At 42.8% G+C, this 72,089-nt stretch overlaps 1 long non-coding RNA gene, 1 other non-coding gene and 1 pseudogene across 2 annotated transcripts; all 3 read right to left on the reverse strand.

Annotated features, from left to right (window-relative positions):
- Nucleotides 1–8,006: 8,006 nt before the first annotated feature.
- On the reverse strand, nt 8,007–8,142 carry LOC141421148 (small nucleolar RNA SNORA51). Its single transcript, XR_012445821.1, has one exon. It is a non-coding gene; the product is annotated as a small nucleolar RNA SNORA51 (small nucleolar RNA).
- A 5,065-nt stretch (nt 8,143–13,207) lies between these two features.
- Nucleotides 13,208–33,293, reverse strand: LOC109695512 (transmembrane protein 160-like; annotated as a pseudogene).
- An 8,253-nt stretch (nt 33,294–41,546) lies between these two features.
- Nucleotides 41,547–47,946, reverse strand: LOC141410451 (uncharacterized). The gene is made up of 3 exons (XR_012441567.1): nt 47,768–47,946; nt 46,861–47,061; nt 41,547–43,558 (listed from the first exon to the last, which is right to left on the reverse strand). It is a non-coding gene; the product is annotated as an uncharacterized lncRNA (long non-coding RNA).
- Nucleotides 47,947–72,089: the final 24,143 nt, after the last annotated feature.

Here is a 72,089-nt window from a genome sequence, read left to right on the forward strand (position 1 = left end):
TTTCTTTTCTCTCTTCTTCCCTTCCTGTCTTCCTCTCTTCCTCCCTCCCTCTGTCCCTCTCTCCTTTCCTTCTTTCCTTTCTTTCACCATACTGGGGTTTGAACTCAGGACCTACACCTTGTGCCACTCCATCAGCCTTTTTGTGATAGGTTATTTTGAGTTAGGGTCTCACGAACTATCTGCCCGGGCAGGCTTTGAATCTTGATCCTCCTGATCTCTGCCTCCTGAGTAGCTAGGATTACAGGCATGAGCCAGCAGACCTGGTCTGCAGCACCTTTAATTTCCCTCTGGACCATTAGATTTTCCACACAGTACATGAGTTTCAGAGGACTGCTCCATCCCACGGTTTCATGTGTGTGCATATGACACATGACAGTCTTGGCCAATGAGAGTAAGTATGTCCCTGGCTACAATGAGTGATTCATGGCTGAGTATATGATTCCAGTGGGGGCAATCAGAACCAGATTTAGGACTTACTAGGACTCTCAGGAAAGAGCCATCCTCTTACCATTGGGATAAACAGCCACTTGGAGAATAAAGTACACAGAGCAAGACAAGGTCAAGAAAAGCAGTTTAAGCCAGGAGCCAGGGGCTCACACCTGTCATCCTAGCTATTTGGGAGGCTGAGATTGGGAGGATCACAGTTCCAGGTCAGTCAGGGCAAAAAGTTAAAATTGGGGATAGTCACATATGCCTGTCATCCCAGCAACAATGGAAGCTTCTAATGGGAGGGTCACGGTCCAGGCTGACCTGGGCAAAAAGTGAAACTCCAAAATAACCAGAGCAAAAAAGGCTGTAAGTGTTGCTCAAGTGGTAGAGTGTAAAGTCCTGAGTGCAAACTCTAGACCCACCGAAAAAGGAAAAAAAAAAAAGGTCGTTTGAGTCCTTAGGATATTCTCTGAGTCCCTGGATCTACCCAAGCTAAAGCTCAGAGTACGCTTATGCCTTTGCACTTGTGTGAACTAAAAAATTCTCTTTTTTCTTTTTTTGGTTTAATTGAGTTTTAACTGGGGTTTCTGCCATTTGTTCCTAAAGGTCAAATTCAAACATACACAAAGTGTTTCATGGATCACTATGTGAATCCAGAAAGGCCTACGGCCCTGGTTGGAATGAAGTGCATTGTGGGAAGATAGCAGCTTAAGTTGCTGACATGGATCTCACAGGAAGTAGCTTATCTGCAGGGTGGAAGTGGATGCCAGGAGTCAAGGGCCAGACCACTGGCGAAGGCAGCAAACTTCCCATTGTGCAGATGTGTGGAGCATGTCACTATTCTTGGTAGAGTCTCACAGATACCTGGGAGAGGTGCCCAATAAAAGGCACTAGATAATAAAATAATTGGTCATTAACAATTAATGTCTATACACATGTTCATATCAGTATTATTCATAGTAGCCAAAAGGTAAGAGCAATCCAAGTGTCCATCAAAAGATGAATGGGTAAACAAAATACTGTGTATACCCACAGTGGAATATTATGCAGCTTTGAAAAAAACGAAGGAAATTCTGACCCATGCTTCATCATGGGTGAGGCTTGAGAACATTATGCTATATGAAATAAGCCAGCCAAAAGAAGCCACAATTCTGTATAATTCTACTTGGGTGAAGTATGTAAGACAGTCAAGTTCATAGAAACAAGAAGTCAAATGGTGGCTTCCAGGATCTGGAGGGAGGGGAAAGTTATTATTTAGTGGGTCAGAGTTTCAGTTGTTTTTTTCTGCAGTACAGAGGCTTGAACTCCGGGCCTCTACCCCGAGCCACTTCACCAGCCCTTTTTGTGGTGGAGTTTTTCAAGATAGGGTTTATGATGGGTTTTTACCCAGGCTGGCTTCGAACTGCAATCCTCTAGGTGTGAGCTCCCAGTACCTGGCCCACCTACACTCTTGAGTAAAATTTGTAAAGTCATAATGTTAAATTTAGTACATGAAATTTTCTTAAATATTTCAATCATTACTAAAAATCAGGGAATACTTAAAAAATTTTAAGATTAGAAATATTACCACCCCCATATTAACGTGTCTTAAAAATGTGACTTTTTTTTCAGCATCTCTCTGCTTTTCTAAAAAAAAAAAAAAAAATCCTCCCAAAGAGAGTAATGCTTTTAAGCAGCTTTGGTTTATTGGTTAAAAACTCAGGACCAAAAATTCTAGATCATTTGGGTAGAACTCCTAAGAGGATCTAGTGAAATGTACCAGAGCCTGTGGGATGGAATCCAAGGAATGGTTTTCACTTATTTGCTAAGAGAACAGGGTTCCCAATTTGTGTCCATGAATGGGGTTTTCAGAAATCACCTAAGTTTCAATTTCTTGGAACCCATTTGTTAAAATAAAGACAGACTTTCTAACATCCCTGGGTTTCACTTTATCTTGTGGATAAAACCTTATTATGTAATCTTGTGATCAGAAAACCTGTTGTGAACTGGTCAGATGTCCCAAGTCATGGAGTGATCACAGCAGGGAACTGTGATCAAATGAAAGCCATTCATCCAGGACTGAGTGTGAGCAAGTCTAGGGGTGCAAGGAAGTTACATAAAAAGGTAGTCCAGGCTGGGTGCTGGTGGCTCATACTTGTAATCTTAGCTACCCAGGAGGCAGAGCTCAGGAGGATTGCAGTTTGAAGCCAGCCCTAGCAAACAGTTCACTGAGACCCTATCTTGAAAAAAACCAACACAAAAACAGGGCTAGTGGCTCAAGGTGTAGGCCCTGAGTTCAAATCCCAGCACCGCCAAAAAGAAAAAAAAAGAAGGTGGTTCAGATCCACTCTTGCATCCATTCTTCTCCAAAGCCTATAGCCATCACCATCGAGCAGTTCCTACACATGCAGAAAACCAATCTGGGCCTTAATTATGGAAGACCGTCTTAATATCTTGGGGTGAGTCAACATTTCTAAACCTGCCTTGCGGGAATGGGGAGTGAAGACCTTCCACTTCCTATGGAGAGTAGAGGGCCCCAGAAAAAGGCCTCCTTGGGCTCCTCTGGAAGAAATTATTTGTGAAGCTCTCTAGGGAGGAGCATGCAGGTGACCCTAGGTGTGAGACTTGCTGTCATACGTTGAGAACAACCAGCTTATTCAAATTGGTCTTACAGGTGTCGGCCAGCCTCTGTCTTTGGTCATTCCAGCGTTTGCACAGTGGGCTGATGAGTGCGATTGCTTTAGTGGGAGAGATGGAGGCTATGTATGGGCCCAAAACTAAGTTAGCTATGCTCTGTATGGGCAGCCGAGGATAATATTGGGACCCGTGTTTTAGCACAATCTCAAGGAGACCAGTCAGCCTGGTGGCAAGTTGATTATATTAGATACTCTCCACCATGGAAATAGGTGGCAGTGATTCCTTTGTGACCAGGACAGGTATATTAACCAGGCATGAGTTTAAATTTATTGCTATCAAAGGGGACAAAAACCACCCAAACTTTCTTTTTTTTAGCAGCACTGGGGTTTGAACTTAGAACCTCACACTTGCTAGGCTAGGTGCTCTACCTCTTGAGCCACTTTTCCAGCCCTTTTTCTGTGATGAATTTTTCAGGGTAGGGTTTCGGGAACTACTTGCCAAGGGCTGGCTTTGAACCGCAATCCTCCTGATCTCTGCCTCTTGAGTAGCTAGGATTTCAGGTGTGAACAATCAGCACTGGGCCCCAACTTACTGATAAGGGAGCTTGGAAAATACTGCCTCATATGGAGTGACCTACCTTACAACTAACTGTGTACAACAGTGGTTACATGGGTTATTTCTCATCCCTTCACAAGCCTCTCCCAAACCTCTTTGCCCCAGTCGTCCACTCTTGGTCCTTGCATGGTCCTGCGTACCCAGAAAGGCCATGGAGCACTGTCCTAGGGTCACTTTTCTCTTCATGTACAGTAAATGCTTTGCCTACTGGAGAGATTTCCCCTTGCATCACTTTTCAAAGTCGTCCTAGTGTTGGGATCCGAGCAATAACAGTGCATTTTCAGTGAAGTCATTCGTGAATCAGGTCTAGGACTTGAAAAAAATACCAGGGTCCTTTTAAAAAACAGCCTGGTTTCAAGATGACACTGACAGGGTGGGGCTGGATTACTGTCCTATATACAGTATTGACTTTGGAACCACCAGTCATCTATGTATGTCCCCGAGGGGTGGCATATGTGACATACATAAGTCTGGGAAGCAAGTGGGAGAAGAGTGGTCATTGTTACCAGCACTCTTGGTGAGCACTTGGGGAATTTATGCGTCTAACACTTGTAACTTTTCGTCTGCTGCGTTGGCCAGGAGGACACTTTCATCAGGGATATGATAAGGTTCCCATTGTTCCTACATCTATGGGTACCACCTGGTCAGGTCACTGTGGAGTTAGCACACAATCAATCTCAACGTGGAGACACGCGGCTACCTGATGGGAGCAGAGAGAAACATGTCTAGATTCACCCCGGTGTCTCTTAGCATCTGCACTTTTAACTGTAAATAGGCAATAACAGCCAGTAAACCAGAGATTCAGTCTCGGCCTCCTCATCAGACAAACACTGGCCTAGGATAAGGCAAATTTAGAATGGAACACAGAGGATGAGGATGAAAACCAATGACAGCCTGACGACCAGCCCGCAGGAGAACTTGTTCTACTAGCTCTCTTGGAAGTCTTTAGGAATTGTGACCAGCCAACCATCCTGAAGAATTAGTGGGGTGCACTTGTGAGGGGCACAAATGGATTTGAGTGGGGGAAGGGGTGGATCGTGCTCTACCTGCACCCCTCCCCCATCCCTGTACCATTTGTGGACGCTAAGGTTCCAATCCGGTTTTCTCGTCCAATAAACAAGATGTGCATTTCTTTTGGAGGGCTGCCCCCAGGCGGCCACCACTGGAAGTGCTCGGGATTTCCGTTTCTTCAGTACAGTCCTTGCGTGTCCCGGGATTTGTGCATACCGCGGTGTGATAAATATTTCCGGTTTTTTCTTTGTGTTCTCTATGTTAATTAGGACAGTTCTAAAATGTGATCTCTGTTGCTTCTTGGGGGTCCTCTGTGGGACTGAGTCAAAGCCACCCTGTGTGGGATTTTGGTGTTGTACCCTTTCTTGGCCTCTTCCTGATTTTATCAGTATTCTGCACTTCTCTACCAATTTTTTTCCTAATAAATCACTTTTATATGAATTCCTGTCTCCAGATGTGCTGGTGAATCCAGCCTAAGACATTTTCTTAGGAGTCTGAAGTGAGAGAGCCAGATATATTAAATTTGTAATTAAAGTTTAAATGTCTGAGGGAATTTAATTAATTTTCTGCATAATACTAAGCATTGAAAGGTGGTTTGGTCAGGTGAGAGTTCATTGGAATATTAATAATGGGAAAATAAAAGTGGGTTTTCTTTTTTTTAATATAAAATGTGTTGGCTTATAAATGAAATTCAAAGACTTATTAGGTTTCTAATTTGTAACTTTAATACATTTGACTTGAAGAAAAAAATATTTTTAGGAATTCTTTTGCAGACTAGAGAGTCCTTTTGGGGCAGGAGAAGCTCATTACTTTGAAGAAATAAATATTGAATCATCAACTCAAGGAATACTTGCATGTTTATAAATATATGTAGTTAAATTCTTCATTGTATATGTGAGTTATCAAAGAAATCCAGCAAGTCAATATCAAAATGTCAAGTCTGAACTAAAAATCAGAAGCACTCATAAATTACCCAAGATACTCATTTACTGAACTAGACAACTAATTACATTTCTGCTCATCAATGCATATAAAACAGGTAGTTTGACATAAAAATGAGTCTATAAAAAGGTGCATTGATGATCACAAATGCAAGATATCATTACACCCCATCGTGGTAATCATCTGAGGTAAGTATAATTTTAAAATGGGAGATTTCACCTTCAAACTAGAAGTGGGATAAATACAGCTGAATATATTTCCAAAAGCTGTGTGTGTTTTTCTAAGTTCTGGGAAAATGAGGCCAGAATTCAGAAAATGAAATCAGGTCATATTTATTTTATTACAATAACAGGTAGGGAATTTTATGTGCCTTTCCTTAAATTATATGAAACAGAAGCAAACAGTGCCTTAAGAGATACACATGGAGCTGCTAAGAGTTTAGGGCTTAAGTGTTATCTTTGGTAAATTACTTTTCCTGATTATGATGACAGTCCCCTTGACTCAGGTCTTCGGCTTTCTAACAAAGTGAGGGGAGGATAGGAATGTGCTTTGTGTACCCCTAGAGGAGAATGAATTGCAAGGCAGATTTTTTTTTTGGTGGGACTGGGGTTTGAGCTCAGGAGTCTGCACTTGCAAAGCAGGTGCTTTGCGGCTTGAGCCACACCTCCAGTCCATTTTGCTCTGGTTATTTTTGGAGATGGGGCTGTTGAGAACTAGTTGCCTGGGCTGGAGCCACATTCCCATCCTAAGGAAGTTAATTTAAAATGCTTCCTCAGAAAGAAGTAGTAGGTGACAAGAGTTAATGAGTGGATTAGAATGAATGAAAGAGCTAGAAGCTAATTGTGAAAAAGTACCGTGTCACCAAAAGAAGCAAAACCAAAACCAAACCTAGAATTTCCATGAAAGGAGAATGGAAGGAACCCAAGAGAAATTTGCAAATTTATGCAGTAGAACTTGCTAAAATAAGAACATAATATGACGAGTCTGTGTGTTCACTTTCAGAAACATTGTCATGTTCTTTGGCAATGCCTGGCATGGTGGTTAGTTACACTGGTCACTGTCACTGTCCTACCCACTGAGACTCACCTTCCCTGGTAAGCCTCATTGTGTATACTCACATAGACAATGAGGATGACTTCCCAGACTTTTGGCTTTTAACTTAACCTCACCTAGCAGTCATGAAGATATCCTTCTATTGTATTTTAAAAGTTTAATAGTTTTTCTCTTTGTATTTAGGTCTTTAATACCTTTGGAATTGGTTTTTTGGTATGTGCTAGATTTTTGTGTAAGGGTCCGGTGGCCCCAGGACATGTATTGAAAAGTCTTTTTTTCCCCACTGTCTACCATTCTTGCCTGTCCTTTGTCAAGACTTTGTTAATGTAGGTGTCTATTTCATCCATCTGATCTATCTTATTAGTTCATTTGTCACCTTTTGAGCCAATACCACATTGGCTTAATTGTCAAAGGTCTATAAGAGTTTTGACATCTGCTAATAGCAAATCTTTCTACATTTTTATCTTTGAATGGATGTTTTTGGATATTTTCATTTAAACATACATTTTAGAATCAATCTGTTGTTTTTACAAAAAACCCCTCTGCTGCGATTGTGTTTGGAATTACATTGAATCTATAAACTGTTTTGTGGTTAAAGTTTGGAACATTGAGACTTAGCAAGTTTCTTTTGTGGCTTTAGAGTTTGAAGGCAGGACCTCCTCCTTGCTAGGAAGAGCTCTACCACTTGAGCAACACTCCCAGCCCTTTTTGCTTTAGGTTATTTTTTTGGATAGGGTCTTGTGCTTTGGTCCAGGCCAGTCTTAGAGCAGAATCCCACTTGTGCCTCTTGGAGTAGCATGGATTACAGATGTGAACTATCACGTCCAGGGCGTACCACCACACTCTGCTGATTCTTTACTTTTATTAGTCATCATGAAGAACCAACTTTTGGCTATTCTGATGCTCTTTACTTGCTCATTTAATTTTTTTTCATTAACTCTGCTTTTCTTCTCTTTCTTTGGGTTTATTTTGCTGTTCCTTTTCTAACTGTACTGAAGTGAGTGGGTGGATGTGTCATGCAGTACTTTTATCCTTACTCTTTTCAATACATGTATTTTTTCTTTTTTGCAGTTCTGAGGATTGACCTCGAGGCTTTGTGCATTCTGGGCAAGTACTGTACCACTGAGCTACATCTTCAGTCCTCCTTTTTGGAATATCTACATTTAAGGCTATGCAAACTTCTAATTTACTTCAACTTCACTCTACAAATCTTTATATTTAATACTTTTATTATTGCATAATCCAAACTACTTCCAATGTACCAATGTGATTTCTTCTTTTGTTCACTGGCTATTATTTTATTTATTTATACATACACACATACATTTTTTTCTACCACCCCATGTCTCTCTATTCACAATACTGACCAGGCATAGGGCCTGGGCTGAGGTGTATATGGGATAGGTTTACTTTGCCTTCTCTTTCTGTGCAGTCAGTGTAAGAAAACATCCTGAACATTTATTTTTTAAATAGTCCTTTGTTGCTCAAGAGGGTCTTAGACTTGTGATCTACTTGTCTTGCCTTCTGAATTCTGGGATTGCACTATGCTCTACCACACCCAGTCATTGGTTATTTTAGATATGTGTTTCTTAATTTTTAGGTATATGAATACTTCCTTGGTGGTATGGGGATTTGAACTCAGGGCCTCATGCATGCTAAGCAGGTGCACTACACCAGCCCTTTTTGTGTTGGGTATTTTTGAGATAGGGTCTTGTGGATCATTTGCCCAAGCTGGCTTTGTACTGTGATCCTCCTGATCTCTCCTGAGTAGCTAGGATTATAGGTGTGAGCCACTGGCACCTGGCTTTGTTCAGATTTTGATTCTTTGTAAAATTAAATTATGGACATAGAGCATGCTAAATTTCATTAATATTCTTTCAAAATGTATATTTTTTATTTTAATTGACACATGGTAATTGTTTGTATTTATGGCATTCATTGTGACATTTCAATACATGTACACAATGTGTAATGGTCAGATGGGGTAATTGGGAGATTCATCATCTCATTCGTAGTCTTTAAAAAAACTTAAGACTTATTTAATGACCAGACTTATTCATCCCGTAGAACTGAAAGTTTGTGCCCTTTGGTTAACCTCTTCTCCTCTCCTCCATCCTGGAAGTCACCATTCTATTTTCTGCTACTTTGAGTGTGACTTTTTTAGGTTGCATATGAGTGAGACCACCCAGTGTTTGCTTTTCTGTATCTCACTTAATTTACTTAGCATAATGTCTTTCAGGCTCACTCATGTCATGAATGACAGAAGTTCCTTCTGTTTTCAGACTGAATAATATTCCATTGTACATATGCCACATTTTCTATATCCATTCATCTACCGACAGACACATAGGACCTCCTTGTTAACTCATACATCTTTATGCATTTCAGTCCTTTAAGACACTAGACGTGGTTATTTGCCAATTTAGATTGAAAAATTTAGTCTAATTTAATGTACATTAACGTACAGATTTATCTCTTTCTTTGTTTCTTATTTTTTCTTGTACTTAGATTATCTGCCTGACATCGCTTTCCCCTTGCCTGAAGTACATCCTTTAGTAATTCATGTAGCAAGGGTCTGAGGAGAGACAAATTCTGGTAGCTGGGTTAATTGTGATCCATCACAAGACAAGAGAATGGGTAAGGACCTTGGATCCTACAGGATGCACTATTTCTTACTCCACCTGAGGCAGGCTAGTGACAGGGAAAACTGCCCGTGAGACTCAGGCCGGTGAGACTCAACTCAGCGCATTTCATGCTAAACTCCTTACCTCAGATCTCAGCCCAAAGTCATCCTTTGCAATTATAAATTTCTTTTCAGTTGTAGATTCTTTGCAGTTTTAAGTTTGGACAAAGAGAGGAAGATGTGGGGAAATTCTACCCTTAACTACCTCTCCCTTAAAAGTCCTCTGCTTAAACATGAACATTGATGGCATCTCATACGTGATTAAAATACCTAAGAGTTAGCATGTGTGCAAGCGCAGAGTGCCGTGTTGGATGACAAGACCTTGTCAGTCAAACCCATCAGTCATCTGCCCCAGCCTGCCAAGACCACCCAGATTTTCTACTGCTGTTTGCCCTTTCACGTCATAAAGACCCTGTGAAGACCATTGCACGCCTCTATCCCACCTGACTGGGGCCACCACTGCTTTCTCTTGCCGTGCTGCCCCTTTGTTGGAATTAAAGACCCTCCAGTGCCGAAACCAGACACATGGGAGACAGAGAAAATCTTGACAAGGCAATTTCTTTTGATCAAAAGGGTGCAAGCACATATTCACTCCAGCTGATTACAAAATGGTTGACAGTGGCTTCTCCTTATATTCCTGATGCAGTTCCACCTGCCCCTTACCTGGGATTTGTCCAGGTCAAATGTTCACAATCTCTCTCGATTACTAAAAGGCTTGGGGGATGGGTTAGGGAACATAATTTGGCGTTCAATTTTCCTGGGTATTGGGGCTGTACAAGAATCTGGAAGAAGAAACAGGAACCCTTTAAACAATGCAAGTCACCTAAGATGGTGACCTGAGGAACTTTAAGTAATCTAAGAGGTGACATATACTTTGATAGAAAAGATGATTTTTTTCTTACAATTTCCCCCCTGTTTTAATTTAATTCTTTCCTTCAAACTAATTTAGGAGCCGTTGGCTCTCATGTTTCTGTGTATCTAATAGGAATAAATTATTTGGGTAGGGCGGAGTGATTGTTTGGTGAGGGCTGTCTCAATTAACCACTGTATTAATCCTTGGATACAAGGAATTATGTAATAGCCTACTAAAATTAAAACTCTGGCCACTATGACCCAAAAGGTTAAGATTGAGGTCATCCAGCCCTTCTGTCTCCCAAACCATTTTTCCATTAAGTTAGTGAAGGGATCATTTATACCTGAGTTTTCAGCTAGCTCGTTGGATAGGATAGTTAATCTCTATAGGGTCTTACTAATAGTTCCATTGGGGGTTGTATTATTTGGTATATATGTGCAACATGAAACTCTGTCATTATTGCAACTCCTCCCTTTTCAGCCAACATCATTTCTAATGCTTGCCTGTTCTCCCAAGCTATCTGGCTAGTTGGTCCCAATTGCTCTGCTATTCCTTTGATAGCATCTCTAGTATAGTTAACAAACCTTTGTTGGTTATAATAAATATAATTAATCTAATTGACATTTTTATTTATGGCAGACCACCAAAAGAGTACTGATTCAAATCTTGTCACAATTTGATTTCTGGCTTTAAATTCATTTGGCACCCCTCTCAGAACCCCAATGGCATCAATATAAACATGGGGGATCCAAGGAGCCTCTGACTGGCAACAACACACCTACGCCTATGTCTCTCCTTTTCTAGATATTGTAGCACGGGCTGGGAATTTAAATGTTAGGGTGAAAGGGATTGCCAACTGCACCAAAGCACAGGTGCCTTTCCAGTTACTAGGAGAGTCTCAAGTAAAGGTTCTCCACAGTACCACCAGAGGCTCTGTCCACTGAGTGTGGGCTGGTTTGTGAGACTGTTGAAGGACTGGCTTTTGCTGTGTGCTATCAGGTTTCCCACATTTGCCAATTGTCCCCCATGCCTGGTGAGACATAATTGTCTCACCTGGGATATAGTTGACATCTAGGAAGGGTGGCCTATTAGCCCTTGGGGACTGTAGTGAGAGTGTCCAGCAGGATTCATTACCCCAAGCTGTGGCATCCTGAAACAAAACCAACATGCAATACATTCCATCTGGATCTGAGGACCATTCTAATGGAAATGGGACCACCTGAGGCTGTGGCCTCCCTGTGTTAGGAAAAATGCTTCTCACAAAGAAAGCTCATGAGAGAAGTCTCATGTCCGTAGAGCAAAGTTTAATGGCAGGCCCAAACTGCCAGGCTGCTGGGGAAAAGATGGCACAGCAGCAATTCTGGGCCAGGTGTGGCTTTTATAGAGGGGGAGGTTAAGGAAGTTAGTGCATGCGTGATAGTCTTTGGTAGGGGTGGGGCTGTCTGAGAGTGTGGGATTTTCTGTTTAGGGCGGGGCTGTCCTTGGAAGACCTCAAGTGAGGTCTGAGGATAAAATGGCTCCCAGTTTATAAATGGTGACATTATTGTTCTATCATTCCCCCATTTTTTCTTTAGTAATGAGGGTAGGGGCTGAGGATCAGGAATTGGGGTGAAGCTGCTTCCTGCTGGCAGGGGGCATTGTATGGGGTAAGATCCTCAGACTCCTGTGTCCTGGTAGGTTGATATCCCCGGAGGTACAGCTGGTTAAATTTTTGATTAGCAATAGCAGACATGCAGTATGACACAAGGGAGGAAGGTTAAGAATAGGAGAGCAAGAACATAGGCATTAGGATGGGCATTGGCCAGGAGAACCACTGTGAGATGTTGTTCTCCAGACAATTTCAAGGGTCCTCCAATTTCCTTCTCCATTTTTCTAACTGTTCCTTGAGAAGTGTTGCCATTGGGGGATCCCATTGAGCTTGACAGCAGTGGGTGTCATGAGAATGACCAGATGAAGGCTGGTCCACTGAAGTCCCAATGGAGAGGGTAGAAAATCCTTTAGGAGAATAAGATCCCCTGGTTTAACAGAAATTGTTATAGGATGGGGCAGGATCTGGTCTGCATGCTCTCTGAGAAGTTCCCTGAGAAGGTTAAGATAAGGTAGATAGTCAGCCAGAGGAGCAGGGTCTGTTGGAGGCAAGTTTTCTAAGAGAGATGGGTGGCCATACATTATTGAAGACCCAAAAAGGAATATTAGAAGGAGCATAAAAGGTGTCTGCTAAAGGACTGCATATGCAGGGATCCAGATTCTACAAAATCCTGTAACTCCCAAGAAAGCTGTAAGCTGCCTTATGGTATGGGGGAGAGGTAAATGGAAGATTGGGTTGATGCACTCATGACTCAGGGAGTGAGTCTGTCCCTTTAAGGCCACACCTAGGTAGGTGACCTGTGGGAGGCAGGGGCTGTCAGGATTTAAATGTAACACTCTTGGATAAAAAGAGAGCTCTAGCTCATTTTTTATATAACTTTGTAAATGTTTGTACCATACTTAGATAAAGTATAGACACTACACTGTTACAAGGTGGTCATTAAAGTCACATAAGCAAATATGTAAATGAACTCTGATTTAGTAGTACTTAAAGCTTGACAAGATCAGCAGAAAACACAAATAATTTCTTTGATAAAATCTTTCTCTGTAATGGTTTTATTTTTTGGAGATGTTACTCAGAGCAGAACAATATTAAGATAACCTTATTATTTTATAGACATAGAGAATTTGATTTTAGTTTGACATGACCCTAAAAATCTTTTAGGCAACTCTTAGGTTATACTCAACTTTAACTTTATTACACACTGAAGCTTTTTATTATACATGTTTAAAACTTATTCAGACCTTTATATAACATACTAAACCCTTTGATGGCTTGTCCTAATCCCTCCTATTTGAAACAATCTTTAGGACAAACCTTTCTTTTTTTTTTGGATCTAGAGCTGACGAAGGCTCAAGTTTTAATGTCCCAGTCCTTGGGCCTGGCAGTGCCTAGCCAGTTTCCACGGCCCTGCTTCTTACTTGGGTGGTGGCCGGCCTGCTTCATCCTGGCCTTTGGCAGTGGCCGCCCCATTGTCCTCAGGTACCAGTTCCACATCCAACTCCAGCTGGCCCATGTAGGGGCCCATGGCACAAGCCCAGAGCAGGCTGGTGGCTAGCACAGCCCCCATGCCTGCAGCTGCACCCTCCAGCGAAAGCTGCATGGGTCCTTGCAGAGAGGCCAGGCCCACCACATAGGAGGCACTGCCCCAAACCACTCACAGACCACCCAGCAGGAAGAAGCCATAGGCAGCTTCCTGACCCATGTCACTCTGCATGAAGGAGATGACACCAATGCCAGAGGCCAGAAGACCATTCCGGAATCAGGAGAGGAAGGCTGTCTCATGTGCCTTCCAGAAGAGCCAAGTGTCCGTGCTATCTAGCTTGGATACTGGGGGCAGTGAAGCCCTGGAGTGGGGGCCATGGCCAGGGGCAAAAGACCCCTGGGTGTCCCCACTCCGGGGCCACTGAGGCAGCAGCAGCATCCCCTGGAAACAGATTCGGGCCAGGCGGGCAACCTGAACCCACCACCAACCACCTCCCAGGGTTCTCACTCAGGACAAACCCTTCTTTACAAAATCCTTTCTCATCCAAAAACATTCCTTTTTCCTTTAACTTCTCAAAAAATACATTCACTACCTATCTATATCCTTTCCAGTTGTTTACTTTGTAACTTGTATTTTAAAATTAACTCTTATAAGAATTTTAAATTTATTTTTGGGGCTGGAGCAACTAATTAGTAGCCCTTGGTGTTCTAAGGAATTTATGATAGGCATAAGGTTTATCATCCCTCAGGCTTGAGGGGATATTGTTTTGGGTGTGGAAACTGTGAGGGATTTTTGAGCTTTATTTGAATAAGGAGGGCTGTCCTGGCTCACCCTACACTCATCTCATCAGTCCACACTGTGGAATCTATTTGTTCCTAAAGGAGGAGGCAGCAGAGATAGCTGCCTGGGGGGGAGGAGAATTTGAGCTTTTAGTTGAGATAGTAAATCCCATCCCAGCAGAGGCACTGGAGTTTCAGGAACTATGAGGAAAGAATGACAGAAGGGGAGGTCTCCCCAAGAGCAGGCCAGAGGCTGGATAAATTAGTGCTCTAGGGGCTGGCCAGATTTGCCCCAAACAATAACCTTGTCATTGGACCGGGAAAGAAATATAAGACAGAGAAATGAGCTCCACTGTCTAGCTGGAAAATGATCTTTTGTTTTTCTGCTATAATGGCTACCACGAGGCTTCTCAACATCGATGCCAAGAAGTGGAGTGTGGACAGGAGGCTGGGACCTATCAATCCATAGGAGGTGGCACCTTGCTTCCCATCTGGAGATGGGGGCACTTAGACCTCCAGTGGTTACCTTTGCAGAGAGGGCAGGGTCCTGGCTGGGGGTGGGGCTGTCTCCCAGGCTGTCCCCCCTTAAGCATTCTCTGCAGAAATGTCCTTCCTTTCCACCATGGTAGCAAATTTGAGATGTAGGCCCCAGTTGGGTGGGGGCAGCAATGAGGTCATGTCTCTTAGTATACAGACATGGCTAGTTGTATTAGTTGATCCAATGACTTTTCTCCTTTAGTCACAGACTGAGTTTTCTACAAAAATCTGGGGTGACTATTAGAAATTTATCTTTAAGGAGAACCTCTCTCACCTGTGACTCTGGGTCCATCATGGTATGCTTTCTGATAGTATCCTTAAGATGTTGTAGAAAGGTAAAGGGATTTTCTTCAGGACATTGCTGTAAAGCAAAGTTGTTATTTCACATTGACACCTGACACTCTGTGGAGAGCAGGTCTCTGAACTGTGCTGGGCCTCAGTTTCCTCACTTGAAGAATGAGGGATCTGGTCTCAGCCATCTCCAGTATGAGATGGCTGAAGTGACATTAATGCCACTTATCTTCCTTACCATTTTTTTTTTTTTGATTTAGCAATGTTGGGGAATTGAATCCAGGGCTTTGCACATGCTGGGCAGACATTCTCCCACTGAGCTACTTCCTCAGCCCCAAATATCTTTTTTGTTTTTGGCTGTACTGGATTTGAACTCAGGGCTTTATGCCTGCAAAGTGGCACTCTACTGCTTAAGCCAATCATCAGCCCCTTTTAGTGTGGATCTGTCAAGGGGACTGCCTGTGCCCCTGTAGGTAGGCACATTTATTCCCTCATTTCCAGGTGCCACTACTATTGAGTCTCATTGTAAGTGTTAATCATTTTTAACCTGAGTGGCCTGGGCTAGAGCCCATTGCTTTTCTAATGAGAAAAGAGTCTAGTCTAGTAGAAGCATAATATCCTTTCATGTCGATTGAAATGTTTGGATTGCAGAGATAAAGGCTTGTATGTATTGGTCTGGGGCATCAGTATAGCTGTCCAGATGTTTTTTTAATTCCCCTTAGATCTGATAGCTGGAAGGGGACATAGACTCGCCCTCTTCGTACCATTATCTGTTGAAGGGGGAAGCACCCACTAGGAAGTTTTGGATATTGGGGTGGCTTAGAAGGTAGGGCAGAGGGTGGAGCAGTGGGGGTGGGCCTGGCCATTGATAAGGGGCTTTTCTGGTCCTCCTTTCCATGTTTATCCTGTGTCTTACAAAGAATGGCCAGTGTTTGAGTATCTAAATAGCAATTGTGGAGCCAATCTGAGATGAAAGAAAATTTGTATAGGGGACCTCAGTTTACTTTTTTCCCTTTTCTAGAAAAGGTCTAATTGGAGATGGTATTGTAATTTAAGGAACCCTGTGAAAGCCACTTCTCTTGGTCACCCAAGGCATACTGAGGCCAGGGCTCAGTACAAAGTTTCCAACATCTATAAGCCAGAAGTTGGAAGGTGCAGATCCCATCTAGAAAGAACAAGATGCTAGGATCCTGACTTTTAGCTAACAGCAGGCAGTCTCTTTAATAAAGGCTGCTTTTTAACAAAGGAATAAATCATCTGTAAAGTTAGAGAAGGGCATTCAGAGGGCATCCCAGGCCAACAACAGTACCATACGGGACAACTAGTGTTAATAGTTGGAGGGAAAATTTATGTTGAGGCTGAAAGTATAGAAAATTTTAAATGAGAAGTTTATTACAGTAGTGTCCATTTTGTGATTTTTGGGACTATAACCTTAAACTAACAATTGGCTTACAAGGGCTGGGTCCGATGCTCCAATGTGTGAGGTGGGGCTAGGAGCAGGGCTTTGTGCAAGGCGCCACTCCCTCCACACACACCCAGGACAAGCGAGCCTGACTCCCTAGGCCTGATCCTGCAGCCTGTCTCCCCTCCCCCCTTCCTGTGTACTCTGTGCGCGTTTATTCTAGGGGAAGTGGCGGCAGGCCACAGACACCGCCATGTGCGGCTGGCAGCCTAGGATGTGTGTTGGGTTGGCCTATGGATTCTCTTAGCCATGGCAGGCATTCCTGCTGTGCACAAGTGCGCCTGTTTGCTTTCCTTCCTCCACTTGTGGGGGCAGAGTTAGGGCGTTAGCGTGGTAGCTGAAGTTTTTTTGTAAGCACTTTTTGTAAAGCAGCTGATTTAAAGTTACTTTAGACTGAGAGGCCTGGCAAACTAGTTGGAATAACTTAAGTCATAAGGTACCATGCTACAAGTTCTTCGTGGGAGGCAGGGTCCCAGTAGGTCCAGGGAGAGGAAGGCAGACAGAGACAAAGAAAATGTGATGAGACTGTGGAGGAGGCAGAAAAGGTGTGCTGACATCTTAGGTAAGGGAGGGGAAGGCAGAGCCTGGGGACATGACACGCCTGAGGGATTAGCCATCACCTGTGTCTCTAGGTCGCTCCCATTGACTGGTACTAGAACACTTTCAGCAAAATGAAACCTCCACTCTCTGGTTGCCGTCTCAGGAAAAAGGGGCATTTGATGGGGTGGTGGGGGGGAAGAGAAGCAGTCATCAGGTGCCATAATCAAACAGTACTCCCCCAACGTAGCATGAGGCATACCTGAATAAATCCGGGGCTTGGTCTCAACCCACAGGAAGGGAGCATGAGCTCTCCCAAAGCTGGAATCACTTTGAGGCCCGAGTTGGCAAGGAGTGGTTGGTTTAACACCATGATGGGAAAGATAGGAAGATAGGAAGAGACAGACAGCGTGAGCAGCACAAGAAGTCTGCTTACACGGGGAGGGAGGAGGTTCAGGAGAGGATTTGGTTCATTTAGAAGTTGGTTTAGAGGCAAATAGAACCTGAGCAGGGGAACAAAAAGTACAAAGGGAGGGTTTGTTGTGGAGATAGGAAAAGGATTGGGTGTGGGGTACTTCCTTCCATTTACCAGCATGTTCGCAGAAATTGTATAAGTCCCTTAAAATATTGGGATTGAAAGTGCCATTAATTGGTCATTTGGAGGTATTATCTAATGGATATTGGGGCCAGGCTTGATTACAGAGAAAAATGAGCTTTCATGGCTTAAGATCAGGTGTTAGGTGGAAGGACACAAGGTTGGCCAGGAGACATCCCAATGGGGAGTCTGAAGGAATTTGGGATGGTCCAATCTCCACGGTAAGGCCTGAACTGAGGAGAGATATGGCGGGTGTCCCCGAAATATCAGTTCCTCAGAAGAGAGTAGATGTGGAACACCTGGGAGGAATGTCTTCATTACAGGAGTCCACAGTCCCTAGTGGGGAACCTGGTTCCCAGGGACGGGAGTGAGCCGAGATCAAGCACTAGGATTTTGAGGAAATGAGAGAGAGATCACAGCTCTGTATGTGAGAAGGACTCACTGAGAGATAGGACCTTGAGGGAAGATTGGCTGGTGGTGGATGGCAATTGGAGGCGTGCTGGGGCAGAGGAACTTCCCTGTGAGCTGTGAGGGAGTGGCGTTTTCTAGGATAGGAGCTTCTGGCAAAGCAGCTCAGATCCCAGAGGAAGGGAATTGGAGTAGAGAGAGAGAGAGCAGGATGGGGTGGGGGAGGCCGCGAGGGCAAGGTCAGTGCCAGAAGTGCACCCCGATCCTAGTCACGGCACCAAATGTTAGGAAAAATGCCGCTCACAAAGAAAGCTCACGAGAAAAGTCTCACGTCCAGAAGCAAAATTTAATGGCAGGCCCAAACTGCCAAGCTGGCTGGGGAAAAGATGGTGCAGCAGTGATTCTGGGCCAGGCGTGGCTTTTATAGAAGGGGAAGGTTAAGGAAGTTAGTGCATGTGCAGTAGTCTCTGCTAGGGGTGGGGCTGTCTTAGGGCATGGGAATTTTTGTTAAGGGTGGGGCTGTCCTTGGAAGTTTCTCAAGTGAGGTTTGAGGATAAAATGGCCACCGATTTATAAATGGCGACATTATTGTTCTATCACCCTGTAGTAACAATCGTTCTTATTTAATAGGTAGACAGAATATTTTATCCATTCCATCCAAGCATTTGTATCCCCATAGCCAATTTCAATAGCCACAGTTTGTCTTAGGTCCTTGACTTCTACTACAGCTACCTGAGTTCAATTGTTGTATAAATGTGGAGGTAACAGTGGAGTGGAGGTAGAACTGGGTGTCCCCTGAGAGAGCTTGGGAGCTAGGTGGAGCTCAAAGTCACCTAAAGGGTCTGTTCCCAAGACATTTACAAAATATGGATGGTTCTTTTGTCATACTCCAAGAGCTTTCCATGACCAATCTAAGTGGGTTTACACTGTTTATCTTTGCAGGATAGAGAGTGGTGTGTTCAAAACAGCTGTAATTTTGACTGTAGTCTGTTAAAAGATTGTTGATTGTTCTGGATGGTGGAAATTGAAGTCTTACCAGTGCCTCTGGGTCTGGTCCAGCCCTTAGGATTGTCATAAAAGGGAGAAGTGTATCCTTGTAGCTGGAGTTGGGATGTAAGTTCTCCACAAGGAAGGATCTGGCATGCATCAAATTCAACAGTTAAGGGAAAAGTACTCTGAATTACATTAATAATAAACATAGCATTTCCCAAACGAAAGAGAAAGAATAATTTCAGTATAGTGACGGCATGGTCCATTGTTCCTTCTGCTTGGGGTGAGGAGGAGCATCTTCTTTACCTGTGTGATGAGTCCACCCCCTCTCCATGGTCCAGATGACTGTTTCTGTGGTGAGCAGGAACAGGAAGGGCCCTTCTCAAGCTGGCTCAAGCTTGTTTTCTTTCCAGGTTTGATCAGCACATGATTGCCAGGCTGGTATGGGTGAACAGGAAAGTCAAGTGGAGGAGCTGTGCTAACAACCCCTTTGTCCTAAGAGAAAGTAAGGTAGAAGACAATCCAAGTACATAATTTTTGAGGAAATAGTCTTTGGTTCCAAAGGTAGGCACATCAGTAACAGAGCTAAGGTAAGAAATCTCAGAAAGCATTTCATAGGGAGAGAGGCCAATGTCCTTCCAAGGGGATGTCCTAAGTCTGAGTAGTGTTATGGGAAGTCATTTAATTAATCCAAGGTAATCTGGTCTCTAAGACTAATTTAGTGAGCTGATTATTAAAAGTCTGTTTCATTCTCTACCCTCCCTGAAGGAAGGTGGATGGCAGGGAGCATGGTATTCCCATTTGACCTCTAGAGCCTTCATAATCCCTTAAGGACATTGGCGATGAAGTGACTTCCATTGTCCTAGTCTGTATTTTCTACAACTCCAAACCTCGGGATGATGTGTTCTAGTAATGCCCTAATTACATTTGTAGCAGTGGCCCCCAAGAGAGGGATGGCCTTGATCCAGTGAGTGAGATGGTCTACAATAACCAGGAGGAATTTAAGATGACCTATTTTGGGCATTTCAGTGTAATCTACCTGAATGCTTTGGAAGATTGCAACCTGCAGTTTCTACCTCCAGCTGGTTTCTGTCTCAGGGCTTGCTTGTTCGTTTTTCAACAAGTGAGACAGCCTTCTGATACTTGTTTGGCTAGTGTACAGGTCCCTATACACCCATAGGCTCCCAAAACTGTGTTACACATGGCTTGCTGTCCTCAATGGGTCCCCTGATAGAGAAAGGTAAGGATTCCTTTCATTAGAGGCTTTGAGATCATTTCCCTCCTGTCTGGGAGAACCCATTTTCCTCGTTCAGTCCTGATTGCTCCAAGTTTTTTTAGTTGTTCTTCCTTGGAAGGGTAAAGATAGGTAACAGGAAGAGCAGGAAGGTGCGGGATAGGACAGAAGACTGGGACCTCAGGGTGAGAACAGCCCGTTTTGCTGTCTCATCTGTGAAAGAATTTCCCCAAGCCTCAAAGTTTATTCTGTTTTGGTGTCCTGGCACATGGACTATGGATATTTCTTCAGGTAGTTTTAGGCTTTCTAGTATTTGTTGAATTAATTCCCCATGCACCAACTCTTGGCTCTGCTGTCGATTAAACCCTGTTCCATCCAGATTTTTCTGAAGGTGTGGACCACACCAAATGCATATTTTGAATAAGTGTATATGGTCTCTTCTTTGTCTTTTAAGTGTTTTAAGACTTGATTTAGAGCAAATAATTTTCAAGTCTGTGACAACCAATTGTTAGTCGGCCTGATTCTATTATAGTCATGGCCTCCCCGTCTATGATAGAATATCCATATGTCTTTTTCCCTCAATTACCCGAGAGGATCCATTCACAAAAAATTGGAACCCTGTCTGGAAAGGAGTTTCCCCAAGGTCTAGCCTCACCTTTGTTTGGTTTTCAATAATACCTAAACATTTATGTTTGGGGGCTCCTCCCTCCTGCTTCCCTGACAACAAAGTGGCTGGATTTAGGGCCTCATCAGTAGTTAAAGTCAGGTCATCTTTTCTAGCAAGATAGCCTCATATTTTAGGATCCTGGAATCTGTCAGCCATCCACCCACCTTTTAGTTTAAGATTGTTCTAACTTGATGGGGAGTGCTAATAATTAGACTTCCCCCAAAGGTGATTTTTCTATTTTCTTCGGTTAGAAGGGCTATAGCCTCTATTGCCTGAATACACTCAGGCCAACCTCAGGTGATAGGATCTAGGAATTTAGATAAAAAGACCACAGGTTGACATTAACCCCCATGTTTTTGGGTTTGCACCCCAAGGGCAACTCCCTTGATTACATTTACAAAGAGGTGAAAAGGCTGTTCAAGAGAGGGCAAGACTAGCACCCAAGCTGTGATAGGGGTTTGTTTTAGTTCATCTACTTGTTTTATCTCCTAGGGGGTCCAAAAAAGGGGGTCTGGTCCCTCTTGGGTCAATTTGAGATATAAAGTTTTAAGGGCATATGAATCTATCCACAACCAGCAGTATCCCACTAAGCCAAGGAACTTTCTTAATTCTTGTTTTGTTCCTGGGAGAGGGAGACCAGTGATTTCTTCTATTCTTTCTGGACCAATTCTTCGTTGGCACTTACTGATCAAATGACCCTGATATTTTACTTCAGTCTCAGCAAACTGTAACTTATTCCTTGAAATATGAAGTCTTCAGCTTTCTAGAAAATTTATGAAACTAATGGTTGTGTTAATCACCTCCCCATGGTTATCCCCTGACAGAATTAAATGGTCCACATATTGGAGGAGCACATGGGGGTCTAACTTGAACTTTTCTAACAGGAAGGAGGAGGTGGGGAAGTAGGAGCCTGAGGGGGGTGGCACGGGCCAGCTCTGGTGCCTGAGCCAGAGGAGCAGCGTTGTTTTTAGGGGGGGGAAGGGAGGAGAGTAGATTCCAGTTAGAAGGAGTTTGATTTTTTTTTCCTCTAAGTGGAAACAGGACTATGGGACTCTGTCCCCAACAGAGGGCAAATTCCATTTCCTCTTGAGTGACAGGCTCTTTGTTTACATGTTGAATTAATAGTTGGCAGACCCAGTCCTCATCAGACCCAAATTTTAGTCAAAACCCCAAAGGCTTTAAGATCAGTTCTTGGGTCCAGATAAAACAACAGTATTTGACCATGCTTTGTTTCTTTTTCTCTTTGGTATGGGGACTATCATCCCAATATCTTAACATCTTTCCTAGGGGCTCTCAGAGGCTATTTTATCCTGGACCTTTATTTATTAGCCTCCCTGCCTTTATTTCCCATTCCCCCTTCTGGTGGACTGTGCTCTGTCTATCAGGAGCTCAACTCCCCTTTTGCCTTGGAGGTTTCTTGCACTGATTCTCTTTTGCTTTGTCCATCTCTGGCCACATCCCTTGTGGGAGCTTGAGGCACCTTGTGGTAGCTGGTGGGTCAGTATAAGCTCCTGACCTGGATTAGGTTCAAGAATCTAATTCTGCCTTGAACAGGATGAGGTCACTTTGGAACTTTGGATCAGGTCTCCAGTTTTCCTTCGTGTCACCTGACACATCTCATTTGCATATCACACAGCCTCCAATATCCTGACCACCAAGACATTACTTGGTTACCCCCATGATGTTTCCTGTCTTGGTTTGTGTACAAAACTTACATGGTCACCACGGTCCCTGTCTTCAGAGCTCTTTTACCCATGTTGTCAAGAAATTCTGGAGTCCGAGTTTATTTGCAGATCTGGAAAGTTGTCGTCATTGGCCCAACCTCAGGGCTGCCACAACAGGCAGCAGGATGCATCTCCCTGGGGAAGGGCTGGGCCCCCTCTTCCTGGATGGAATGTAAAATCGCAGATAAGCCCCCAAATTGTTGGAATTAAAGACCCTCTGGTGCTGAAAACAGGCACATGAGAGACAGAGAAAATCTTGACAAGGCAAGAATCCAGAAGAAAAAACAGGAACTCTTTAAACAATGCAAGTCACCTAAGAAGGTGACCTGAGGAATTTTAAGTAAACTAAGGGTGACATATACTTTGATAGAAGAGATGGCTTTTCTTACACGTTCACCTTAAATAACTGTTCACTATCACTTTCACTACATTTTCACGTCTTGCCTGAATTTTTCTCTTGTGGCACACAGGTACTGAAATCTGACCAGAAGCTCCAGTGACCACCTACCTGGTAATATACCCAAAGCTGGAACAATTGTCTGTACAGTTTGATTTCCTAGTGTTGGAGTACTGGCCCTGGGGTAGCAGTGACCAGCAGTGACAGTGACTCAGATTTGCTTCATGGTGTAGCTGTAGGTCAGCCACTAAGGAGAACAAGTTCATACATTTCGGCTCCTCTGAGACAGATCCATCCTTGAACACTGACCTTGCTTTCTTTTGGCTCAACTTAAGAGTCTCGAAGTGAGCTGAGGGAGCCACAAATTCATTGGTTTTAATGTTAGTTTCTGAAGTATGCTTTTATTTTGTAGACTGCTATACACATTCAACTTCTATTTTCAGCATAGAAAAATGTCTGCACAGTTTTCATCACTCTTATTAAAAAAGAGGAAGGGTTTCCCAGTTATAGTTGAAAACAATTTATTTTATAAAAAAAGATCAGGAAAATTTCCCACTACTGTGGAATCGGGAGGCATCAGGATCAGGAGGCAAAACACAAAAGCAAAATAACAGCTGGAGACTATTTGTCTGTAAGTACCACAAGGTGAGCTGCAAAGATCTTTGAATTAGGTCAGTGCCAACAATAAGGGATATTCAAGTCCTCTCTTCAGGGAGGTCAGGAACACAGTGAGCATTTGTGATTATGTTTGTCTCACTGAGAGCCAAACTCCTGGTGCTACAAGGCTACAAACCTATCTCATTGTCTTCCCAGATCATCTAACCATGGGACTCTTGGTGACATTTTAAATCGTTCATTTTAGAGCAAATCAAATGGAGTACAATACTCAAACCCAGAACGTATTTGTAGAACATGATAAGCTGATATTATGAATGGATTCAAATTGCAGTTAGATAAACCAGGGCTGCTATATTCATGATTTCTTGAAAAGGGGTATTTTCATAGAGCATTAGACCTGACAGGGACTAAAGAAATGACGCAGGGCTGGTGGAATGTCTCAAGTGGTAGAGCACCTGCTTAGCAAGTGTGAGGTCCTGAGTTCAAACCTTAGTGCTGTCAAAAAAGAAATAATGTATAGCCATGAAATATTTGGGACCTACTTATACCAAAATGATTTTTTTTCCACTTGAGCCACTCCTTCAGCCTGATGAGTCATTGTTTATGTGTTTATTTATTTGTCATTTATCTAAAATTAGAATTTAACCCTGGCAACCCAACCCTAAGGCCTTCTTCCCAGGCAGTAGAAAAATCTCACCATGTAGAAAAATTTAGATTATTTTTAAACAGTGTGTTGTCTCTTGTTACAGACTATTATACTGTTTCCAGAGGAGAAACTGTTGAAAGATTTGAAAAAGATTACTTTGTATTCAAAACTTGGAAATTAGGCAAAGCTCAAATGTCTTTTCAGGTCATTTTGGAGCATTGTTAAACAGATCTACTTGGAGGTTATGTAAGTATTTAGGACAATGTGTTTGTTGGTCTTGCTACCTGTTAATGAGGAAAGGGCCAAAGTCTTTGAAGTTGCATGTTATTTTGAGATATTTGTCTAGAAGAGATTCATAATAGAAAAGGTAACTTGGAAGGTTCTTATTTGAAAAAATGTTTTTATTAGTATTGTTAGGGTACAAATGTTAGGGTACCTTTGAGGCTTGCAGCCCACTCAGCCTGAAACCGGCCATGGCTAACATGACCCAAGCCACCACTTACTGGAACTAAGGGAGGTGGGATGGTTTCTGAGAACAGGGACTGTTTCTGGTTAATCTTGCTAAACGGTATGTGAGTCAATGAGTTAAGACACCTGGTGTTTACCAAATTCCTGATAAATAATCTTCAAGTAATCTGGCCCCACCACCAGGGTGTGGGTGATATCAGAAATATGTGACCCCAGGGACCATAAAAATTGCTGTGTGACCGTGACTAATGTCTAAAAAATATAAAAGCAGCCTGAACTTTGTATTCGGGGTCCTCGTTGAAACCCGCTGTGTCGGGCGGATACCTGGACCCCAGCTGGCTGGAAATAAACCTCGCTTTGTGGTTTACATTATCGTGAGTGTCTTTTGTTCCTCTGAGGGGTGGTCAACTTCGGACCCCAACAGTATATAATAGATATACAAGGGGTTTCATTGTGACTGGAAGGTTATTACTGCTTGATTCCCTTCTGGTACATTAACTTGTTTTATATAACCTACAACATTTATTCAAACATTCTTCTCCATTTTTGGATATGTTTTTGTTTAGATTTACAGAATTAGGAACACAGCACAGAGAGTTTCCATATGCCTCATTTCCTTTCTCCTTTCTTTATGTCTTGTGTTAGTGAGGCAGGCTAGGAAAAGTTTGGGACTCTTAGAACATATATTGCATTTCAGGTTGATTGTTGCTCTCTTCCTCTGAGCCTCCTTTTCAATTGCAAGTGTGTGCAGGTTATTCACACCCTGGCCCAGGGACCACCCATGCCTCTCCCAACTCATCGATCATTTGTGGTGGGGAGTCACTATGTTTTTCCCTTCCCATAGGTTAGCATAGGTTTTAAAAACACCGGGAAAGAGAAAGATGCTGTCTCTGCTTCTGCCTTACACTGGCCTACTGTGGCTGTTTGTAATTTTTTCCATAACTTTTAATAAACTCCATTATCTTACTTGCTACACCCATGTGTCCTGCCTGGATGCTTCCATGTGGGACAGAAACAATTTGAGAACCTCCTGATCAGACTATATGAGCCTATAACATATGTATGGTACATTTGTTACCATTAACGAACCCTAAAACACAATTATTAACTATTACTAACTAAAAGCCATATTTTGTTCAGATTTCTTCTTCTTCCTTCCTTCTTCCTCTTTCTTCCTTCCTTTCTTCCTTCCTCCTCCTTCCTTCCTTCCTCCTCTTCTTCCTCCTCCTCCTTCTCCTCCTTTTTCTTCTTCTTCGACTGGGGATTGAACCTAGGACTTCTTGATTGCAAAGCAGGTTCTCTACTACTTTAATCACACCTTCAGTTCAGTTCACTTTGCTCTAGTTATTTTGAAGATGGGATATTGAGAATTATTTGCCCAGGCTGAACCCCAATCCTCCAATCTTAGCCTCCCAAGTAGCTAAGATTACAGACATGAGCCACCATTGCCAGGCTTATTCAGATTTCTTTTTATTTTTTGGTGGTACTGGGTTTTGTTCTCAGGGCCTTACACTTGAGCCACTTTTTTGTGTTGGATATTTTTGAGATAGGATCTTGAGAACTATTTGTTTGGGCTGGCTTTGAACCATAATCTTCTTGATCTCACCCTCCAGAGTAGCTAGGATTGCAGGTGTGAGCCACCAATGCCTGGCCTACTCAGATTTCTTAATGGCCTTTTCTGTCCCAGGATTCCACTAGGAGAAGACAATGTAATGAGTAATCACTAAAATACTTTTTTCACTACCAGTAATGTCCATTTCTTTAAATGTTCCTAGGTTCAACTTTGCCTTCTTGCCAGTCACTCATTAATCAGCAGAATAAATCTCTTGCATTGGTCACTGTCTATTTGTGCACGAATCATGTTTTTAACTTTTGGGAAAGTGACCTTGGCTGGCTCTGTGAGACAGGGTGGTCCTGGGCCTCTGGATGAGCAAGGGGACCACACTGGCACTTTTCCAGCCTGAGCCAAGCTGCATGAAGAAAGCCATGACTGTGCATCTGAAATCCAGGTTCTCTCTCTTATAGAAAGGTGCAGCTGACCAGGTCATGGTCAAGAAGTAAGCGCACAGATTGAGTAGGAAAGTCTGATTGCCTAAGGTTAATAACAATGGATGATTTAAATCTTTATATTTTCCTGACTTATACAATGACTATGTATTATATTTATGTTAAAAATACTTAGTCAAGAAATTTGTAGTTGATGGAAGCCTTTCAGGATCTGTTCTCAAGACAAATTTTCAAATCATGAATTAACAGGAAGAGTTAAAGGCTTATCTTTAAAACCTGAGGGCAAATGGGGGTGATAAAAATCTGTGATTCTTCTGTGACAAATGACATCTGGAGATTTGTTAGAAAGCACTTGAGTATACTTAGAATTGAAATTTCTTTGAAGTTTTCACTGAAAGAATTGTTGCTTATCACCAGTCAAGCAAAGTTTGTTCATTTGGGATTATTAATTTTTTTCTGAAAATTATAATTGAATGGAATTAGGACCTCTCCTATACTGTTTTTCACCTCTGAAAAAGCTTAGATCACAAGCCCATAGGAAGAGAACACCATTTCAGCAACATTTCACAAATAGTTCCTGAGTCATGAAGAAAATAGCATCAGAAGGGACTGGTGGGAGGAGACCAGGGTCAGATTGTAATTCATAAGAAAACAAGCCAGGTGCCAGTGGCTTATGCTTGTAATCCTACCTACTTGGGAGGCTGAGATGGGGAGGATCAGGGTTTGAGTCCAACCCAGGCAAATAGTTCATGAGACCCACCCCCCCATCTCCAAAATAACCAGAGCAAAATGGATTGGAGGTGTGGCTCAAGTGGTAGTTTTGCAAGCATAAAACCCTGAGTTCAAACTCTAGCCCATCCTCCCCACCAAAGAAGAAGAAGAAGAAGAAGAAGAAGAAGAAGAAGAAGAAGAAGAAGAAGAAGAAGAAGAAGAAGAAGAAGAAGAAGAAGAAGAAGAAGAAGGAGGAGGATTTCTTTAGGGCTCATGGTTTCAGTCCATGATCACTTGTTTTTTCATACTGTTTCTTGTCTTTTAGTCTTCCTTGTAATTTTTTTCACTGATAATCAGATATGTTGTGTTAGGTAACCAGAATTGAGGTAAATAGGACTTTAGTGTAGATATTATGAAACTCTGGCTAGAAGTATGGCTAGGTTTGTTGTAGCTATAGAAGTCATTGGCTAAAATTTTTTTAATATCCTTGGTTTTGCTGTTCCTGCTATCTTTGTGTTTCCTTAGAGAATCTGAAAAAGAGTCTATTGCTTGTAGTTCTTTCAGCTGTAACCCCGTAGACAAGAGCCCTACTGATGGGGGTAAAGTGTGATGAGGGGAAGGCAACCAGTCCACGGTTCCATGACCAGGTCTCAGCTCTCTGGTGACAAGTGACTTTTCCCCTTTAGGTGAGATGGGAAGGTTAGAAGAGTTGAAGTTGGGCACAGTAGTTCCCCTTCTCCTGGGTTTCACTTTCTGTGGGGTCAGTTACCCATGATCAATGGTAGTCTGAAAAATGTTAATGGAAAATTCCAGAAATAAACAGTTCGTGAGTTTTAAATGGCTGTTCTGAGTAACAAATGTGACTGGCCATAGAATTTAAATGGAGTAAGAAGAGGACATTGGCCAATGAGGGACTGTGAAAATGGGTGAGTGCCAATAGATTGGTGACCCCACAAGAACAAAAGGACAGATGAGGGAGTGGGAAGGCAGGAGACAGCTGTCTAGGAGCTTACTGTTGAGGTGACATTGGGGTTACACTTTGTGGTAATGACAAGGTCTGGAGTAAAAAAGGACTGGGGCCTGGTTTAAGTGGTAGAACTCTCGTCTAGTAAGTGTGAGGTCCTGAGTTAAACAAAATGGGATTTCAGTGGGAAAGACCAATAGAAGAGGAGAGGTCAAGAAACAGAGCAGTCACTGAGATTTAAGACAGGGTGGTATTGAAGAGAATTCCAGTGAGCCAAGAGCTGGGTTAAGGTGAGTGATCTTGAGGTCAGTAGATGGCAGCAGCAACAAGGTGAAGTGGATACATAGTCCGGTGATTGCAGATAGAGTATTTCTCTGATTGCTAGATGTTCTGTTGGCCAGTACCACACTGTGCCCTGAGAGAGGTTGCGTCATATCTTCTCCTATCTCTAGACCTTTCTGTAGAATTACTTATTAACAGTCCTCGCAATGTTCAGCTGTGCTGTGAGAACTGTGCTTAGGATGGGACACAAAGGAAAGGGCAGTGGCTCCTCTGTTGACTATGGCCTGGGTCCTGGAGCTGCAGGAAGGGACTGTGGCCAAAGTACAAGGCCTGATGGGGAGGCTGAAGAGGCCCAGTGCAAGGTCAGATTGCTGAGTCTGCTGGAGGCTGCACCTGAGACAGCAGAGATGTGGAACACATGATGGGGACATAGATGGCAGAGACTCAGTTTCTTTAACCCGAAGTGGGAGTTTAACTGTGGCATTACTTTATATCCAAGTAAGGCTTGAGCACACCCAGAAAATCGTTTGTGTTCACTTCTGTAGGAGGAGTTGTTCGTTGGCAGTGCTTAGGGCGAAATGGCTATGGGGTTTGGTAAACTGTCAGTGGTGCTTGGTGAATTTGCTCTTCTCATTTCTGCTGTGTGCAGGGCCAAGCTGACACTCTGATATCAGGGATGTATGGCCACTATGGTACTTTAACCCAACGCTCCAGAATTGACAATTTTGAGACATAGAACAGAATCTTGCTTCATCAATTATGGTCAATAATCAGTGAAGCTTAAATTTAATGATTTATTTTCATCCCTTGAAAGAAAATTTCTCTGAAGATTAAATGTCTAGTTTTAAATTTTCTTAGTTACAAAATTGGTAAGATGCTCTCATGGTCCTGCTTCTTCTACCTCCAAAGGGAAAAAGTGACATATTTTTAAGTAAATCTTTGTTTTTTTAAAGATCTGGAGTCTTTAGTATGGGATTTGTGACGGCCCAGGGTTATTAGCTACCGAGGAGCAACCTTAAACCCACAGAGGAAATGACAAGTTTATGATTTGTTTTGTGGTCGACACCATTGTTTTAGTTTTGTCTTCGGCCTTCACTGTGAGAGGAAATAATTGGAAATAATAGAGTGATTCCTCTTGTTGCTATGGTGACAAGAATAAATTGAATCCATTGCTCTGAAAAATTGCCTGAAAGCGTACTTTAGCATTCCACAGTGGGTGTATTTGCTTCCCCACCCCCGCAGTGGGTGTTTTTGTTAAGAATTTTAATCTGTCATTTTCTATCAAAATGGCATAGCACTCAAATATTTTACAGCTGTACTTTTAGCTGACTTTTTATTTATTCTGAAAGAAGGCAGTGGAGTAGAAACAGTTATTGCTATATTAGAAATTTAAATAATTTTCTAAAAGTGTCTTGGCAGGTACACACCTGAAAGGTCACTATAGTGTTGTTTCTACTGTCATGGAAAATGTCACTGTCAGAACCAGCTGAGCTTGAGTGACTTTTCAGGTCATTGATAATCATTAATACAATGGATGTGAGGCTGAAAAGACCTGGTCTGGAAGCCAGAGGAAGTGGATTCCAACTCTCATTCAAAGTAGGACAGTGGTGTAGGCTTATGAGAGTTGGTAAGCACCAGTGTGTCTGTTTCTCCATTTAATTTTTGGTTTTGAGCATTTTTATAATAATGATAATTAGCACCTACAAAACACACTGCCCAAGTATTGAATGGATGTTATCTGTACTCTTAGCAACAGCTCTTAACATGTCAGTGTCATTACCTGCAGTTTTCAGATGAGGAAATTGAAACAGAGAGCACAGGTAACTTGCTCAAGGTTACACAGTGAGGTGGAGAGGTGGGGTTGTGAAGCCCAGCTGCATCCTGGCTCTAGACCCTGTGCCACCCCTAACTTGTGTTAACACTGTTGGGTTTTAAATATTTGAGCATCTATCCTGAGAAGTGTATTTAAGAGTTACTACTTGCCTGGAGAGCTTTTGCAAGAGTGGTAAGAGAAGCATGTATATAATATTTTTTATTTTGAGGTAGGGTTTCTCAAGTTATTTGCCTGTGGCTGGCTTGGAACCGTGATCCTCTTGACCTCTGCCTCCTGAGTAGCTAGGATTACTGATGTGAGTCACTAGCACTGGCTAAACATCTTTTATGTCGGCCCAGCTGAAGAGAAAGTCACGTGGTTGGTTGGTGAGCAGTTACTGGCAGGTGCTGGAGCTGGGCAGGTTGGCACTGGAATTGATGTCAGGGGAAGCTGCAGTCAGAGTGCATCCCCCAGAATGGGCTTCACTCAGTACTCACCCATTTTCAGTCACTGACTGGCAGTAGCCACTGGGAGGCCGGGCCTCATGGGACAGGTTTCAAACTGGGGCCTTTGGATGGTCAGTCATTCTCTTTGCACTCAGATTTCTTCAAGACACGCTCCCATGGCCTGCACACACACTCACTGGGATTGGTACTGAGGCCTCAGTCTGTCCTGCAGGGCTCTGGGGCTGGAGTGGCCTTCAGACTGCTCCCAAATTGAGGCAAGAAGGGCAGTTCTGCTGTGGTCAGCTCCGGGGTTGGGGGAAGGAGGCACAGCCTTCCTCTTAGCAGTCTACTGTGAGTGGACAACAGCATTTCCCAGGATTTAGGGTAGGTTCCTCCACCTCACTCCTGGGAGGGGATTTGGCTGGGGCACCACAGGACTTATTAGACCCACTTGGAAATTCATGTTATTAATGTTTAAAAGGCTCTGAGAAATCCCATAGTTCACTGTCTGATGTAGCACTTCCTCAGGCTATTTAGCCAAGAAACAACTTTGTGTGGCTGTGCCTGTTAACATCCTTCGGAGTTAGTATTCTGCAGAACACACTGCCTGGAGAGCAAGGTGGGATCCCATCATGGAGGGCCGTGTATGCGTGCTAAGAGCTTTTGCCTTTCTGCTTCAGGCCCCAGGGAGGTGCATTTTGGAGAGCAGTTGGGAGAGGTGTGAGGGACTGACTGGGGAGGGAATGATGAGGCAGCAAGTGTATTTAAGAGGCTGTCTGGGTCTGAATGGCAGAGAGAAGTGGCAAATCAGAATGTGTAAGAGATGGAACCACAGGCTTAGAGATTGATTATGTCCACATTGCTTATAGTCTAGCTAGTGTTATTCTAGCTCATACTTCCTCCCCATTTCCAGACTGTCTTTCTTCCTTCCTTCCTTCCTTCCTTCCTTCCTTCCTTCCTTCCTTCCTTCCTTCTTTCCTTCCTCCCTCCCTCCCTCCTTCCCTCCCTCCCTTCCTCCCTCCCTCCCTCCCTTCCTCCCTTCCTCTCTTCCTCCCATTTTTTTATGTGTTCCTGAAATGGTATATTTAACAGCCTCCCCCTCCAGAATAGCTTTTATTCATTTATTTATGATGGTACTGGGATTTGAACTCAGGTCCTCACGCTTGCTAGGTCCACTTGAGCCATTCTGGCAGCTCCAGAATAGCTTTTATATGCTCATCCTTTTAGGCTTCAGTTGGTTTGTACTCTTTTTCATCGTGTGTTTTCTGATTTTTTTCAAGAGGACTAAGCAGCATCTTCTGACAATTTCACTGTTTTGCTTTGGAATTTCATATTCCCTGGCTTTTCCAACATGTCAGAAGAGCCTGTAAGACTATGACACAATTACACAGGTAATGTTGGTGACACCAACATTCTTGTGCATTTAACTCAGAGTTGATTTGCTCCCATACTCCTCAGTGTTTGTTGCTTTGGAAGTGCTTGTTGTTTCTTTTCTTCTCAAGAAGATCTTATTTCATCAATGCCATGGAGAGTGGGTTGCACAGTTTCTGGACACTTTCCTTCCTCCTTCCCTCCCTCCCTCCCTCCCTCCCTTCCTTCCTTCCTTTGTTTTAGTTTACTGGCAAAGACTCTCCATTTTGGTAATTTAAAAAACATGTAAACAAGCCAGATGCTTGTAATCCTAGGTACTTGGGAGGCTAATATCAGGAGGATAATGCTTGGAGGCCAGCTTGGACAAAATAACCAGAACAAAATGGACCAGAGATGTGGATCAAGTGGTAGAGCACCTGCTTTGCAAGTGTGAATCCTGAGTTCAAACTACAGTCCCATCAAAAAAAAAAAAAAGTAATCAACTCTGATGCTTTTTTTTTTTTCCTACTTTTTCCAGGAAAGAAAGTTTAAATCAATAACTGGAATAAGTTTTGTGGTACTTAGAGATCTCATTTATGCCTTGTGAATTAACATAAATAATTGAAGGTAGTTCTAGCGGAGAGATAATTAATGTATCTCCAGAACAGGCACTTCTCCTTACTAAGCAGATGAACACAAGAGGAAGGACCAAGGTTTTCCCCCTGCCTCTGGAATTTTCAAATTGCTGTCAACCAGACAAGAAGATTGTTTTCAAGCATTCCAATGAGATAAATTTTGGCTTTTTGTTTGGGGACCGTTTGCAGATCTGCAAGACAAAGTTCAAGTTTAAGGAAACTGATTTTCCACATTTAGCATATTTACCTTTTGGGAAACATAACTAAGACCTCATTTCCATGTTGACCTAATTGACAAGGGGCTATTTCCAAGTCCTTGGTTACCTGCATACTGCAGGGGGTGTTGATGGCTGTTTCCCTGCATTTTGAGGAGGCATCTTTAGGGAGCAAGAAAAGCTGAGTGTGTGCTGCCTCCTGCCCAGCTGATGACAGCCTAGAGGTTGCTGCCAGCGCCATGCTGCACAGCCCGACTCTGGCTGGCCCTTCCCAGGCTGGCAAGTGCACTCCAGCTAGTTTCTACATTGGCTGGATCTTAAGAGAGCCCAGCCAGCTGCTAAAAGGCTCAGCTGAGACCTTCCTGGCAGAGGCCGGGCTCCATCAGCTGATGGCTATTTGCTGAGCAGTGAGATTCTGGCTGCTGACCAGCATGATCATCAGGAGCCTCAGCTTCCCTGAAACAACTGGCCCTTGGGCAGAGTAAGAGGAGACAGCTGGCTCATGGGAGCTGCAACCTGCTGAGAAGGATGACAACTGAAACACTGCTATGTGGTTCTGAGGATGCCCAAGTAGAGCCAGTGTGTCCCAAGCCTTATCTGGGGCCAAACGGTTCTAGTTTTGATGGCCAGTATCATGGATGAGATTGTCATAGGCCTTCTTGGCATCTGTACTGACTCAGCAGGAAGACTGGGATTCTCCCTGTCTGTGCACCCTCAGTTCTCAAGAGTCTAATACCCTGAGCTGAGTCAGGAGATTTGTCACCAGGGCATGACGCTCTTTGGGACAGGTTCCCCTAATAGCAACCCTCTAGGAGTTCTAGAGAAATATTTACAACACATATAATAGATAAAAGATTAGGATCCAGAATATATAAAAATCATTCCTACAAATCTTTAAGAAAAAGGTAATAGTCAACCAAAAAAAATCAATCACTAAGAAAAAGACAAAAGCAAAAGACAAATGCAAATGAGCAAAAGACATGAGTGAGCATTTCATAGGAGAGAAAACGCAAGAGGCTGATAAACCTAGGAAACGCTGTTCACCCCCATTAGCAGGCAGGAAAGATAAATTTTAAAACCACCAATGGACATCAGTGTGTACTCACTAAATTGCCATAAAATAAAATAAAACAATACAAAGTGTTGCTGAGGCTACGGAATATACCGGTTGGCACAATTACATCAGAAAACAATTTAGTATGAATTAGCAAAGTTGAACATTTCTACAACTTGGCACTTGTGCTGTAAGGAATATTATGATATCATTATTTATAATAGCAAATGAAAGGAAAATGAGGGTGAAGAACTGGGGCACTCAGGAAAGGAAAAGGAGAGACACTCTGAGGAAGAATCTGGGACCTTCACAAGCAGCAGGCCTATATTTGGGAAGAAAGACCTGAGAGGGGCCCTTGGCTGTCCGAGTGGCACTCTGAGTGGGACGAGAGTGCGGTTTTCTTACAGGTTGGGGTTTTTAAGCATCGTGTGTCAGGAAAGGGGGAGGTTGGGAAGGTTGGGCATCAGGTAGTATGGCTGGAAGGGAGGACAGGGAGGGGCTGGATGTCAGCCCCCAGGCCATCGGGGCTGGGTAGTTTTGTGTGTCATTTTTCTCTCGCTCTTTTGTCTTGGGTAGCCATATTTACATTGTTTCAGGGCTCCTTGGCATTCCAACATTCTAAGAGCAAACATTCAAAATAACCCAGTATGTCCATCAACAGAGGACTGGGTAAATAAATGTTGGGGACTCATAAAACAGTATGTGCAGTGAAAATTAAGAAAGTACAGTTCTATGTACCAGTATTGGGGAACCTTAAACGAATCAACAATTATAAAAGACTATATTCAGTATAATTCCATTTATATACAGTTAAAAGACAGGCAGAACTCAAGATAACTTGTTTAGAGATACGGGGTTGAACAGAACAAAAACTAAGAAGTAACATGAAAATCAGGATGGTATTACCCATGATGGAAGATGGCAAGTGAGAGGGTGACAGATATGAGTAAGCAGACGGTGTCCCAGCCATGGGTGATAGACCTTTATCTAAGCTGGGAAGTGGCCACATAGGTGTTTGCTTTATCATTTAAATGATGTATTAAACTATGTATTATTTAAATCATATATGTATTATTTATATATGTATTATTTAAATCATATATGTTTATGCATATATATTTATATATTACCCTGTGCATGATGTAGTTTACAATATTTGAAAGATGGGAAAAAGGAGGAGGAGAAGGAAGGGACACCCTATAATGTCAGGTCACAGCGAGATCACTGTGAATGGTGATCCGTGGTGAGTCACGAGGAAACATCTGCTCTGAACTCCAGTTGTGTCCCTGGTCAGATTTCGGCTTTCTGGTGTGGTCTTGATGCTACACGCTGCTCAAAATGTGAATTTAGCGGTTGCTTCCTGTAGGTGGAGGAGAGCACGTTCAAGGGCCTGGAGCCTTATATTACGATATTGCGTGGTTGTCATTCATTCAACAAGTTCTTATTGAGGTCCCATGAAAGAAAGAGAGAAAGAAAGAAAGGAAAGAAGGAAGGAAAGAAGGAAGGAAGGAAAGAAGAATAATAAAAAAGGAACAGGAATACGTTAAGTTGAACAGTGTCCTAAGTTTGCATAAATAGAGAGACTGATGTTAGGAAGATATCACTTTTAGTTGTGACAAAGTCAAGTCAATATTAGAGAAATAATATTTCAGAGCTGGGAAGAAAAGGAAGAAGCACCCTCTGAACACTAATAGTGTCGGGCATTGCGTTTTACCTGTCCATGTGGGGAAGGGAATTCTGGGAGAAGAGAATGCCAAAACAAAGGAGAGAGAGGAATGGTATGTGGTATGCTTGGAGTGGGGTAAGCTAGTAAACTATCATTTATTGCAGGATTTGAAGGATTTTTCTGTAAAGGGTCACATGGTAAATATTTTGGGCTTTGTGGGCTCCATGGTCTCTGCTGCAAAGATTTAATTCTGCTTCTGTACCAGGAAAGGAGCTATGAATAATGAGTTCCAATAAAACTTTATTTATAAAAACAGATGGCAGACTAATTTGACTTATAGGCTGGAGTTTGTAGACCCCTGATTTATTGAACATTTTCTGTGTAATGAGGTCTGCGTTAAGCACTCTACAGGTATTATTTAATTCCAAAGAAAATTATGGGGACAGACGCTATTATTACCATTCCCTTCTTTTTACAGACATGAAAATCAAGACTCAGACAGATTGAAGTCATTTAGTACCAACTAATTCAGGCAGAATCAGGGAATCTGCCTTCATTGTTCTCTCTTAATCACTCTGCTACCCCCATAATTAGAGGGATTGGTTAGGAGGATGGGGTCATCATGAGATCCTTGATGCCAGGCTGAGTCATCTTGGTTAGACAAATGAGGGCCATGGGAGGTTTGTTGATGGAGACTGAGGTAATCAGAACTCCACACCCCATTCTTCCCAGCCTTGTTCTCCTGTGCTGAGGTATAATCTGCTGAGTGTGTCTCACCCAGCCTCTTACAGGAAAGTCATCAGATTTCAAGATCATTTGGGACTAGCATTTCTGGAATGCCAGCACAGCTGCTGAAGGAGTCATCCAGTGCGGTAGGAGGAGGTGACTGTCCTGTCCAGGAGGGGCTTCTTTCTTGACAGGCCAGGAGCAGAGAGCCTGATGTAAAAACTGAAACAATTTCAGATGACTAACCACTAGGGCCAGGTTTTCTAAACTTGAGAGAATAGAAAAACTCTTGTTGGTTGTTGGTGACTTATTAAAGTCAGGAGAAGCAGTGTCCACACTGTGACTGCTGTTGCCATTAGCCACCTGTCCCATGGCAGCCCTCTCAGGTCAGAGAGCAGTGTGACAAGCTCAGGTTTTCCATTTTCTAAGCCTTCCCAAATGCGAGGATCATGTCACTTCCCTTTGGAAGGCTGACACTATTTTCATTTCTCCAGGGGATAGTCATGTGCTAATTGCTCTCCCATTCAATAAAGGTCCCCAGTATCATGTTCGAAAATGGGCAGGACAGAGGATGGGAACCAATCCCTAGTTGTGTTATACCCTAATTCATATCATCATGGCTAAAAAGGGAATTTTTAGGACTAGATCTTGAAAATCTCTATGTTATACTTTAGGCAATGTCTTCTGCAGTGTGCTCTACCAGAACTCACTGCTACAATATGTTCTTTGAGAAGAGTTTCAGAATCAGTATATTTGGGAAGCCAGATGTGTTCTACTGTGCCTCATGGAGCTAGGTGAAGGATAATAGCACTAACACAGATCTGGGAAGTTTTAGAATATGGTGTAGTAAACACATCTTTTATGTTGGCATTCCCAAAGTTAGCTGACATGATATTGACAATGATCATGAAGCCTGAGAGAGACAGATTTTAGTCCAAACACTTTCTGAGATGGGATTGAGAGCACTTGTGATTGGTTGGACACGAGTAGTGAAGGAGAAGGAGAGATCAGTGTTTCCTCTGAGTTACCCATCTTGGTTGACCAGATGGATAGCTGTACTGTTGACCTAGCTGGAAACACAGAGAGAGAACTTCCAGTATGGCTGCCTTTAAAACAAGAAGTGCCAGTTCGTTCCATAGCTTCCTGAGTTGATGGACAGGGTGAGGATGGGCAGGATAGCACTGAAAACCCAGGCTCTGGTATCTGGAACTGGGATTTCTGTGTAAAATCCCATGGATGGCTCTGCTTCTTTCATGCTTCTCTGTTCATTTCTGTCTTCAGTTCAGGATGTGAAACCTGGCAGGGCACATTGGTTGGGAACATAAACAAGTCCCTCTCCTGTCAAAACGCTTAATTACACCAATACACTATGACATAATTGGCTAGCCTGCTCTGTTGGAAAGGCTCACAGACAAGAATGATTGTTTTAAAGTGGGAGTTTCCAGGCTGTTTGTCAGAGTTTTGGAAGTCGCAGTGGCAAAAGTTTGTCACAGTAATTAAAAATCGCCTCGGAATGTGTCTTAGATTGGAAGATATTTAACATCATCATAAATACTAGACTGTTGATCCTCTTAGTATTTCAGGAAAATGCAACACAAAAATCACAATACTGTCCTTATGCTCCCCATCGCAAAGAAATGGTAACTAAAAATTATGAAGAAAAGCACCGCATGACATAAAACACCCAAATGTGAACTCTCTACTTTTCTGATAATGCCTGGAGAGAGGCTGAGAGGTTAGTAGATGGCCATATGTTCTATGGACATATGGTTGGGTTTACAAACCCCGTTCTGTAATTTAGAACTTTGCTCCTGTAAGGATCTCTCATAGCTCCCACATTCTGCCATATTCTTACTCTCCTTTACTTAGTTGGATGTTCACATCTTAACTTTAACGTCGATTGAGGGCCAATATTAGAAAGAGCTAGAGCTCTGGACCTTCTGGACAACTCTTGAGATACTTTAGGTTGTTTTGACTCTTCTCTCATTGTCTTTTTGGCTTTTTTTTTTTTTTGGTGGTACTGGGGTTTGAACCCAGGGTCTCACACTTGCTAGGAGGCCCTCTGCCACCTGAGCCATGCCACCAGCCTGCTTTGTTTCTTTACAGAAGGCTTTACACAATTGTTGCCTCCTTTTTGTTTGTTTTTGTGGTAGTGGAGATTCAACCCAGATAACACAGAGCAGACATCTCCCTCCTCCGTCCCTCCCTTGTACTGGGGATCAAACCCTGTCTGGTCCTTGTGCATACCCGACAAACAACCACTGAGCTCCATCACCGGCCCCCGAGACTTTGCTTCTTATTCACCATTATCTTGAGTGAGTGCCATGAAAGAGAGCTCCACAAAGCCTCTGTGATACTATGTACAGTTACAATAGGTACCCTGTGCTTAAGTGTAATCAGGAAATACCAGATTCCAGATTTCTTTTGGATATTTATAATACACACAGTACACGAAGGGTTTGGAGAAGCTGCAGCAATGTTACTTGAATCTGGTTTTCCCTCCTGCTTGAGGATTGAATGCTTTTCATTTTCATGTAACATTTATCGTCACTCACTGGAAGTAGTGTTCTATCACAGAGGGTCTCCTGCCAGGTTCTGAGGCTGTGAAGGGCAGAGAATATTCTATTTATGTGCTGTAGCTGGCATATGATAGCTGCTTAATGTTTGTTAAATCAATTAATCTAGCTCAACCATCCAACCAAGGCTAGAACAGGTCCTAGGACATTCCTGTGCAGGTGTCTAATCTATGCCTGAATACGGCTAGATAGCAGGGTTCTATGATCTGAGAATCCATAAATCTATTGATAAATCCTGACTGTTCAAAAAATTCTTTCTGTAAAGAATGATCTGTCTTAAGAATCAGCATTGTTAGAACTACAAATACTCAAAAAGTAAGTTTCTTCCTTATTTATTTTTTGTTGGCACTGGGGTTTGAATTCAGAGATTCACACTTGAGCCACTCCACCAGCCCTTTTTTGTGATGGGTTTTTTAGAGGTAGCATCTCCTGAACTGTTAGGCCAGGGGCTGACTTTCAAGCACAATCCTGATCTCTGCCTCCTGAGCAGCTAGGATTACAGGCGTGAGCTTCTGGCTAAGGTGGACTTTTTAAAAGTGTTTTATTCACTGTTGTATCCCCAACACCTAGCATAGTCCTTGGCACATAATAGGTGCTCAATAAACGTTTGTTAAGCGAGTGAATGATAATATACTTTGCATTAAAATCAGATATGAGGTGACCTGTTGTAACTATTTAGCACTTAAATAGTGTTTGAGTGAAAGCATAAAATAAGAAATGGAAATCTCGTAATTATTAGAAAGGAGAAAGGCAAAGTTGTTGTCTATAACTGAAAAATTTTATGCCTAAAAAATCCAAGACAACTAACTCTTACACAGTTCAAAAGTAGACAGCTTAGTAGTCTAAGTAGTCAAAATTAATGACTGAAACATTTTCTCATTTTCTAAAAAAAAAGAGAAGGCCAAATAGTAAGAAATAATGAAAAATCCTGCTTGCAGTAGCAGCAAAAATATAAAGTGCCTGGAAAAAACTTCCTAAATGTGTAGGGCCTATATGAAGAAGACAATAATGTTAGCAGAAAAATCTGTTAATTATTTGCAAAAAATTAAGTTGAATCTCTACCATATATCCTATACCAAATAAATTTTATTCTGATTAAAGAGGTAAATGTAAGGGATGAGACTACTAAATAATTAGAAGAAAATGTGTGTAAGTATTTATCAGGTCCTGGATGTGGATGGGAGAAGACTGTTCCCAGCAAATACAGCTTTTCTCCCAGGGAGAAGAGGAGAAGGACCAGTGGATTGGATTACCTCAAAATGAAAGCCTTTTGTATATAAAAAATATTCTAAGGAAAAAAACACGTATATCTGGGGTAGGGATGTAGCTCAATGGTAGACTACTTGTTCAAGGCCCTGGGTTTCATCAGATACCAGGATAGATTTAATATATATACTTTTATCTATACTTTCTTTTGGCAGTACTGGGGTTTGAACTCAGAGTCTCATGCTTTCTAGGCAGACACCCCTAGCCCTAATGTATGCATTGTGATGAGTTTTAGCACCATAAGCAATATTAAAAGAAATGAAGAGGGCTGAGGGTGTGGTTCAAGTGGTAGAATGCCTGTCTAGCAGGCCAGAGGACCTGAGTTCAACCCTCAATACTGTCAAAAAAGAAAAAAAAATCTATTAGTAAAAGTAAATGAAGAGCTAGTAAAATAGTTCTAATGTAAATGATACAAGAATATGGTCCCAGGGCTGACAAGTGGCTCAAGTGGTAAAGCACCAACCTAGCAAGCATGATACCTTGAGTTCAGACTCCAGCACTGCCAACAACAAACGAGCAAACAAAATTAAAAAGAATTAAGTTCTTATATAAGCTCATATAAATCAGTAATGAAACTATAACAGGAAGATGGTTACAAGTGTAAAGAAATACAGTGGTCATTATTCTTATAAAAACATGTCCAATCTCAGTAGTAATCAAAAGAAATTCAAGCCGGGTGCCACTGGCTCACACCTCTAATCCTAGCCACTCAGGAAGCAGAGATCAGGAGGACCATGGTTCAAAGCCAGCCTGGACAAATAGTCCACAAGACACAATCTTAAAAAAACCCATCACAAAAAAAGGGCTGATGGAGTGGCTCAAAGTGTAAGCCCTGAGTTTAAGCCCAAGAACTGAAAAAAAATTCAAAATGAAACAATGAGAGACCATTCTTTCCTGGAATGTTGATAATTAAAAAAAAAAAAAGAAAAGGAAAAAGAGAAAACCTACAGGAGACAATGATGTAATGACACAGCACATGTGTTCCAGTTGTTGGCAAGTAATTTGATGAGTGTTTCTGTAAGGCAATGGACAGTAGGTCCAAATCTTAGAAATATGTGATCTTTTCTTTTCTCTATTTTGTGGCAGTACTGGGGTTTGAACTCAGGGCCTCATACTTCCCTTTCCCTTTCTCTTTTGTTAGAAATAAGACCCCTGAAGACCACCAGGGTCACAATTGAAGACACAGAAGCAGAGAATTGTCTCAAAAAGGCAAAATTTATTTCTGCAAAAGAGTGCATGGGCACATGGGCACAGCACACACAGGAGTAGATCGTAGGTCCTCATTTAAATTTTTGATGCACCCAATTAAAACCATGGCCCTGAATACAACAATGAAGGATGTTAAGATTGAGGTTGTCACTGCCTTCCATTTTTTAGACCGTTATTCTAGTCAGTTAGTAAGGGGGTCGTTTATCCCTGAGTTCTTAGCCAGTTATTTGGCAGGGCTGCGAAGCCTTGAAGAACCTTGGTTATGGTCCCATCTGGTGGTGTGGTGTGGGGGATGGATGTGCAACATTCGCCTCCAATCAGGACACCCTACTCCCCTCCCCCTTTTCTGCCAGAATCATGTCTAGAGCCATCTGGTTTTCCCATGCCATCTTACTGGTGGGGCCTAGTTCTGCAATTCCCGTCACTGCATCCCTAATGTAATTGACAAATCTCTGTTGGTTATAATAGATACAGTTAATCTAATTTACATGCTTATTCATAGTGGACCACCAGAATAGTGCTTCTGCTATTTGATGTTTTGCTTTGAATTTATCAGAGACTCCCCACAGGACCCCAAGGGCATCTATGTAAACATGGTTAGGGAAGGTTTGGGTTTCTGGAATGCCAGGGTGAAAGGAATAGCCAATTTGACTAAAGTACAAATCCCACTCCATTTGGCAGGAAGAGTCTCAAGTAAAAGTTCACCACAGTACCACCAGCATCTGCCCTGGAGACAGTTAGAGCAGACTTATTGCTCAGCTCTTCAAAGGATCAGCCTTCACTGCCCCTGGATGCATATCCCAGAAACTCTAGCCCTCTCCTCCAACTAGAGAGGCAAGGGGTAAAGTTGGCACTTTGAGATGGGCTCTAATCGATCGAGGCATCTTTAGCCTCTCATGGTCATTAATTGCAGGAAACAGTAGTGACAAGGTCCTGCAAGACCCATTGCCTCAGGCTGTCCTTTCTTGGAAGAGGGCAATCACGGATGCCATACGAACAGGGTCAGTGGTGCATCCCAGAGGGAAGGAGACAAATTGGGGCTCTGATCTTCCTGTTGCACGTGTGTAGCAATCACTTTTGTTTAAAGTGCAGACAGAATATTTAATCCATTTTAGCCAGGCATTTGTTTCACCATAACCAGTTTTAATAGCTATAGTCTGTCTTAGATCTTTGACTTCCACTACAGTTATCCTGGTCTGATTATGACAGAAGTGTGGGATAGTGTTGGGGACAGGGTGCTGTGGTAGCAGGTTCTTTGAGCAATTCTAAGAGAAATGGACCTATAGGATCAATATTCCCAATAAGATTAGCTCCTAATCCATAGTGCCTTAAGACAGGTGGCTCTGTGGTCATAGAATAGGGATTGTTTATGTCAGCATTAGAGGGGCTGACAATTGGGAGGGGGATTAACTTTCTTAAGCTGGATTTTGTTCTTTAATTTCTTTCTCCAATTATCCTTTTCCCATTCTGTGGGGTAGTAGGTTGGTGAGATATATTCCCCAGGGGAAGTTGTCTACCCTATCATGTCCTATCCAGAACATGGGCAGTAACCACCTTCATAACTACCCTTTTTGTAACCAGGGGTGGGGTCTGCACACATATATGTGGTCTCAGCCCTAGTCTGAGGGTATTGCAACACATGCATCAAATTCAATAGATATAGGGGAAGAGATCCAGTGATATTGATAGTAGTCAGACAGTTTCCCAAATGGAAAAGGAATAACAGCCCTATTACAGTCTCTTTAGGTTATTTTTGTGTCACCAGGACTTGAAGACACAGTCCATTGTTCCTTCTTGGGAGCTCATTTTATTCAGGTGTAGTGAGTCCATCTGTTCTCAGCAATACATACTGCTGTCGTGTCGTGAGTAACACCCCTCCCAGGGTGACTTGAGTTTCTCTCCATTCCAAGTCTGGATCAGGATGTAATCTTCTAGTCATTGCAGATGCACGGGAAATTTGAGTGGTGGAGTCTGGACCAGCAGCCCCTGTTGCCTAAGGGACAATTGAACTGAAGAGAGACCGAGCACATAATTTTGGAGAAACTGATCCATAAGCAAAGCTTATATTGCAAAAAGTTACAGTACTAACCTCATGATCAAATATAAAGAAACCTCCACCTTTGTCATAAGCAAGTGAGGTTTCTTGAATTACAGTTCTTTAAACACGTGTTTTTACAGTGGGATAAACTTAGAGGCCTTTGGGGGAAGAGGAATGGCTGCACAGCTTCGAGTGCCTCTCACCCTAAAATAAGTTACATTTGCTTGCCCACAGGAGGCAATAGGTTGCACTGCTTTTTTCTTTTTGAATATAATGTCCTGCTTTTTAGTTTCAAAGGCTTATTTTAATTTAAGATCACTTGGGCTGTTAATTTAAATTTTTACCTTTAGAATAAGCTTTAGCAAAGCTTTTAGTCCTCTTACAAGCTTAGGGAGACAGGTTTAGTGCCCCAGGTGGATTTTTTTTTATAGACCAAGTGTTGGTCACTTTAAACTTTTATAACTTTAATCCCATAAACCTTTGTACAGTTAGGAGTCAGTTTCCTAAAGAGCTAAAACCCTGATGAGTTCTATGAGCAGTATTTTGACTTCAGGAAATCCCTTAGATAATTCTTAAATTACAGTGAAAATCACACACGTAAACGTTTATAAACTCCATCTATCATACACTTTTGTTATTTACTCAGGACCTTTATATGACAATCTGAAGCTTCTGATGGCTTATCCTTATCCCTCTTTATTTGGAAAAATCCTTAGGACAATTTTTTTTTTCCAAAATTCTTTCTTATCCAAAAGCACTCTTTCTCTCATTAATTTTTTCCCTCAAAACATACTTAATACCTTTTTATATCCTTTCTACTTGTTTACTTTGCAACTTGCATTTTAAAATAACTTTTGTAATAATTTTAAATTTAAATAAAATTATCTTTTTAGTTAGCCTTATTTATACTGTATAGAGCCATGAAGAAAGACAGTTTTAAACTGCTTGTCTATACAAGTCACTTAAAGACAAATTCAATAATGAAAGAGTTGAATGTAAGAGGGTGAAACAGACAAGATTACTGTCTATGAAATTATGCCTGTATTTTAGTTAGACCTTGTTGAAATAAAACCTTGAAAACCTTATTTTTCTAAAAAGTAGTAGCAGAAGAGGTGAGGGAGAGAAGAGAACAGAATCAGCTATTCCTTTATATTAACTCTATAATAAGAATCATTTTAAGGTTGTTTAAACACACCCATATGCAAAAAAAGTTTTAAGTTAGGCATGCTATAAATGTAAATTTAAGTATGCATAGATGACCTGGAATTCCAGAACAATCATAAATGCAAGACTAAAAGACATACACATAAAGACACAAAAACAACTAGAGTACACTCACAGAGAAACCTTTTGAACCATGTGTAAGTTAGTATTTTCCTTAGGGTAGAAACAAGTTAAGCTCAGGGCCTTTAATTTTTATGCAAATCACAACAGGTCTCTTTAAATCTCCTGTTTTAATATGTACCATCCCTTCTCTTCTAAAGATCAAAATAGAATCCAAATTTCCTGTTAGACAAACTGCAGAAACTCAAAATCAGTTCAAAGTAACACAAATGGCTCAAAATACCAACGTTGCAATTGGCATCTTTTAAGGCCCAATTCTGAGGCATCTTAATGTTAGGTTTGGTCATATATTATTTTTTTAAATCCCTCCTTTTAAAAATTTTACACATTTGGTCGTACTCTTAGTGCAGTAAGAAGAGCTCATACAATCCTAAGGGAGAATCTCCAAGGCTGCATTTTCTCCTATGCTGTCTTAATTTGTGCCTGGAGAAGAAAGATAGAAGGAAGAGAGAAATGGAGCCATGCATATCTACATCTGTTCCCTTTATTCAGAATAATTAATTTATACCCTTAGGGACAGATATCTCCTTACACCTTAACGAGCATGATTAGTTAAGCCTGCAATGATTTTTATGGAGGCATCCCTTCCTAATCATTGTGCCTCCCCAGTCCTTACTGTTGGTCCCTGGACTGCTCCATCCTCGAGATGTATTGAGATACATGAGTAGGATCAAAGAGTGGGATCTTAACTTAAACTGGCCTCTTTAAAGCCTTCAGATTCACCCATCCAGGATGCTTTTTAAACAACCTCTAATAGCAGTTTACCTGTGTTACAGTGACTTAGTTATTAGTCTAACGTTTTAAAGAAAATTTAGGGGGCCTAGTTTTGTGTGGAAAGCTGGTATCCTGTATCCTCCTCTGGAGAAAGGATACAGGATGCATGAGTCCACCCTCTTAATTTATACCAAAAATTAGTTTTTTAAATCAGAATTTGTATGTCAGGCAAGGAAAAGGGATTGCATCTCCAATGAAACTGGTGATATCGGGCTATCTTAGTAAGCATGGACAAGGTAAAATGAATTAGCCTGTCAAGAGGATGGACTTCAGGGAAGGGTCCCCTTATGATAATAAAAATCCCAAATGCCCTATTGAATCCATAACAGAGCCCAAGAAGGGTGCTGTCTTGCTGCCTTTTAGCTAATGTAATAAACCTGGAATACTAAGGTCCCAAATTTAAACACAAGGGGCATTTGTAGGAGGTAAAGAAAAGCTCAGACAGCAAACTGAAATTCCCTCTCTTGTCCCTCCAGCCTGTGCACACATGAGGCCAAGGGCGTGAGTCCATAATCCCAACAGTGACCATGTGGTGTCTTGTCCAGGAAAGTGAACAGGCCAGCCCATGGTTACCCCATGCAGTGACCTGAACCTGACACATTTCTTCTCCTGGTCTTGACATGTCTGTGATGGGAAAAGTGTCCTATCTTGAAAGCAAGACTTAAGGGGGTTGACCGTTAGTAGACAGATTTAGAAACTTAGAATTAGGTGGAAGACACTCAGGAGAGAAGCAGCTTCAATCCTCAGCCACATGCCTTTTAGATAGTTTCACCTTCCTAGAGCTCTTTTTACTTATGGTGCTCCCCGTCCCCATCTACCTGGTTGGTGAGAACCAGGTAGATGCTTATCTATCTTCCTAATTTCTTGGAGGTGTCTCACACACTATCCCATGCACTTCATTCATCTCCAACTGATTCCCTTGAGGGACAGTATCCAGTTGTTGGTGCTACTTGGCAATAGCAGGTCGGTATGAGCCCCCAACTAGGTCCCTATGGACGCAGTTAGGCCATATGTAGTGGCCTGGATATCTACAGAAGTGCAGTCTGGGACTCCACACTTGCCCCATGTCTCAGACACATTTTATTCATTGTCACACAACCTCTGAGATCCTCCTGACCACCAAGGAGTACTTTTCCAGTCAATGGAGTTTCTTACCTTCCTTGGTCTGTGCACAGAACTGCTTGGTCACTGCGGTGCTTACTGTGGTCCTTTCTCCATACGTTGCTGAGATAATTCAGGTCCAGAATGAATTTCCAGTCCGAGAGCGCTGGTCCTCCAATACCCTGGGCTACCACAATGAGGCAGAGGGACATGCCTCCCTTGGGGAAGGGGTTCCAAGCACCACATGGAATTATCCTGGACAAGCCCCCAAATTGTTAGACGTTAGATCCCCAGAGACCGCCGGGGCCACGACTGAAGAAATGGACAATTGTCTCAGCAGAAGGGTGTGCAGGCAAATAGTCAGTTAGAATTATTTATAATTACGAGAAAATAAAGACAACAGAGTATTGACACATTCATAAGAGGGAGAATTTCGCAGCCATTAATGATTAAACATTAAAACATCTGAAAAATGTTCATCCTGCATGGGTTAAGTGGATAAAGCAGGGTACACATTTAGGTACACCATATAATCCCAATGTTGCAATGTACTTACACATGTATATATATGTGTGTGCGTATGGAGAAAAGATAGAACTGCTAATTCGCTCTGCATACTAGGCTGGATGACAAATTTATTTTTCAATTTACTGTGCTTTCTAATTTCTTAAAACAGACATGAATTGCATCATTGGATATGGACACTTTACATATCATTAAAGCCCTCTTCCACTTCACTCCTCGCATCGGAAACTTGACCATCACTTAACACTGAGAAGGTCTGCAGGCAGTCAGGTGCCATGTTGGGAGCCTCGTCTTAGGCCCCTTGTTCTTTTGAACCCTTTCCTTGCCTCTCATTCAGAATATAGCTATTGGTCACACCATGCTTAGAGGACCAGGGTGTATTTCAGCAGTTTATTCACCCAGCTTATTCACATGTAAGGAAGAAAGTGACACTGACCTGCTGACAGACATAAGTGTCCTCCCTGCCTCCAATCAGTGCAAGCCAGCAGCTCCTCGCCCTCCTGTGGGCAGGCAGTTGTGAGTCATGCTGTGTGTTGCTATCGCCAGAGCCTTCAGTAACACGCCTATTCTCAATGTCAAGTTAGTTGTTGAAGGGAAAGGACCTTGAGGTGTTGACATTCATTGTGGGAGTGAGCATTACTAAGTATGAGAAATTTTTCCTTTTCCCTGGTGGAAGGAAATTATGGAGGACAGGTGTTGCTGGAGAGTGCAGAACACCTGGAGGCGGGGATGTATGTGGGGGTGGGGGGGCAAGCAAACTTGGAAGGATTTGGGAATCTGTTGGTTTGGTCTCTTAGTGAAATTTTTAACTGAAAGGAGAACCCCTGGTGACAAGTCCACAAAGAGGATGACTGAAAACAGAACAGCGTTCCCAAGCCTCGGTGTAGGCAATGGTTTGGCAAAAGGCAGAGTGTTTGGGAAACGACACCTGGGGTCAAATATCTCCAGCCAGACTTAGCTATGGAGGAATGAAAGGAAGCCATCCAGGCCAGCATGGCAATTGGTGGTGGTGGTGGGGGGTGGACAAAAAGAACCTGGCTCAGTGAGACCTCTTGTCAAGACCCCTCTTTTCTTTTGGGTTGGGGAATGGTTTGAACTCAGGCTCTCACGCTTGCTAGGCAGGCACTCTACTACTTCCCCCTCCACCAGTCCTGTTTTCCTAGTTACTTGGGAGGCTGAGATCAGTAAGATCACAGTTCAAGGCCATCCTGGGCAGATAGTTCATGAGATACAATTTCTAAAATAACCAGAGCAAAATGGACTGGAGGTGTGGCTCAAGAGATAGAGAGCCTGCTTTGTAAGTGCAAAGCCCTGAGAGTTCAAACTTCAGTCCCATCAAAAAAAAAAAAAAAAAAAAAAAGGCAAGATGGGGAGGGGTGGGGCTACTGTATAAGGGAATTCCATTCCAGTGGAGTATACTCACACCATGTCAGCAAAGAACTGTTCATAGAAATTTCTAGAAATAACAGGCCAGAACTAGGTAAGAGATGTACCTTGTACTCAGGTTTCAAGGGCTATCAAAAATCTCAGTAATTGATATAAAAAAATCTATGAACAAAATATTGCAATTTTAAATAACAGCAGGATCAGGATTGCTGACTTTTCCTTTTGCCTCAGGCTAAGGAGGGTACTAGTCACTGTCGCTAGCCTAGTGAACTCCATTCCATGCCTCTCTGGCTCTATTTTGCCTCTTTAACTTTTTCCTCCTGCAATTAGTTGGGACTCCAGGAACAACAGGACTGATCAATAAATATCTTTATGACAAGGGACTGAAACTACCCCTAAGCAGCAGCGAACCTTGTAGTACACATCACCCTATGATGAGATGACCCTCCCAAAGGGGTGCATCACCCACAATGGGAACTGAGGCTACACCCTGGAGCAGGAGCAATCATCTCACAGGAACCAAATTGCTCTCCCCTCAAGTGACGAAAGCCATATCAATTTCTTTTTTTTTTTTTTCCAGTACTGGGACTTGAACTCGGCCTCATACTTGCTAGGCAGGTGCCCTACCTACCAGTTGAGCTGTAACAGCCTCTGCAGACCGGAAGTGAGAAAGTGATCCATATGCTACTGGCCTGACCAAGCTCGCCTGCTCTCTTGGCTGTGCACACACTGCCCCCCCACTTTTGTTTCCCTTTTCTATAAAATGTCAAAGTTCATGTCAGTTCCTTGAAGATGGAGCTCCTCATCTGCTCTTCTCAATGTGGCCACGTTGATTAAATCTCCTTTGTCTTCCCTTCACTGTCTCTGGCATATTGGATAGGTGACTGAACCTAGCCTGTTAGAACCCCTGTGAGAAGTGCCCAGCCATGTGCAATTACCCATCATCCACTGTGAGAAGGCACCCACCAGTATGGGAACACTCATCAAGTGCCTATATAAATCACTCCTAAATTAGCTTTCCAGCAAGAGGGGCCTTGAAGTTCGGTGCCAGTGGCTCACACCTGTAATTCTAACTACTCAGGAGGCAGAGATCAGGAAGATCATGGTTTGAGGCCAACCCAGGGCAAATAGTTTGAGAGACCCTGTCTCGAAAATATCCAGCACACACACACAAACATAAAGGGCAGGAGGAGTGGAAGTTTAAAAAAGTTCTGCATCTACTGATGATTTAAAAATAAAAACAAAAGTGAAACTCAGCCTTCCTGGTTTTTGAGGGAATTTCTTTGTTTTGATAAAGGACATTAACCAAAACCACCAAACAGAACCAACTAAACAAAAAACCCGCTTCACACTTCTTAGCTACTAACATTAATAGTCCATGTATCTCTTTTAATATCAGAATCCAGAAGAAGAAAGATACTCACCATGGTCACTTCTGTTGGGCATTGTGCAGGAGGACCTTCTGAGCCTCATAAACCAGGGAAATGGAGCAAAACATACAACAGGCAGAAAGGGAGAAACAAAACTGCCTTTATGATGAAGTGATTTTATTGTCTATGCAGAAATATTCGGAATAGTTAGACAAATGTTTTGAATAGGAGAGTTTAATGGGCTGTTTCAGGAAAAATTTCTCCTTGCTTCTCTCTTCTGCCAACTCGATTAATACCTTCACAACTGTCAGTTGGCTCACAAGAGCAGCGAGAGTTAGATGTACAGCAGCACTGGGGCAAAACCCTCAAACACTGGAAATGAGTGAGAGTCCTCACTTCCTCTTTTGAAGGCCCATAGAATTTCCATCAAAAATTCCCAGTTAGCCGGGTGCCCGGGGCTCACGTCTGTAATCCCAGCCACTCAGGAGGAGGCAGAGATCAGCTCCCACAAATAGTTCACTCACGAGACCCTATCTTGAAAATACCCAACATAAAAAAGGGTTGGTGAATGGCTCAAGTGTAGAGTGCCTGCCCTAGTAAGTGTGAGGCCCTGGGTTCAAAGCCCAGCATTATCACCTCCCCCTCTGAAAAAATTCTCATCTGCCTCCTCAACTTCCTCTAAGAAAGTGTGGATTAGTACTCAAAAAACACAAATTTTTAAATTGTTCTATTCAATTTTATCATCAGAAATCTCTAGTTATTAAAATTGTGATGGTCTTCACTTTGATGTAGAAATTCACTTGAATATAATTTCAACTGTATCACAGGTCACAGAACACATGTGTAACCTCCACTTTCACATGCTTCTTCGGGAAAGCACGTTTTGAGTTAGAAGTGTTCTTTGGAAGGCGGCCCATTTGTAGGTCTGAGACCTCAGGGGTGGCAGTAGCCTGACATCCCCTGAATCCCAGAGCCACCGTCTGTGACCCCTGTTCCCACTGAACTCGTAAGTGGCAGATGCAGAGGCCTTAGGCTTTCCAGGGCTTGCTTTCCAAACTTTGTGAAGTAGTAGGTAGCGTATTTGTGAGTGTAACTATTTGGCCTAAATTTTATTTTTTTGGCAGTACTGGGGTTTGACGTCAGGGCCTCACACTTGGTGGGCAAGTGCTCTAACACTTGAGCCACTCCAGCCCTTTTTTTGTATTGGGTATTTTCAAGATAGGGTCTCGTGAAATATTTTGCCCAGGTCGGCTTCAAACTTCGATCCTCCTGATCTCTGTCTCCTGAGTAGCTGGGATTACAGGCGTGAGCCACTGGCGCCCCACTTGTATTTTACGCAGGAAGAGTTTGGGTCTGTAAGAGGTGAAGCGACCTGTCCAAGGCCACACAGCTCCGACAGTAATCAGACAACCGTTGAATACAGTAGAAGACACTTTACAGTCATTATCTCTAACCAATACAACAACCATGCCAAGGAGGTTTTATGCCAATATTATAGAGATTTATGCTGTATTTGTATATCTTTTTCAGTTTAATTGAAGTATAATTGATAAATAAAAGTGTAAACATTTAAAGTGTGCAGCTGGGCTGGAGTGGGAGAGCACCTGCCTAGCAAGTATGAGGCCCTGACTTCAAACCCCAGCACTAAAAAGAAAAAAGAAAAAAAGAAAAAAAAAAAAAACCAAAAAAACCCCAGCGATGCCAAAAACCCAAAACAAAAACAAAGCAACAAAAAAAACCAAACAAAAAAACCCGCCAGCAAAAACCGCAAAGGCAGAAGAACCCGGCGATTCGGTAGATGCACGCACCGTGAAAGGATTAATCGGATCAAGTTAATTACCGTGGCCACGCAGTCCCCACATTGTGTACTTCTTCATTAAAAAAGCTGCAAATACAGATGGGGACCCTGAGCCTCAGCGGGAGGAAGTGACTCAAGACACAGCTGGTCAGGGGCAGAGTCAGGGTCCGAGCGCTGCGCCTTTCCCGCTGGCACCCGTCAATGCCGGTCGCCACCTCGTGGCAAGAGTTTTACCAAGGATGAGCATCTGGCCGGCAAGGTCCCCGGCGGTGGCTTCTGAGAGAGAGGGGTCGTTTGGGGCTGCGGAATGCCCCAAAGCCCCCTGCGTCTAAGGAGGCCCCCGGGAGACACGCAATCTGCTTCCTTTTCTCCATAGACCCTCTTGGGTTGCACTTTTTCAGCTGATCATTAGGAGACAGGGCAGGCCTAACATTTTACCCTATGGTGTTCATCCCGAAGGAACAGTCACCAGCACCTTCTTGACTACGTATGAAGCACGTACTTGGCTTTAAAAAATGTCCCGTGTCAGATACCTTAAAAGCAACTGAGGCCAATAGGAAAAGGGGAACAGGTACTAGAGAAAAGGTTAGATTAAAAAGAATTAACCTAGAAGGTAACACCCATGCACAGGAAATCAATGTGAGTCAATGCCCTGTATAGCTATCCTTATCTCAACCAGCAAAACCCCTTGTTCCTTCCTATTAATGCTTATACTCTCTCTACAACAAAATTAGAGATAAGGGGAAAATAGTTTCTGCTGGGTATTGAGGGGGGGGGAGCGGGAGGGGGTGGAGTGGGTGGTAAGGGAGGGGGTGGGGGCAGGGGGGAGAAATGAACCAAGCCTTGTATGCACATATGAATAATAAAAGAAAAAAAAGAAAAAAAAAAAAAATGTCCCGTGTGCATGGAGCGGTTTTGGTCAGGATTTGGGCCGCGGACTGTGGGACTCTGCCATCTAGTGGCCTAGCGCTGAAATTACTTTTCTCTTGCAATTCTAATTGCTAGTGAATTTCAGTGTCTCCTTTATTTCAAAATTGAGGAACTAGGGCAGGCAGAGCCGCTCAACTGGTAGAGTGCCGGCCTGGCAGTGTGAGGCCCTGAGTTCAAACCCCAGTGCTGCTTATATGTATTTTACATTGTATATAGAAAAGAAAATAACAACCAGACTTGTACAAATAAAGGAAACCTTTCTTATTAAAAAAAATGCAATTCTGAATAGGAAGTCTACGTACACATGGAGCTAGGTTGTAGGAGAACTCGCAATAATTTAAAAGCAAAAAACTCTAAAGATGTAACTGTCCAAGCTTTTCTGAAAATATTTAAATAGCCATAAGATTGAATGGAATGGGGGGATAATTAGTGTCCTGTAAGTGTTGACCATGGAAAGGCCCGGCTATGTGACTCGTACTATTAAACGCCGGCTAGCTAAAGTATACACAACATTTCTAGATCATGGAGACTCATTAATAGTGGGAAAAAAGTGTCTCTCTGTACATCTCCCATCCATTATTGTGGGACTCTTGCACTCCCAACTGTGACTAAACTATTTTTTTTCAAGCACTGGGATTTGAACTCAGGGCCTCTCGCATGTTTGCAAGGCAGGCACTGTACCACTTGAGGCATGGTCCTTTGGTTATCCTTGGAATAGGGTCTTGTGTTATGCCCAGGCTGGCCTGGACATTAATCCTCCTATTTATGCTTCATGCAGCAGCTGGGATGACAGGTACATACCACACCATGCTTATTGGTTGAGATGGGGTCTCACAAACTATTTGCCAAGGTTGCCTTCACAATCCTCCTGATCTCTGCCTTCTGAATAGCTAGGATTACAGGTGTTCACCCCTGGCTGGGGTGAACTTTTTTTTTTTGGCAGTACTGGGGTTTAAACTTAGGGCTTTGTATTTGCTACCACTTGAGTCACAAATTGTCTCCTGTGTGTTTGTGATCACAAATGTTTATGTAGTATAGTAGGCTCCAGAGCCAGGCTGCCTAGATTTGACCTTGGGCAAGTTATTGAAATCTTGGTGCCTCAGTTTTTCAATTTGTCAGTGAGCTGCTGTGATGAAATGTACTATATTTGTATGGTGGTCTGCCTAATGCCTGACACATACAAATGGTTGCTGTGAGGATTCTGCCCACATAATGGTATTTGCCATTTTCTCTCTCTCTTGCTCAGGTTCTGGCTCTGATTGCAATTCCATATGCTGTAGTGACATTAGCTGTGAGACCCTAGCTGGTTCTGAGGCCTCCTTGAGATGCTTAGTCATGGGTGTGGTCTGCTGGATGCAAGGTGCAGAGGCTTGCTGGCTGAAGATGCTGCTTGGGTCCTTGGAGCTGATCAGTGGTACCACTGGTGGGTCAGAGCCCCCATGGTGATATTTTGTCCTCTATCCTCAGACCAAAACTTATGTATGACACCCCAAATGGTGCTACTTATGTCTCCACTGTCTTACCAACTTTTTTTTTCTTTTTGGCATTATAGCCTCCTCTCCCCAGGCGGGATGAGCTGCTGACTACTGCTGTAACTGAAAGCCTTTAGAGGAGGCATAGCACAGCACAGCGTTCAGCATGGTCTTTGGTGGCATTCTGATCAGGCTCAAACCTTTGCTCTTGGCCATGTGTAGGCAACTTATTCTGTAACTCAGTTCCCTCATCTGCAAAATGGGCATGAAATTGAAACCTTTCCTTATGGAGAGGCCTGGTGTGTTGTGTAGTACATTCTCCAAATTTCTATTCATTCCAAGCCTCAGAACTTGGCTCCATTTGGAAAGGGAAATGAGATGTTTGCAGATGGAATTACAGTAGGATCTCAAAATGAAGTTCTCCTGGGTTAGGATGGGTTCTAAACCCAATGACTGGCATTTTTATAAGAAGAGAAAAACACAGAGGAGCACACAGAGAAGTAGTCATGTGAAGAGCAGTGTGAAGACCAGGGTGGAGATTGGAGAGATGCTGCTACAAGCCAAGGAGGGATGACAGGAGCCACAGACACCAGACAGAGGAGTCTCCCAGAGGCTTCAGAAGGAGCATAACACTGATTTCAGTGTTATGATTTCAGACTTCTTTCCTCCTGAACTATGAAAGAAGATACTGTGTTATATTAAGACTCCAAGTTTGTGGTGATTTGTCACAGCGGCTATAGGAGACTGGAGCTGTTCTTGGCAGAGATTAGCCATGCAGCTATGTCAGCTGTCACTCCTTTTGGGGTATTTGGAAACTGCATGGGCAGTTGGAACAAGCAGACCAGGGGTGGAAACCTGGCCCTGTAACTTACCACCTGGGTGACTTCTGGGGGAGGTAGGCAACTGCAGAAGGTCTTGGTTTCCTTATGAATAAAACAGGATGTGAGCAGATGACACTCCACACACACAGCATCAGAATTCGAGCTGTCATGTGTTAAGTTCCAGCCCATAAAGCCAGTGCATGGGGCATGAAAGATTTCACAGGAAAACAAGAATTGAAATAGAAGCAAAGTTTTATTCACTTTCCAAGGGTGGAAAGGGACCAATACGAAGAGGTATAGACCCAGAATGAGGTTAGGGCTGAGGTTTATAAGTATTTGAGATGTAGAAGGAATATACTTTTTTTGGTTTTAGCTAGCTGTTCTAAGAATTAGCTAGAGTGGTCAGTTTCTCAATGTTTTACCAAGGTGGTTATTTATTACCTTATGCAATCTTTTCTATGGCATCATGAGGTCAAGTACATTGTCAACAAGATGGAAGTGGGGTTCTGTTTGAGTTTAGGAAAACAGTTTCTGCAAAACAAAGCAAAACAGCCTTCCTGCCAGACAAGATGGAGTCCTTTACAAAATGGAGTTGGTTAGGCTAATTTGAGTTGGGGCTTTACACCATGTAGTTGGACTAAGCATGTGCAATGGCCTACCTTCTTTCCAGATGGCTCAGGTTCATTTGTAATGAAGCTCTGGAGCTTGCACATCCATAGAGTCTTCCAGACATGCCTGAGTCCTGAGGTGAACACAGTTCAAACCCAAACTAGAATCCCCTTGTTATAACCCAAGTGCATTTCATTGAAGAATTATAGGTCATTAAAAAGCATGAACTGTGGCCATTCTCATTGCAGACTGTTCCAGGAAATGCCCTGAGTTGGGAACTAGGAGACTGAGCAGTAGCCCCAGGGCCATGACTAACTAACTCACTGCCTGTCTTTAGCATTTGGGATTCAGTCAAATGAAAGGAATGAATTTGTGGTACGTCTGATGTCTGAGCTCCATCTATACTCTAACACTCTTGAGCCCTAGGAGGAAGTGAAAATTCTAGTTAGGCTGAGCAACAACAGTTCCTTCAAGCGAGGCTTTTCAAGCTGATGCTGAAGGAACCTTAACTGCCTCTGATGTCCCTCCTGCGTCCAAACTTCCCACAACAGCTGGGAGTAACTTGCTAATCATTGGCCCGCACATTTGCCAGATAGCTATCAAGTCACAACCTTGAGATGTCTCCAATGAACAGGCCAGATGAGTCCATGAAGGAATGTGAACAAGAGCAACATCTTGCAGTCTTCACTCCCATTTCCTGCATGGAAAGCAAGACATGTTTTTCCCTTTTTTTCTATTTCTTCCTACTTTATCTTGTCATACTGAAATAAATCCTTGTGAGAACTTCTACCTTGTGAGAATCTCCTTTTTGTGAGGCACCTTGAAATTCTTTTTACATGTGGAATTCCTAATTTACATTAGGAATTTCTCAACTCCTTAATTGTGCGTGGAAGCTGGAAAACTGAGGGAACTCCCTCATTACTCATCCAATGACAGAAGATTGGTGAGCCAGCCAGGAGTTGAATCTTGCAAGTTTGGATCCTTCTCAAAGTTTTTATAATCAAACTCATGGAAGACACCTTTAGCAAATATACAACTTCTATCTAACAATGTAAACTGAGTACAATTTTTTTCTTAAGAAAATTACCTACAGAGCAGAGAGCATTAAACTTCAAAATGGACACAATGGTCAGATCAGTCTATCTGGTGCCCAAAACAAAACAAAACAAAATAGGAACAGCTTTTGGCATGTTTCCCATAGCACCTCCCCCAGAAGCAGCAGTCTTTTAAGTTTTAAGAAAGGACATGGGAATTGAACACATGGAGCAGGTGTTGGGGTGGTTCAAGCATCAGCTGAGATGTCCTGGAGTGTGGTAGAATGATTTAGAATGCTTGTACCAGGGTTTTAGTGCTCGCTCTGCTCCTATTCTGTTTGGGGAACTAATATCTCCGATTAGCCCTCATCTGTTTAATGGAACTCAAATACTCACCTACATTGGTTAGTGTATTAGCCAGCTTTCCATCACTGTGATGAAAGGTCTGAGATGAACAACTTATAAAGAGGAAAGGTTTATTTTGGCTCAAAGTTTCAGAGGTTTCAGTCCATGGTCACTTGGCCCTGTTGCTTTGGGCCTGTGGCAGCACAGTACACTGTGGAAACAGCACATGATTCAGGAGGCCTCTTCACCTTATGGTGGTCATGAAGAGAGTGGGGGAAGGAGGAGGGAAAGAGAAAGAGCTGGGGTCCCAATATCTTCTTCAAGGGCACACCCCCAATGACCTATCTTCCTTCCACTATGCCCCACCTCTTAAAGGTTTTACCACCTCCCAATGGTGCTGAGCTGGAGACCAGATCTTCTATACATGTACATTTAGGGGACATTCAAGATTCAAACTGTAGCATTTAGGATTATTTTGGCTACACAAAATAGAAAGCCTGATTTAGACTGGTCAATAGGGAAATGTTTCTCCTATAAGAAAGATTTCTAGGAGTCACCTTGCATCCAACTGTGATGAACTGCACAGTTTTTTGTTTTTGTTTGCTTTTGTATTTTTCTTAGGATTGAGGAAACCCTTCCCTGCAGACTTTTCCTAGTGACTAATTAACATCTACCTAAGGACCAGGGAATGGGGTCTGTGCCTTCTGTGATTATTTTCATCTGTGTAGAAAATCAGGTGGAAGAGGGCAAAGGGATGTGTGGTTGCTTGGCAGTATGAAACTGAGAATTAAATAATATATGTGAAAAAATGTCCCTGTGAATTTTATTTTAAATTTTAAAAAATTTTTAGTGAGACCAGGGTTTGAACTGAGAGCTTTTCCCTCACAATCCCTGTGAATTTTAAGTGTCAGGTACTTTTTTTAAATCATGGTGGTTTGGATTTGATATTATCTAATTTTTCTTCTAACTCTGTATTTTTATGGATTTCCAAGTAACAACCATTTCCACTGGGCTGAGATAAGAGGTCAGTACTTAATTAAAAAAGAAATTACTAAATAAAGGAAAGAGGAAAAACCCTGGCATTTTAGCTTATCTGGGATCCAGCATGAGTAAATAGCTGAAGAAGACCACACCCCTCCCAGTCAGCACTAAGCAGAGGTGCAGTCCAGGTTGTGCATTGGGTGCCCCTCACAAGGCACCTGGATCTTAGAAGGACATTGAAAGACTGAAGAAACTGGGCAATACTGTTGTTATGGTTGTTTCCCACAAGATAAGCTAACCTCCTAAGTCCATAACACACGCTATCTCTGATTCTCACAGAGCCCTGGAAAAATAGATATTATTGTTCACATTATGTAAAACTAGCCAAAAAACCCACATGTTCTCCTCTGCCTCTCTCAACTGCTTTGATCAATTCTTGGAGTTTAATTCAAGCTTACATGCTATTTCTGTTAGGCTGGGATTGTCAAATGAAGAGCATAGGAACTGGAATGAAGTCTTCACATTATATTGGAGAGAGCCAGAGATGTGTCATGCCAAAGCAAGCCAATATGGCAGCAGGGTTATTTTGAGCTGAAGCTATCTGTCTTCTCCCATATCTGTTCTAAAATATTTAGGCCTAGACTCTTATTAGCCCCAAGGTAGCAAACCGAAATCTCCATTAGTTTCCTCCATATATTTACTTACTTTCCACTGTTTTTTGTCCCTAAAAATCCTTTTGCCTTGTCACAAGTTGATTTTTCTTTTTCTTAATGTGGTGGTACTGGGGCTTGAACTCAGGACCTTGTATTTACTAGGCAGGTGCTCTACCACTTGAGCCACACATCCAGCCACAGCTGTTTTTCCTTTGTTAAGGTGCAACCTAAGCTCAAGTTGTAAGCACACTTTTGAGTTACTCATTACCGAAGTTCTATATGTCTATGTTCTGCTTGGTAATAAATAGTTTTTCTTTTGTTAATCGTTTTTTGTCAGTTTAGTTATCAGGGTCTAGGCTGGACAATCTAGAAGGGTAGAAGAAAAAAGTTTTTTAATTCCCCTTAAAGATGACATGTTCATTGAGAAAGGTACTGGGGTTTGAACTCAGGATCTCATGCTTGCTAGGCAAGTGCTCTGACTCGAGCCTCTCCCCCAGCCTTTTTTGCTTTAGTTTGTTTTTCAGATAGGGTACTTTTGCCCAGATCAGCCTCAGTTCAAGATCTTACCTCTGTCTGCTGAGTAGCTGGAATTACAGCTATATGTGACCACACTTGACACCCCCCACACTCTTTTTTTTTGGTACTACATAAAGATATTAATATAAAAGGAAAAACCAGGCTGCATAGTTGAGGACAAAGAGGAGAGGCTGAGGACAAGATGGGAGTGACAATGCTTCATTTTATAGCATGAGGAGAGAAGAGTCCTTGACTGGGGTAGGAGTAGAAGCTAACAGTTGCTGACACTCCCATGGGTCAACATCCTTCTAAGTGCTTTTTGGCTGGACCTTAAAATACAGGTTGAAGTAGATGCTAACACTGATGCTGTGAAGATGCACACAGAGATTAAGTAAATCACCCAAGGCCACAGCCACGAAGAATGGTGAATTTATGGTAATATTTAGAACATCAGATGTAATACTGAAAGAAACAGATTATATGCAGTTGAGGTTGGGATCAGACATGGGTCATAGAGCAGGTAATAGCAGACACAGGAGGCTGCTCCCAGGCCAGAGTGGGCTGCTTAAGGTGGGTGGGAACAAGGCTCTGTAAAAAAGGAGGGCAAGCTGGAAGGTGTGGACACAGTGAAATGTTGTAATCCCAGCTCATGGCAGGCATAGATAAGAGGATCAGGATCTGAGGCTCACCCTTGGCAAAAATGTGAGACGCTATCTGAAAAATAAAGAGAGCACAGAGAGTGGTGCAGGTCCCCTGTCATTACTTCTGTCTGGGAGGTGCAACTTGAGTTAAGAAAGGGTTGCTCCCTCACTGGCTCTTTTCCAAAGCTAACACTGAATGCAGTAGGACTGTTAGGCCTGAAACACTCTTGTCATAGTGGAGGGATGGCGTCAGAGGTCCCTAATGGAACAGGTGGGGTGTGTTCAAAAGGAAGCAAGTGGTCTGAGGGAGGGCCAACGACTTCAGAAAGAGCACCCCTCCATCCTAGGTCTTTGTCCTCTCCACCCATTGGAACTATCCAAAGTCATAGGTGCTGGCCCTGGTGTGGTACCTAAGAACCAACTCAGGCCAGAAATGAGGCCTGAATTGGTTATCAGAGTGAATTGGATTTGGTGCTTTGAAGTAAAAAGTTCAGACAGCCCTGGGCGGAGTTCCTTGGAAAAGGTGACATTTCCTGGGAAAGTTGCATTTTGAGTGGGAACGTTGAAGCTTGGGCCAGTGCCCAGGACAGCTGGTTTCTATATAAATGGAACACAGCACTTCAGCCTGTGTGACCTCAAATGAAAAATGAGGGGGTTTGATGGAAAACTTTTCCAGAAGCAATGAGGACTTTGAGGACTGAAACAGGTCACCTATAACTGTCATCCTATAATTGATCCACTAAGGATTAGATAGAAATAATAGATTTATTTTGGTGGCATTTGGTGCCTCGTTTCCTGTTGTTCCTTTTAACTAGTCAGCTTGCTCTTATTTCTACGTCTTATTTCATTTGAATTAAAGAAATAATTTTTAGATGTTTTCATAAGGAAAAAACATATTTTTTCAAAAGAAAGAGGATTTTTCATCCATCAGGATTGTTAGGAAGGGATTGTTAATTTAAGACAGTTAAATGGGAAAAAAAATCTACCAATAATACATTTCTTTTTTTTTGTGATGGGACTGGGGTTTGAACTCAGGCTTTTGCACTTGCAAAGTAGGTGCTCTACCGCTCAACACACACCTTTAGTTCCCCCAATAATACATTTAAAATCTTGATTTAATGTTGCAGCACAATTTTTTCCCCCAAAGATGAGTCCTCTAGTTCCCCTAAATTCCTTCTCAGCCACTGACACTGGAGATAGGGAAGGTCCAACCTCCTGTTACTGTCAGGCCTCCAGATCTGGAAACTGTTGAGGGAAACAGAAGCCTCTGGTTAGAATTCTGGGGGCTTCTGTTTGGCATTCCTAAGTATTTATCCAGAGTGGGACATTGACTACTGATACAAACTTAACTTTTATTGAACACTTACTATGTGACTGACACTGGGTTAGCATGTCACAAGCATTTTTATTTTTATTTATTTATGTTTACTTTATCCTAACCTTGGAGAAAGGTGGTACTACTTTTGCAGTCTTATGGTTGAGGAACCTAAGACTTGAGAGAGTTAGCTTAAAGGTCAGAGAAGTAATAAGGGGTAGAAGTGGGATGACACACTGATCTTCCTGGGACCAGATCCTGGGTTTTAGCACCACATATAATAAAACCTTGTGGTCAAATTGTCACAGTGCTGACCATCTTCTGTCCCATCTTCTGTCCTGCTAATGGTCCTTTCTGTTGGATCCAGCTGCCCTGTCCATGCCTGTAGCAGGCGCCATCCTTTGTATAACAGATACTCAGAAAATTATTTGCTAAAAGCACTGACTCTTTTCTTAGGCCTCTTTTGCATCAGGCTTCTTTGCTTTCAGTCATCTGTGGTCATCTCGGACTCCAGGAAGGACAGGACTGATGGATAAACATCTTGTGACAAGAATCAAAGCTACCAAGCATCAAGACTTTATTACTGTGACAAGGCTCTCTCTGCCCAATCCTGGATAATGATCAACCAGACCACACCTTGGACCACTGGACCACACTTTGGGACTGTTTAATTGCATGTACCTTTTTCTTCCTACCTAATTCTTTAAAGCTTGTATCTGACCTGGAAGATGGGCTGAAGTACTTACGTTGCTTTTTCCCATGATATATCTGTGCCATGTAATAAACCTTCTTCCTCTGCCCTTCACTACTGCTTGTCTCTTTTTTTGGCGTATTGAGGCACCCTGACATGTTGAACCCCTGATGTTGGGCCTTTAGCCAATTGTAACACCTGGTTACACCTTTTTTTGCCTCTCTCGGGTCTGGCCCATCATGTCCTACTTGTCTTCCTGCTCTTAATTACCTTTGTCTAAGACTTTTGGTTTTCCTGATGACAGTGATGCACTATGTGGACAGTTGTCTTAGATTCCAGAAAAAATATTGAGGGTTGGTTGGGGGCAAATGGGGCAAATGCCATTTAAAGGCTGGCAATTCATCCCATCAACCACTCAACATATAGTAAACAGCTATCATGGGGCTGCCTCCAGTTTGGGTTTGGGGAGACAGAGGTAGCAGGGAACTATGCTCTCTCTCCTGGAGGAACTCATGGCCTAGTGTGGAGGGAACAGAGATGAGATCAAGTCTGGCTACCAGAGTCAGGAGGGCTCCATCAAGCTTAGTTGGTATAGGGGCTGGAGGTGAGGAAGAGCCAGGAAAAGCAAGATGCAGGAGGGACACCATCATCTCCTGAACTCTTTTAAGACGGTCCTTCCTCTACCCATGACAGACCTGTAAGAGGTCCTCATATCACACACACATTGACACAGAGCTCAGGATTCAGGGCCATAGCTTCAGTGGATCACACACTGGCCCCACAGTTCTCCAATGTCTCATTTTGGCTTTTGTTGTTGTTTGTTTTGTTCTTCCTGTCTCTTCTTCTCTCTGCATTTTGTTTTGAGCAGTTTCTATTCACCTCTTTTCAAACTCACTACTCTCATGTGTACCATGTCCTGAAGAGCCCGTCAAGGAATCTTCATTCCTCTTTGGTGTGTTTGGCATTTTGTTGAAAGTAGTACATGACCTACTGGGCTAGGACCTGAGGTAAACAGGTTGTTGGAATCCTTTTGGTTTTTAGACTGGGTAATTTAAAACAATAGAAATTTATTTCTCACAGTTCTGGAGTCTGGGAAGTCCAAGACCAGCAGATTCCATGTCAGGTGAGGGCCTGGTCCTCAACAATGGCACCTTCTATATGTCCTCACAAGGTGGAAGGGAAAAAGCTCTCTCAGCTCTCTTTTAGAAGTGCACTAAAAATCCAATTTATGAGGGCTCCACCCTTATGGCCTCCCAGTTGTCTCACCTCCCAACCCCACTGCATTTGTGATTAAGTTCCACTCTGGGGATTTTTTTCGGGGAAGAGGGAATGCCAATATTCAAACCATAGTGTGAGGTCTTGCTAGTCTGTGTAGGAGCTGGGCTGTATTTATTGTTTGAAGTTTGTTATGTATTTAGGAGCCAAAGGTGGCCACTGGATATTGGTCACCTACGTTGTGTACTCCTTCACAGTAGGCTGGGGCCATTGCACAAAAGCCTAGTGGCACCAAACTCAAATTTCTATACATGCAGTTGCTTTAATTATAGTATAGATAAGCATATTTTAGCCTTTGGAAACTGCCTGCTTTACATAGTGTGTGAAATTGTACCCAACATTATCCTGCTTTAGATAAGACAACCCTGGGAGTAGAAGCACCCCAAGCCACTGCTGCCTTAGAGCTCTCTGGCCCTGTCAGTGTTGCTGACAGCCATCACCTAGACAGGCTGCCCCCTCTCTTAGTCTCCTCCTCCTCTGGAGTTCCTCTGCCCTTCTCACCACCTTCTGAAGGGTGGCCACTGTCATTTTTCTACTGGAAAGGATTTTCCCTTTAATAGATGTGTGAACCTATTAACGCATTGCCCAAATAAAGCTGCCTGGCCAGGCTCTGGTGGCTCATGCCTGTAATCCTAGCTACTCAGGAGGCAGAGATCAGGAGTTTCACAGTTGGAAGCCAGCCCAGGCAAATAGTTCGTGAGACCCTATCTCAAAAAAAACCCATCACAAAAAAAGGGCTGGTGGAGTGGCTCAAGGTGTAGACCCTGAGTTCAAGCTTCAATACCTCAATGAATACATACATACATACATAAACAAACAAACAAATAAATAAGTAAATAATGTTGCCTGGCCACTGCCACCTTGTGGTCCTATCTTTTTCTTTGATCAGCTTCAAATGTCCAAAGTCATTATGATGGAGCTGAAGGTGACAGATGCTTCAAATTCCTCTAGTGTCCTTGTTTGTCTTGGAACATCCCTAGGAGTGCCTCCTTAGGAAAAGTCTGTGTCTTGCTGCACCTTTCGCTGTAATCTACTATAAATCACTGGAGCTCTGTGGTGTAATAAGGTATAGAGGACAAAAGTATTCTCTAATTTTAGGACCAAGTCTGTCTTTCTGGGGTCCTATGTCTCTGTGCTGGGACTTGCACAAGTGTTCCTTACTTTTTTTCAGTCCCTTAGGTGAGTGGGGAATGGTAGAAGGGACTGGAGTTGGGAAATGCCCTTCCTCCCTGCAGAGTGGATCTGTGCATTCTTCACAATTTTTACTTTTCCTCTCTGCCATTGGAAACATTGCCTCTTCATCATGAGACACTGGTAAGGTTCTTAAAAGCAAAAACCCACAAAAGTCTAAGACTGAAGCCCCTTGGTTTGTTTTTTTTACTCTCCTGCTTGCTAATCTGCAGTCAGGGTCTAGCAAATCATCCAAATGAACATGTAGATTTTGCTACTGGTTCATGGTCCCCACAGCTTCTGCTGCAGATAAGCAGCTCTTAGCTGTGCCTCTCTGGATTTGCATTGCTTTCTTTCCTGCTTTTTTTTTAAGTGCTGGGGATGGAACCCAGGGCCCTGTACTAAGCTATGCTCTACTACTGAGCCACATTCTCCCCACTCTAGATTCTGAGGCAGTGGTTTCCTCAGCAAGAATTTATTTCTCTCATGGGTCTAGGAAAAGTCATTGATTTTCAGTTTGCTCAGATTTTTCTTGTTGAGAAAGTGGGAATGACAATTTCTAAGCTTTGTTACGTATTAGAGTTGAAGCCAGACTTCCCTCCTTCCTTTCAGAAACAATTCCATCGTACAGACTTTTGCTTCTGGCAATATGAGAGAATAGATATTAACAAGAGACGTGAACCCACGGGGACTACTGAAAAATGTCAGGGAAGATTCCAGCTTAGGGAAATTACTATGGGCTAAGAAGGAAGAGGTGAGGGATTCAGAGCAGCAAGCCTGAGTACAGGCTGAGGCAGCCTGAGCACACACTGAGGCAGTGCTGATAATGATCAATACCAGGGTTTTAATGGCTATGTGGGTGACAGGAGTCCTAGTCTTGATTCTGAGTCAGGTGGGGCGTTGGAAGAAACCCTTGCTGCACTCTCAGTAAAAAGATGAGGTAGAGAGAGACGACAGAGACGTGTGTTCCAGCAAGGAAGACAACCAGTAAGTAACACATGTGTCTGGATCATGGTTGTGGGTTGGGGAAAAAAAGGAAAGAAGTTTGTCTCAGGAAGCATAGTTTAATATCATCCACCTTAGGGATTCTAGGTTCTAACTTCTGTTAGCTTTAAAGTCTAGAGAATTCTGAGCAGGTAGATCTCAGGGGACACTCAAAGGAGCAAAAGCAAATCCTCTCTGGAGGAAGTCATCTTCATCCCAGGGATTCCTGCAGATTTAGTCAAATACGAAGTCATGGCAAATTGCAAAAACATGACAGTGAGCTGGAATTGAGAGAGGCAACACGCAGAAAAATCACTTTGGATGTTGGAATTACCAAATACATAAGAAGAAGCAACAACAGTGTTTTCAAAATGCTTAAAAAGAAAAAAAAGAAGGAACCAACCACGTCATGCCCACTCCCTTCTGCTCCTTTTTAGAGGCACTAGGGTTTGAACTCAGAGCCTTGCACTTGCTAACCAGATACTCTACTTCTTGAGCCACAACTCAAGTCACCTCTCTGTTCCTTTAATTCACTCCTGAATCGAAAGCAGCCTGTCTCCTGTCAATACTTTGCCATGGAGGTGCCATTGTCAGGATTACCAAGGTTCATCCTGTAGTTCAACTTGTCACGTTTATTGAGCACTGTCCTGGCCTGTCCTCGTCCTACTTAATTTCCCAACCTCATTTGACAGCCAACTGCTCCCTTTTCTGAACTCTCTTTTCTTTTGGCTTTTATGGATTGCAGGCCCCTCCTCTTCCTTTTGTCTTCCTGGCCGTTCTTTGTCATCTTTGTTGCTATTTTCTCTCCTAGACCTGGAAATGCAGGACCACTTCAGGACTTGGAGATGACCTTTTCTTCTCAATCTACAGAGATTTGTTGTAGACATATGGCTTCCATCCACAGGAAAAATGATTTAAATGATTTTGTATCTAGATAAAATCACATAAATATGATTTTGATATAATTTTATCTTCCTGAATACCAAATTTCTATCTTCAGTCCTATGTTCCTGATCTGAATAATCAACTATTTATTTGCCTATAGACTGTTTTTTTTTTGGCAGTACTGAGATTTAAGTCAGAGCTTTGTGCCTGCAAACACTCTACCACTTGAGTCATGCCTCCAGCCCCCTTTGCTGTGGTTATTTTTTGAGATAGGGTCCCATGCTTATGCTCAGGCTGGCCTGGACTGTGATCCTTCTATTACTGTTTCGCAGTAGCTGGGATGACAGGTGCCTGCCACCATGCCCAGTGTTTCATTGACTGAAATTCAGTGTTGTGAACTTTTTGTCTGGGCTGGTCTCAAACCACTATCCTTCCAATCTCTGCCTCCCAAGTAGCTAAGATTACAGGCACGAACAGCACAGAGAATCAAAGGTGAGAACTCTGAGCATGTGTGTGTATCCTCTGGTTTTTCTCCCTTTTCTTATAAAGGATTCATGCTTGGGGGCTCCATCACTCTGATGATTTAATCCTACCCACCTCCCAATGGAGGCGAAACAAATAGATTTGGCTTCTGACCTCTTAATAGCTCACAATGGGCATTCAGTTTTAAGGAGTGATCTTGGGGTCACTCTCATACCTTATCCTAATCGTAGCATTCACAGTGGTGGTCTTCCCAGGGCTCTCATCCAAGTGTGTAGACTGGTCTCCCTCATGCCCAGCAAGGTTCAGCAGGGAAAACTTCTACCAGACAAAGAAGCCAGTGTTCTGAGCTATGTGCTTTTCCTGCTGACTTTAATAGTCCAGAGAAAGAACAAGAGGGTGTTTCTGTGCTTTCCCTTTGCCTCACCTCCTTTTTTTTTTTTTTTTTGGTGGAGTACTGGGGTTTTGAACTCAGGTCCTCACCCTTGCTAGGCAGGTTCACTACCTCTTGAGCCATTTTGCCATCCTGGAGACATAAATTTGTAAACAAAAATAAAATGTAGAAAAAGAACTTGTGGTCAGTTATGGCATTTATTTATTTGTTTTAAGACAGGATCTTGCTATTGAACTCGGGATTCTCCTGCTTCAGTCTCCTGAGTGCTGGGATTACAGATATGCATGACCACGCCCTCCAACCTTTACTTTTAAAGCACTGGTTTAAAACCCTCTTCCCAAAGCACACACAGGTGCATTCTGCAGATAAAGTTAAAATTAATCAAATGATCAGCCCATTTTGACATGTTTTCAATTCTTTTATCCACCACTTTCCTATCATTTAAGTCAAGTTGAAATCAAATAAATGATTTAGTGAGTGATTAAGTTGATGGACTGAATATTGATCAGTCATGGTGACTGAACTCTTGATTTAACCAGAGAGTTCTTACAATCTCTGTCCAAGAAAAGTGGTCATCCTTTCCCTAAGGGGCCACACCCCACGTCTCCAGAGGGTCCTAAGGCAGCACAAAGAATTGCCAATGCTATCAGATTCTGGTGAAAGTTACAATACTTGGGCTGCAGCTTCCAGGGATAGGATGACCTGTTTCAGAGGAAACCTATGTGGACAGTGGCTTTGAGTACCTGGGAACTTTGGTACCTGCCCTCAACTCTCAGAGGAGCCCAGTGTGCTTTTTCCCTAGAGGGGTCACATGCATGTGAAGAAAGTGCTCTTTCTCATTGACTCTCAAACTTTTCTCGGTTACAGCACAACCTGGAAGTTAAGAGCTCTTTGGGAAGCATCAGCATCATAATGTATTAAAATCCAAATAAGCCAGGTGTGGGTGGCTCGTGTCCATAATTCTAATAACTCAGGGGACAGAGATCAGGAGGAGCACAGCTTGAGGCCAGCTGGGGCAAATAGTTCATGAGACCCTATCTTGAAAAAAACCTATCACAAAAACAGAACTGGTGGAGTGGCTTAAGGTGTAGGCCCTGAGTTCAAACTCCAGTACTGTATAAGATAAAAAACAAATAATTAAACAGATTATTCTCATTTGTTTGTAAATGAGATAGTATGGTGTTCTACGCTTTGGTGGGGTGGTTCCATGTCTTGCTCATGGTGCTTCATTGCGGCTGGCACAATGACTGGTGAGAGCTGAAGCCAGTAGGTTTTACTGCACAGGGTGAAGACAGATCTAGTGGGTGCTGCTTGCATATGGTGCCTGTGGTACTTTCCCAGCAAGCCTCATCTCCATCTCCTCGTCTCATCTTTGCCTTCCTTCCTCAGTGTAAGCCTCAGTGGGGACAGGATTCCTCTGCTGGCCTATTTTAGCATCCCCCAGCAGGCTAAAAAAAAAAAAAAAGTGCCTCCAACTAAGGAAACATTCAAAAGAGGGTAGCTGAGATATCATGGTTGGACCCTTCCAGCAGGTCTGCTAGATGACAGAGCTCCTGGGATGGGTTCATGATTTTCTCAGAATCTTGCTTGGTATAAAATCTTGAAATGACAAGATCAGAATGAAAGGGAGGGGTTGGAGAAAGAGAGAGGTTATGCTCAGGGCTGGGACCAGGACCCAGAGGAGACAAGAGAGAAAGTGGGGTATAGCACCTGGACAGCTGTGGCACTGCCGCTGAGCTTGCATGACCTTTGTTTGGGCCCTGAGTCCTAGGCTTTGCTTGTTATACCCTGGTCATGGCCTGGCTATGCCTGGTGTGACACAAGGATGGGTAGTAAAAGCAGTCAAAATCCTGGTACAGTCTCCTGAGTGTTTATTCCTTCCCAATGTCAAAGTATTACTTCCACAGAATGTCATCAACCTCTGGGACCTGAGCCTCTGGGTGGTGGTCAGGGCAGGTGCTCCCATGGTGAGGATTTGCCTCAATTTTCCTTTTGTCATTCACAGAAGAAGGTGGCCCCTTTCTCCCCATCAACAAACCAAGCACTCCAGGGTGACCGAGATTCGTTCTCTTGTCTATCTTTCAAGGGCCATTAAATGTGAACCCTTGGAAGGCAGGTGCAACTTTCATGCAGTTGAGTCTCAGAAAGAATTTCTAGAGGGATATGTGGATTTCAGGGTCCAAGAGTGGAGTAGTAAAATTACTGTGATAACACTGTGGGTTCTGCACAGTGTAGGTGGGAGAGACCATCCCACGAAGGAGGTCCTTAGTGGCTACTCCTGCCCTTGAGGCCTGGATGGAGAAGTGAGTGCCATATTTTGATAGAATTCTTTATTTGTGATCACCCTAAATTATTATTATTATTTTTTTGGCTTTTCTTGCTGTTGTCATCCACACAGCCTTCGAAATGCTTAGGCAAATTTCTATGGCACTTGTAACTGCTCTTGGACCAAGTGCGTTCTGTGTTCTCAGTGCTTTGGGGCCTCCCTAAGTCACGTTTAACAAGTTTGGGTAATTTCTCAAAGCAAATCTGAATCTCATGTCTGCATTATTGAACATCTTGCTGATTGAGCATTTCCTATAAGCTTCGTTCTGCTAAACACCCGAGAAGACGTGCTGTCGGCCCACTGGTGCCTGCCATGCTAAGTGAGACAAACAGGGCAGTTATTCAAATAATATTAAAAATTAATGCGGACATTTTCTGAGCTGTATCTGTCATAGATCATGTGGGTTACATCTGTCATCCTGAATCCCTTTAGACTGTGTGAGTGCCAGAAATACTGTCTATTTGCAAAGCCCTGTGATGCTGGATGACGGTTTTCTTTGGAAGTGTTAGGAAGCCATGGAGAGGTGGGACAGGATGGTCTCTCCGCTCTCCAGATGGCATGCTCTCGTGTTTGGAGGAAGCCTGCAGGGAGAGCAGGATGGTTTAGTAATTACAAGTGTTTGGAATACATGAGTATCCCAGAGGACACTGGGACAGACAGCACTGCCTGTCCTGAGTGCAGCACTGCAGAGCCCCATTAGCCAGGACCCAAGTCAGCCAGACCATGCCTTTTATAGACAAAGTCATAGGGAAATGGGATACTTTTGTTTTGTCAGTAGAGCTAGGAATGAGGCCTTTCTCAACTTTTGTAATACAAAAACTTTTTTTATTAATATTTTTTATTAGGATATATTTGTTGTACAAGGGGGATTCACTGTGACAATTCCAAATAGGCTTATATTATACATTGGTTAGCTCACCCCCACCATCACTCCTCAGCCATCTCCCTGCCCCACTTAAAGCAATTGCAAGATGTTTCTTTGTTCTATTTCACATAAGTATATGAAGTCCATCAACCATATACCTTTACCGTAATCTACTTCATTCCCCCTCCCTCTCCCACAAGTACCCACCTCCCTACTGTACCTATTTTACAGTCCTGTCTTTTGTCATTAATATTTAAGTCGATGTTCAAAGGGGTTTCTCAAGGTATCTCTGCTGTGGGTATACTTTACTTTGGTCTCTTCAACCCCTTCCATTGCTAGTCCTTACCCTTTTACCTCCCATCCCCCATTGCTCAACAGCTTTCAGTACACACCCTTATATCCTCTATCTTCACAGATGTTATGTTTTCTGATATTACTGATGCTCCATCATTCTCTTTTCCTCTCCCTTTTCCCCCAAGTTCCGCACAGTATTTCCACTGTTACAAATAAGTTCTACATATGAGTTTGTATATGCTCATGCTGGAACAAGAAACTTTTTGCCCTATCTAGAAAAGCCAAAGTTCAACTGTTGGATGTCACTTGCTTTCACGAAGGCAAGGGTATCTGTCCCAGGGCTTCCAGTCAGAGGGCAGCGGCATTTCAATCCTGCCTAGCTGTTCCACACACCATAATTAATGGCTTCTCTGTTTTGGGGTTTCATGAGAGTCCACGTGGAAGTGTGAGGTACCTGTGTGTGTGTACATGTGTGTAAGTGTGTGTGTGCTCATGTGTGCACGTGCACTCTGTTGTCTTTTCTCTGTGTTCTTTTTTCTTTTCTGCCAGAAATATGAGTACCACACATGAGATGTCTGAATGCCATCTCCTTGGAATCTGAAGCTCATGCAGCCTCATGGGACGGGCCTGGGAACTAGTCCAACGTCCAGACAGCAGACAAGACCCTGGAGGCCAATCGTTTTATTTGACCATTCCCTAATGGAATAATTATATTAGAAGTAGCTCTCATAAACTCTTACCACTTCTCAAATTTTTTTATATGTAGGGAATCATTTTAATATTCATGACAACCCCATAAGGCAGATGTGATGACCCTATTTCTTAGCTGATAAAAGAGAGACAGACACAGTTTCTGTAACTGACTGAAGACATGTATTGAGTGAATGATGACTCTGATATTCAAAGTGAGTTCTGATCAGCTCCAAGGTCTGGGCCCTTACTCCTGCATCATTCTGCCTTCACTTTTAGATCAAACTTGGAAATTAAGACAAAGGAGGAAAATTTGCCCAAGAATAACTCAATCATGCTATTAATAAGCATGTGGACTGAATTTGTAAAGTAGTCAATGCCTTAGCCTATCCCCAATACTCTGTGCAGTTTGGCTTAGGCTCTTAGTTTCTCGTATAGGTTAAGGTCCATGTTCTCTGATGTTGATGTGGTTGACTTGAGTCTCAGGCCTGTGTTCCCAATATGTCAGACTCTTTTTTCTGTTATCAACACAGGCCCAAGTTTCTTAGTCTGGATGAGTCTTTGTTATGGGGGTGGCCTGTGCATTGTTGGATGCTGGCAGCTGCCCTGGCCTCTGCCTGCCAGATGCCAATAGCAATCTTGCCCCCTGTTATGATGATCAAAAATGTCTCCAACTGGGCTGGAGGTATGACTCAAATGGTAGAGAGCCTACCTAGCAAGTGTAAGGCTCTGAGTTCAAACCCCAGCACCCTTAAAAATGTCTCCAACTATTGCCAAAAGTCCACTGGGGGCCCAACCACCTAGTGAGAACAATTCTGACTTCAACTACCCTC

This window comes from Castor canadensis, chromosome 2 (genome assembly GCF_047511655.1).
Source record: "Castor canadensis chromosome 2, mCasCan1.hap1v2, whole genome shotgun sequence".
In the NCBI taxonomy this organism is placed as follows: domain Eukaryota; kingdom Metazoa; phylum Chordata; class Mammalia; order Rodentia; family Castoridae; genus Castor; species Castor canadensis.